This window comes from Somniosus microcephalus, unplaced genomic scaffold (genome assembly GCF_052327205.1).
Source record: "Somniosus microcephalus isolate GS21.2 unplaced genomic scaffold, FLI_Smic_1.0 scaffold663, whole genome shotgun sequence".
Lineage (NCBI taxonomy): Eukaryota > Metazoa > Chordata > Chondrichthyes > Squaliformes > Somniosidae > Somniosus > Somniosus microcephalus.
Window position 1 is genome coordinate 48,177 of NW_028225850.1, and position 71,749 is coordinate 119,925.

The window sequence follows — 71,749 nt, forward strand, 5'->3', positions numbered from 1 at the left end:
ATCATTCAGAACAACAAAGATTACAAGGAGCAACTGGTCTCACAGGCAATCACGTGCCGTATGTATAGAGGGTTTGTGCTGAATCAGGTTCAGAAAGAGGTGGATGTTGTAGAACACGATAGGATCCAAAATGTTATATTTGCCAAAGATATGAATATCTGGAAATCAGATGTGGATATGGATCGGGGCAATGTGCGAAGATTCGGATCGGTGTATGATACCATGGAGCCTTGCAAGAGGAATGACAGTATTTTGGGACTGAATCCTGGGAAAATGGCAATACATAGAATTGGATAGAACAGAAACAGACCATTCGGCCGAACTAGTCTGTGCTGCTGTTTATGATTCACACCAGTCTCCTCCCATTGCATCGACCTCATCTCAACCTTTCAGCATATCTTTCTATTCCCCTTTCACTCATGTACTCGTCTCTTTCCCTTTGAAAGCATTTAAGCTATTTGTCTCAACCTCTTCCTGTGGCAGCAAGTTCCACTTTCTAACCACTCAGTAAAGATATTTCTCCTTATTTCCCTATTTGATTTATTAGTAGCTATCTTTTATTTATGGCCCCTTGTTTTGGATTCTCCCACAAGTGGAAACGTTCTCTCCACCTCTCACCAAGCCATTCATAATTTAAAGATGTCGATCAGGTCTCTTCTGAAGAGAAAACCACAACCTGTTCACTCTTTCCAATAGCTAATCTCTCAGTTCTGGTGCCATCCTTGCAAATCTTTTTGGCACTTCCTGAAGCGAGGAACATAAGAAATAGGAGCAGGAGTTGGTCATTTGACGCTTGGAGCCTGGTCCACCATTCAATAAGATCATGGCTGATCTTATACCTCATCTCCACTTTCCTTCACTATCCCCATATCCCTTGATTCCATTAATACTCAAAAATCTATCGATCTCTGTCTTGAATCTACTCAATGACTGAGCCTCCACAGCCCTCTGGGCTAGAGATTCCCAAAGATTCACCACCCTGAGTGAAGACATTTCTCTGCATCTCAGTCTCCGAATAAGGGTTCAGCTATTTAGGACTGTGACCCCTGGTTCTAGAGTCCCCAGCCAGGGGAAAGATCCACCTGCATCTACCCTGTCAGACTTCAATGAGATCACCTGTGATTACAGCTTAGGAGAAACTCTACACGCACGGGGCCCTTCATGTGGTCAACATTCTCGCTTACACCAACCAGAATGACTAAAATTGGAGATTAGATATTGCTGCCTGCAAGGGCCCACAATGTCACAGAAATTCAAGTAAACTTTGCCTCCGACAGAAGCAGACTGTTGTAAGTGACGGGAATGTTAGCACGGACAGGAAAGTAGGCTTCGAGGATGCAACCAGGTTATTTCGGAGCCTCAAGTTGGGAAATGCAAGTATAGGTGCAGAAAGTAGAAAACCCATGGTGAGCTTTGTAAATATGTCCACATATTAACACGCATCAGCTACCGGTTATACAGGGACAGGCCTGAAAAAGGTGGAAACAGTCTCATTAGCCATCCAATAGAAAATATAGCAAGTCAGTCAGAGATGGGGAATGAGGAAATGGCAGAGAAATTAAATACTTTGTTTGTTTTCAGGGAGGAAGACAAAAAAAACTCCCAGAAATACGAGAAAACCACAGGTATGGCAAGAATGAAGAACTTAAAGAAATTAGTAAAAAAAAAATACTAGCAAAATTAATGGGACTAAAAGTCGATAAATCCCAAGGACCGGATGACCTACATCCTAGGGTTTTGAAAGAGGTGGCCATTAGTATAGTGGACGCATTAGTTGTCATCTTCCAAAATTCTAGAGATACTGGAACGATTCCTGCAGATTGGAGGATAGCAAATGTAACCCTGCTATTTACGAAAGGAGGGAGAGAGAAAACGGGGAACTACAGACCTGTTAGCCTCATCAGTAGTTGGGAAAATGCTGGAATCTGTTATAAAGGATGCAATAACTGTGCACTTAGAAACTAATATTAAGATTGGGCAGAGTCAACATGGATTTATGAAAGGGATGTCCTGTTTGACAAACCTATTGGAGGATGTAACTAGTGGAGTAGACAAAGGGGAACCGGTAGATGTGGTGTATTTGGATTTTCAAAAGGCCTTCGATAAGTTCACAAGAGGTTGGTGAACAACATTAGGGCACATGGATTTGGGGGCAATATACTAACATGGATTGAAAATTGGTTAACAGACAAAACAAAGTAGGGATAAATGGGTCTTTCAGGATGGCAGGCTGTGACTAGTGGGCTACTGCATGGATCGGTGCTTGGGCCCCAGCTATTACAATCTATATCAATGATTTGGAGGAGGGGGACTAAATGTAAATTCCAAATTTGCTGCTGATAAAGTTAGGTGGCAGTGTCAGTTGAGGATGTGAAGAGGCTTCAAGGGGATCTTGACAGGCTCAGTGAGTGGGCAAAAACATGGCAGATGGAATATAAGGTGGATAAACCTTGGTAGAATAAAAAAAGGCACAGTATTTCCTAAATGGCAAAAGATTGGGAAATGCAGATGCTCAAAAGGGACCTGGCTGTCCTTGTACATGAGTCACTGAAAGTGAATGTGCAGGTGCAGCAAGCCATTAGGAAGGCAAATGATATGTTGGCCTTCATTACAAGAGGATTTGAGTACAGGAGTAAAGAAGTCTTACTCCAATTAAATAGGGCCTTGGTGAGACCACACCTGGAGTACTGTCTATAATTTTGGTCTCCTTACCCAAGGAAGGATATACTTGCCAGAGGGAGTGCAACGAAGGTTCACGAGATTGATTCCTGGGATGGTGGGACTGTCGTATGAGAAGAGATTGAGTAAACTAAGCTTGTATTCTCTTGAATTCAGAAGAATGAGGGGGGATCTCATTGAAGCGTACAAAATTATTACAGGGCTTGATAGGGTGGATGCTGGGAGAATGTTTCCGTTGGCTGGAGAGTCTAGAACCAGGGGCCACTCAGGACTGAGATGAGAAAACATTTCTTCAGAGGGTGGTGAATCTTTGGAATTCGCTGGAGGCTCAGTCATGGGTGTGTTCAAAACAGAAGTCGATAGATTTCTGACTAGTAAGGGCATCAAGGGATATGGCGATAGGGCCGGTGAATGGAGTTGAGGCAGAAGATCAGCCATGATCACATTGAATGGCGGAGCAGGCTCGAAGGGCTGAATAGTCTACTCCTGCTCCTATTTCTTCTCTTAAGTGTCTGTGATGTGGGCTGAATAGGCTTGTTTTAGGAATTTACTGGGAAGAGATAAAATAGACATAACCGATCCACGGTTTCTCGTTAGTGATTAAACAAAGGTTACTGTGCAAGCAACATTGCATTTCCTACATTACAACAGTGACTAGACGTCAAAAAGTGTTTCATCGGCTGTGAAATTCTTTAGGACGTCCCGCGATCGTGAAAAGCGCGATACAAGTGCAAGTCTTTAGGCCTGTTGGAGAGAAAGTACACTGACATAATAGCGTTAACCCAGGACCAAATTAACCATATACAAAAGGTAGAGCTCCTGGGGGGGACTGTTATAATTATTTAAAGCCTTACGCAGTTGCAAGGCGGCGCAAGGGTTTGGTGGGTATTGGCTGGGCAGTTGTTGGGCGAATCAAAGTTACAGCACGGAAGGAGGCCATTTCAGCCCATCGTGTCCGTGCCGGCCAACGAAAAGCTATCCAGCCTAATCCCACTTCCCAGCTCTTGGTCCGTAGCCCTGCAGGTTCCAGCATCCCAAGTGCACATCCAAGTACTTTTTAAATGTGATTAGGATTCTTGCCTCTACCATCCTTTCAGGCAGTGCGTTCCAGACCCCCACGACCCTCTGGGCCAAGACATTTCCCCTCAAATCCCCTCTAAACCTTCCCCCAATTACTTTAAATCTGTCTCCCCTGGTTTTTGACCCCTCTTCTATCCACTTTTAGGCCCCTCAATTTTATACACCTCAATAAATGCCCAACCCTGTGCCAGCAGAAGTGAATTTCTAGCGGATGGGCACCATTGCATGTGGAAAGCTGGAACTTGTGGGGCGCTTATGACTCCATACGCACGCTGCCAGCCCTGTGAAATCCTGCAACATGTCGATGAGAACAAGGAGCGGGGGGCGGGGGAAGGAGGTCCAGCATTCGAGGTAATAATGCTTTGTTATTAAAGGTTAAAGGCAGGTGGCAGCAGCGGTTCAGACTGATGGTTGAATATGGAACACTGACCGTGCTGGGGACCCGAGTTAGCCCATTAAACTCGGTGAATCGGCTGGGCCTCCATTGCCAGCGGGGCAAGTCCGTGAACAGGAGGAGCGGCCTAATGAGGCCAGGTCCGCAGGAAAGACAGGAGGAGGGAGGCAGGAAGAAAAAAATAAAATCACATTATTCCAAAACTGGACATTCCCGAAATCTGTTGATGCACCACCGCATATTCGCAATACAACACGATCTAACCCAGAGTTTAAGCAGCTCCGGCCCAGTCTCATTTGCTATTCCTGCGACACCGAATTTCACTTCACCCGGAATAAGCTCGGCTGTTCAAGATCCAAACACCGGAGACCATACCTTACGTGGAAGGTCTTTATTAAGTACAAACAAGTATTAAACATTAAAACCACATCCATACATGTACCGAGTTTGACAATCCCTGGCCACTTACTGCCCGGCTCCCCTGGGACCACAGTCCCGCAGTAACGGCCATCAGCATCTTCGAAACCAGATACAAGGAAAGGAGATTTGGATTGGGGAAGATTCCCCTCTGGGGGTCAGGAAGAGCAAATCTTGCAGATTAGAGACTCGTGCATCACTATTCAAACAAAGTTAAACATTTCTGATCCAATAAGGTCAGCGACTGATCAAATCGGCCGGGTGAGCGCCAGCGGAGGGCGGATCGGTCTGAAGAATTAGTAACATTTCACACTGACCTGCTGAGATCCCGCGTGACCTTGGAGCAGTGAAATAAACCCCGGGCCTAAAATGTTACCTCTCGGGCGCTGGCCCGTTTTCAAAATTTCAGCTGATAAAAAACAGTTCCGCGGCCTGGTTGGGTTTTGAGACACTAAACCGGAATCATTCAATGACCGCAAGATCAGGATTATACCGGCGGCAGTAGTAAAACTAAAACATGGAAGAGTTTTCACAAAGGAGGCCCTTGGAGAAGACCGGACTGAGCAACGACAAACGGACACGGATCAGGAAATTCCGGCTCTCGACTGCTCACTGATCCCAGTTTTCACAGTCTCCCTTTACAGATGAACAAGGCGGGTTGAGGCTAAAAGTGCAGAGGGAAAGAGAAACGCGGAATTCAGTCTCAAGACAGTGACTTCTGGCGAGCTGGACTCACCCCGGCCCCGCTCTATTAATAGTTTGTGTCCCGGACACCCCGCGATAGACCGAGTGAGTCAGCAGGCCCCGAGATCCTCCCGTTCATGTCTCAGCCCGCTGGGAGAAGGGATATAAATCCCGGGTTTGATGGTTACCCGCGCCCACCCAGTTATTTCAGTCCAGTTTAAACAAGCTTCCCTTTACCCCGTTCTTTGTCAATCTGCTCTAATTGTGCTATTAATGTACAATGAGGAAGAGTGCGGGCCCGTTCATCCCCGACCTCCCTCCAATAACCAGTCAGGGAACGAGACTCCAATCCCCAGGGTCCTGTTGGGAAACAAACGGACGATTCCTGGGTCTCAATGTCCAGAGCCGGGAGCCATTAGTTGGCAGAATCTCACAGCTCAGACGCTGTCAGTTTACCTCTGGGGTCAGATTCAAATCCAGCCCGGAGTTGGCGAGGCCTCTCCCGGCTCGAAAAATACTTGGGCCTCAAGCCATTTCTCAACAGGCACAGCCCCGCCGTGGGCCCTGGTCAGAGCGGCAGATTCTGATACCAGCTCGGGCACCGCGTTGTTCGGGTCGGGCAGTAAGAGCTGGGCGTGTCCAGAGATGCTCGAACAGGCCAGTGTTTGGGGGATCAACGTTTAAATCGGTTCTCATTTCAAGGTTTATGAATTGAAGACTATGGGCAGAGAGCGCGGAGAAGGCCGTGTGTGGGGGCGGGGGGAGAAGGCGAAGATAGAAGGCCTCCGAGAATGGTCGGGAGAAGAGCCGACTGTAGTACCTGGTGTCTCCTGGCGCCTGGCCCGCTTGCCGCCTCTCGCTTGTGTGCGATGTTCAAACACGTCAATGTACTCTGCCATCGAGATATACTGCCCGAGAGCCGCATCGTTGCACTCCCTTTTCCTGGGGCAAGACAAGTTGAACGGTCTTGGCACGGTGCATCCTCTGGTTGAGTGTGTCTGGATTGACACTTGCGTTAGTGCAGAATCTCAATCTATTCGCCAATCCCAGGATTGGCATCAACTCATACAATGTCTTGCACCTTCTCCAAGGCCAATACATCCTTCCCGAGGCGCGTTGCCCAGAACTGAACCAAGTTCTCCAGAGGTGGTCCAAACAGAGCTCTGTACAACCAAATACTTCCACTGACGGCCTTCACTCGAGGAAGCCCAACATCCCATAGCCTTGTAAAGTTATTTTGTACCTGTCCACTAGTTTAATGATCTGCTCATGTGCCTCAATCTCTATTCCTTCAGTTCTTAGCTGACCACCATTTATAAAAATACTCGGATCCAAGTTCCTCAGGGTCTAAAGTGGATGACCTCCCTTCCCTTCATGAAACTCCAGCTGGCCACAGTTTTGCTCGATCAGCGGCCTTTTGAAAATTGCTGCTCCCACCTATACTACTAACTGTGCCATCCAACTCGCTCTCGTCAACACACTTGGATATACGGATCTCTATTCCTTCATCCAACTCATTGAAAGTGAAAAGCTGACGCCCCAGTACGGATTCCCTAGGGGAACCGCCAGTCACAACCTGCCAATTGGAGTACGTGTCCAGTAGCCCGACTGTTTCCTGCCTGCTAACCAATGTCGAATGGCAGCCTCCTTTTCCATGTGCTTTCATTTATGCCAACAGCCTATTTCGTGAAACCGTAAACCAACGCCTTCTGAAGTCCATAGTAGAATTACATAGAATCCCCAACACAGGAACAGGCCGCTCGGTCCTACTGCTGCAAGCTACACAAGAGCTGCCTTCCAACCCTAGTTCATCAACTCCATGGGTAGAACCTTGTATTCCTTTCTCCCTCGTTAATGTAGCTGCTCCTTAAATGCATCTATACTATTTGCCTCAACTACCCTCGTGGTATCCAGTTCCACATTCTATCAAGTAGTTCTTGAAATCTTAGGGACGATCTTATGATCTAGTTTTGGGTTCTCTACAAGCAGACACATCTGTCTAGTTGTTTCCCCCAAAGCCCCGCATAACTGGAGACTTCCATCAGGTCACCTCAGCCCCAGCCAGCTAGTCTTTCCTGATGGTGCAAGAAATTGCACCGATGAGCCTTCTCCAGTGCCTCATTTTTCAATAGAGATCACGTGTACAGTACAGGAAGTCCTATACAAATTAACCAGAACTTCTGCTCTTCAATTCTTTGCTTCTAGTAAAACCCAGTTTGGTTTGTATGCGCTCTTAAACCGACCTTGCTGTTGCTACTTTTGATTTGAGAATCTGTTCGAGAAATTCTCCTCTACTCCATTTCAATTCTTGTTTACCAAGGATTGTGAACTCATTTACTTACCCAAGATGCACCAACTCCTTTAAATTAATTTCCATTTAAATACATTTAAAACGTGACCAAAAATAGGCAAATCAATTACCCTTTACAACGCTATGCTGGCTCCGTTGTCCAAGTGCTCAGTCAATCTACCACTAATGTCGTGGAGATTTGTCAATCTTCAGCCCCCATTACCATTTAGATTTAAAGCCAATTAATTCTACACAGTTTCCTCATTATTTCGCAAGTCTGCCATTTCCTTATACTCAATTACAGCATGGGCTTCATCTGCTCAGATTATGGCACCAATTAATTATTCACGTTTATATTAGGAAAAAGCGGGTGGTCGTGAGTGACGTGCGCCCCCTTGAAAATCGATAAGTGAAAATACGGAAATGGTGGCCATGTTGAATAATGCCAGACATCAACGAAATGTGGACTCAATGAAAGCAAACAGTAATGGCACTAAGTGACCCAATGGCTCCCATCCCAGGGATTTAAAGGGAGCAGATAAGAACATGCCAGATGCGCCAACTATGATGTTCCAAATTGTTCTCGATTCAACAACTATTCCTTTAGTGGGAAAACTGCATGATACTCGCTATTCAAGGAGTGTGAAACCAGGAATTAGAGCAGTTAGCCCAACACCTGTTGTGAAATTACTAGAGTCCAAGGATGTAGAGACTAAACATTTGAAAAGTGGCAGCTGATCAGAAAGCCTACATGGATCGGTGAAAGGCAGGTCATGCCTGACGGAGGTGGAGTCGGAGGAGGGTCTATGGAATTCCAAAAGGCATTCAATAAATTCCTCAAGACTGTTAGCTAAAAGTTCAAGCTCATGGAATTGAAGGCAAATTAACCTTATTAGGAAATTGGATAATTGGCAGGATGTAACTAGTGGTGTCCCACAGGAATGTGTTGGGCCTCAACTATTCACTATTTATTAACTAAATGGGATAGAAAGGCACATGGGCAAAACTGTGGCAAATGGATTTCAAAGCAAGTGTGAGGTCATCCACTTTTGAATGCAGGATAGATCAGAGTACTTTCCAAATGGTGAAAAGCTAGTAACAGTAGAGGCCTAAAAAAAGGCCTCCCGCCCTGTACATAGATCGTTAAAATTTCACGGACAGCGACAGAAAATCAAAAATAGCTAATGAATGCTGGTCTTATATCTCGAGGATTAACCAAGGGGGAAGAGGTAGAAGTTATGCTACTGTTAGACAAAGCCCTGGTTAGACTACACCTGGAGAACTGAGCACAGTTCTGGGCACCACACCTTAAGGATATCAAATCAACTTATTGTTAGTGCACAAGTGCATACAACGAAATATAGGCTTGTGGTTCCCAAGAGTGTACATTTAGATTAAGACATTTAAACATTCAACATACATTTGGCTTGTAATACATGAACATAAGCATAACCATAATAAAGTGCATTGGCAGATGTGCAGGCTTTAGAGTTTATTTCTGGAGTTCAGTAGGATGATAGCCCTAGGAAAAAAGCTGTTCCTAAATCTGGTAGGTACGGGTACGTATATTGGCTTGGCCTTGGAGGGAGTGCAGTGTAGGTTTACTAGAATACCTGACTGCCAAGGGTTAATTACGAGTAGAAATTATACAAACAGGAGTGGTATTAGCTGGCATTTAAGCTTAAGTGGATTTGGTCGAAGTTAGATATTAAAGCGAACTGAAGGTAAAGAGAGAAACTATTACTCCTGGTTGGAGTCTAGGACTAGGGGACATAGCCTATTGGAACCACACCTTTCAGGGGTGAAGTTAGTAAACGCTTCGACATAAAATAGTTAGAAGTTTGGAACTTCTGTAAACGGCAATTAATGCTGGGATCAATTGTTAATTTTAAATCTAAGATGGATAGATCGTTAGCCAAAGGTACTAAGGGATATGGGGCAAAAGCGAGTATATGCAGTTAGGTCACAGATCAGCCATGATCTCATAGCAGAACAGGTTCGAGGGGCTAAATAGCCTGCTCCTGTTTATGTAGGCATCAGGGCTTTTAATGAGAAACGGCTCAAGGTATCTTGGGATTCCTCTCAGCGTTAAATGGATGGTGAAATGTTACCGTGGTTCTCGGTATTCACTCACCGAGGGCGGGTACTTGCGGAGATCCTTGATGAAGTGCGACAGTTTGTACTCTTGGTCTGATCCGAACTCCCGGTGACCTTCGGCTGGCCTGTTTGTGTGGAGCTGTATATTGATCGGCCTGGTGAGCGGGATGGAATTCCTCATGTTCTGACCTGAGGAGATCACAAGATTGAAGGCGGCATCGGATAGCTCAGTCCGCTTAAAGACCCAACACGCATTTGCCATTTCCACACTACCGATAGGTACTTAACAGACACTGCTCCATCCAAATTCCCTCCGGTTTTTCCCCACACAAGCACCTCTTTACCCGGTCCCAGCTTTAGCTACAAATTTGCCATTTTTACATTGAATTGATGAATCCAATGTCTTCCTGTAGATTAACTCAAGATGGGCAAGGCATCAGGCCTTCCCCAGTCTGCCCACAAGACCCGATGCTCACCTTGGACCCTCAGCCTGACTAGCAAGTGCCCACTGTATCCTTCACCCAAGCTCGCATTCTCGAGATTCTGCTAAGAACAAACTGAACACTAATGAGATATCATGGATGATTAAAGCCACAAGGGAAAAATGAGGGCAAGGAAAGAGGCATACATTACGTGGACAGCAAGGGGAGAGCATAAGGGAGAATACGACGAGATTAGGAGAGAAGTCAACAATTAGGAAGGCAAAGAGGAACTATGAAATTAAATCAAGGAACATGTAAAATATTTTAGACAAGCTAAAAAAGGGGAAGTCGGAATGGGAATTGGGCCACTAAGATGGACAGGATCATACCACAGGCCGTGATAGAGAGATGGCAGAAATTAAATAATTACTTGGCTTCTATATTTACCAGGGAGATAGAACAGGTGGACATGACGCTGGAAGGCAAAATTAGAAATCTGCATTGAGATATTAAATAAACTAAATCAAACTAAGAAAAAACCTGGTTCAGATGGGTTACATCTGCACATTTTAATATAATCTAGGGAAGAGATAGGCTCATACTACATATATTTAGTAATTCGTTAAAAATGGTGGTGCCAGAGGACTGGTGGTTAGCTAATATACCTATATTTAAAGGAGATAGAACATGTCCAGGGAACTATAGACCAGTCAGCTTAAATGGTGGTAGGAAATATAAATGGAATACCGACTAAAGGAGAAAACAGAAAATCTAGAAAAGCCAAAAAAGGAATAGCCAACATTGATTTCAAAAGGGAAAGCTTGTTTGTTCAACCTCTGAATTTTTTTGAAGAGGCACCAGGGAGAGCAGACAAGGGTGATGCAGTAGGTGTTATTTATCTAGATTTGCAAACGGCCTTCAAATAAGGTACTACATAAGAGACTGATGAACAAAGTCAGAGAATGCAGAGTCAGGGGACAAGTAGCAAAATGGATAACTAGCTGGCTTGAGGAAAGGATGGACAGGCTGGGTCTCCTTTCTCTTGAAAAAGGGACAGCTGAGAGGTCTTTAAAATTATGAAAGGTTTGCTAGTGTAGCTAGAGAGTGTTTCCACTTGTGGGGAAAGAGCATAACTAACTAGAGGCCATCAATAGAAGATAGCCACCAAGAAATCAAATAGGGAATTCAGGAGAAACTTCTTCACTCAGTGGTGAGAATGTGGAACTCACTACCACAGGGAGTGGTTGAAGCAAATAGTATGGATGTACTTAAGGGAGAAGGGAATAGAGGGCTACAGATGGAGTTAGATGACGAAAGACAGGGGGAGGCTCGAGTGGAGCATAAATGCCAGCATGGACTGGTTGGGCCGAATAGCCTGTTTGCACCACAGCCTATAATGTAATCTCTGAACCTTTTAGTCAACCTATAGTTTGTCTGTGGAATCTTCGATGCATATTGGAAATCTGGGTGTCTCTCCTCGTGGATCTCACTGCTTCCCACTTGGGATATCACTTCTCCAGTCACCCCCAAAATTTAAAAGTTGCGGGATTTTCACTTTCTGAACCCTTATTAACGGAAAGTCCACAGCAGGAGCTGAAGAGGTTGCTGTAGTGCAAGTGAAGGCGAACAGCAAGAAACATTCTATAAAACTGGATACATCAGCAGAGCAAGGGGACCATTTCAGAATTAACAGGAGGGCGTTTGAAGTGACGCAGCTCAGAAGGGCACAAGGTCAATATTCAAGTTCTCCTAGAACTTGAGAAACGGTCCACCTATGTGGTGCTGATTAAGGCCCAGGACAGTCTCACGCCTTGGGGCAGAGTTGCTGGACTCTGGCAGAGCATCAACGACAGCAATTCACTGGCCATCATCCATCTCAGAAGAGGGAAACACGAGGGACACCACTTGACATGTCAGCAGCTCTACATTGGAATATGGCAATGATCAGGCTCAGAGATGTGCCCGCTCCTTCATAGAACTGCCTCACAAACATAACCACTTGGGCAAGATCCTGGAGGCCATTGATAGTGGGAGCCCCCACCCAATGTTTTCTCGTGGACGATCATTTATCCTAATAGATTTACCGTGATCCGATGGTCCAAGTGTACTGCATGCCACTAGCCAGAAGATGGACCTGGATTAATCATATTCTGTATTCCTGACAAAGATCCTAAACAAATGTGGCGCTGGACGCGACCCAACAGGGATGCAGCTGAAGTGAACTTGAAAGGATGAGCTGGAGTTAAAAGCCCAAGACAGAATGGAGCGGTGTCGTTTGGCTACTGCCTTATGTATCGGCACAGGAAGAATGATCCAGGGCCCCAGAAGGAATTGAGGCCATTCTGAAGTCACTCAGTGCCAGTGAAAGCATTCAGCGCTATCCATCCCCGGGATGCTCAGTAGGGATGTGGTGCCACGCCATCCTGCTGGGAAGAAACAATACAGATACAGGCGACTGGTGACTCCAAACTCAGCAGATTAAAGAAGCCGATCTTCAAACGGACCCAATTAGCAGCCTCTGCCGCTGTGTTAAACACTGACCATCAGCCTCTGATCAACTAACTGATGGAATTGGCTAATGGTCCGGGATTCTTTCCCTTGTAGAACAGACTCAGATGAAACTGCTGACAGTGACAATCATGAAAAATGAGCTTTTCGAATGGACAATGTTGGGAATCAAATTGAACTCAACTCTAGATGATCATCGCAGGTAGAGCTCCAGTTGGAGAAACAGAAACTGAATTACTTACAAGGCAATACAACCTACGCGCCAGCCTTCTCCCCATAGTTCAGTGGGTTACAAATAGCCTGTGGACTATCTAATGCTATTTCGTGAGGATGGCTTTAATGAACCTTGCATTTCATCTCTCCAACACTGGCTATAGACACCTCCCTCCAAAAAGGTACACGTGGAATCTCTTCCAAATCAGCCACGCGCAGTCAACTAGCTTACTTGTGCCAGCAATCGCGAGATGCATCATTGCTTCGTTTTGCCGCCTGTGCTCTGCCGTCTCCCTTTGTAATCGAGAGATTGTTGACATTTCCCGCTCCTCCGAGCTCATTGGCCTCCAGTATACATGGCTCCTGGACCGCCTAGGGGGTAAAGGGAAGCACAGATGTGCTTAGTTCACCCAGAAAAGCGGAGTTGGCAGTTAGTTCACGCAGTCTGGCCAACACTACAAATTAGACAGTCTTTTCTTCATAAACTTGATTCACACCAACAATTCAAGCTCTCCAAAGAGAAAGAAAGCAAGTTTATTTTAAGACCTGTTATATAGCTCATCACGTCCCAAAACGCTTTAGAACTTGGAAGTGTAGTCACTGTTGCAATGTAGGAACCGTGCCAGCCAATCTGAACACAAGCTCCCACAAATAGACTAGATAATGTTTAATCTGATACTTTGTTTAACTTGTCCCATTACCACCTCCTTTTGCCTTGAATATCTGAACATCTCCTGCCTTGTATCCCATCACAGACCTTCCCCTTTGTTTTCATCCCCTCCACCACTTTCCCAGCCACTGCAGTTGCTTAAAAATCTGTTCCATTTCCTGCTTTTTTCCAGTACTGACGGAAGGTCATCGACATGAAACGTTAAATCTGTTTCTCAGATGCTACCTGACCTCCAGCATTGTTTTTATTTGAGATTTCCAGGATCTGCAGTATTTTTAGATAATCTGTTTCACTGACGTTGATGGATGGAATATTGGCCAGCACACCGCTGATAACTCCCCTGCTGTTTTAGTGCCATGGGAGATTTTGCGTCCATCTGAGAACAGACAGGGCCTGGGTTTAATGTCTCATCTGAAAGGCGAGCACCAGCAACAGTGCAGCACTCCCTCAGTACTGCACTGGTGTCAGCCTAGATTATTATACAGGTTTTTGCAGTGAGACTTGAAACCACAACCTCCTCACTCAGGCGAGGGTGCTCCAACTGAGCAGCAGCTGTCTCTTCCCTGCCTCTCCCACAAAAGTGGCGAATTCCTAAAAAAAAACAGGTTCAATTTGCACCCCAACCCCAGTAATTTACAAGGTGAGCAGGAATTGGGACAGGTGCCAGGACCTGAACTATAGGGGGCTTCACTGGAGTAATGAGTCAGCTGGTGATCATCCTCTAGCCAGGTCTCGGGCTTTTTAAGTTCAGGGTTATTCGGAGGGAAAATGTCCTCCAGCATCGAGTGAAGGCTCAAACCTTCGGGGTGAGCGAGACCAGCTCGGAGTCCTGTAGACTTCCTTAGCACAGGTCACCCATTAGCGGGGCTGCGATAGCTAATCTGGCTCTGAACTTCAAAAATCACCAGGTCTGCAATGGTCACTTCTATTCCCAGTCCTACTTCCCCTCGGCCCCAGAGTCACTGGAGGGTCGCTAGTTCCTGGTTAGAAAATTGAACTGCGCGGGTTTGAGCCTCACGCACGGACAACAGACAGGGAGCCAACGCCTCAGATTTACGAGACCAGAGGTGACACTACACTGGAGCCATTCCCCATCTCTTATTCTAAATGGATAGTGGGGACACCTGATGGTCCAACACTCCGCTGAAGCGGTAGAAATCAGGTCCAGACTAAGGAATTAAGCTTCGATCGGTTTTAACTATTAAGTGGTGCGTTTAACCCAGGGAATCACTGCAAGAAACAGCGTGAATTTAGAAGCAGCATGAATTTAGAATTTACACAGGTCTCAAAAGACAATATCCGGACACTGACTTTTGGGCGGCATGACTTCACTTTACTAATCCTGATGAATCCGAGGCAAATACGAAACTCGAGGTTTGATTTGACAGGAGAGCAGTTAGCACGGGTGACAACAGCAGATAGAGGCTCAATGTGGTGAATCGGGATTGATGGAAATCACAATCGGAAGTTTACGGTACAGAAGGATGCCATTCGTCCCATCATGTAATGTCGAAATAGCCATCTAGTCTAATCCCACTTTCCATCTTTTGGTGCGTATCGTTACAGGTTACTACACTTTGTGCATATCCAAGTACTATGTAATGCGATGAGGGTCTCTACCACCCTCAGGTAGCGAGTTCCAGGCCCCCCACCCCACCACCCTCGGTGAACATTTCTAAACACCTCTAAAGACGACTTTCAATCTGTTCTAGTTATTGACCTCCAACTGAAATAGGACCGTCCTATCCACTATCTAGACCCCAGTTTATACACCTCAATGCAAACCACCCCAGCCCATCCAATCATTCCTCATTGCTAAAGTTCTCCAGTCCTGTCAACATCCTGGTAAATCCCCTTGTACTTTTAGTGCAATCACATTTCCTTTAATGGCGACCCCAAAGCTGTATGCAGGGCTCTAGCCGAACTATTAGCAAGGGATACAAGGCAATCTTTCCCTGGCCCCCATCAGACCCGCGATCGAGAGAAAGAACAGTTGCAACAGGAGCTATGCATTTATCCCACTGATTCGGATTCTCGGTTAAAAGGCACCGCCCTAAAAAGTCAAGTCATTGGGGAAGCTGGACACTGAAGGAACAAGCCCAGTTCGGACCGACGTGTGTATGCAACTTAATTGAGAACTGTGGGAGTTCGAGGCAGAGTCAGCTTGGGTCTCCGGGGGACCACCACGTGACCTCGAGCACCTCCCGATTGTTGGGCTGCAGCAAGCCTGCCGGAAGAGAAGGCGATTCATTGAACATCCAATTATCTTTATCAGAGGGAGACCATCTTCAGGCTGAAATAAGGAAGCGTTATATGGAACCAAGTGAAACCTGTTGGTTATTAATACCACATTCAGTTAGTCCTGACTGTGGGAGTTACTACCTGGTGAATCGCCACTGTTCTGGAAAGGAACTCGAGCTTAAATTTACCGGACAAATTACTGGTGAAGTCTAGATATGAGCAACTGGCGGTGGGAGAAATTACGACCAAGACCAGCCAGTTCTCAAAGGAGACCAAATTGGGCAGGTGGGAGAAGCCAGCCGATTTCTGGCCACAGTTTAAAGAGGCTCAATGAACCGCAGCCCCGGCTCCCGGGATGTAACCAGGCTGAATTAACAAGGCGAGTCTTCAAACAGCATTCGAGCTGACTGTTCCACTTGCAGCCAGTGAACTGTGAAGTGAGGAGCCGCCAGAGCAAGGCCGACAGTCACGATATCCAGAGAGTAGTGAGAGTCTGCGCCTGCGCCTGTTCTTTCGGCGTGCAATCCATGCACTTTTATCCCCTGCAAGCATTTATCCAGTTCCCTTAAGGCTACTGTTCAGTCGGCATCCACCATCCCAGCAGGCAGTGCATTCCAAAGACTAACCACTCGTAAAGTTTCTCATGTCGCCTTTGGTTCTTTTGCCAATCACCTTAAATCTGTGCCCTCGTGAGCTACCCTTCAGCCATTGTAAGAAGTTTTCTAAACCCTTTGATTTTAAACACTATTAAACAGCCGATTAGCCTCCTCGGCTCCAAGGAGAACCGCCCCAGCTTCGCTATCCACGTAACTGCAATTACTCATCCCTGGAACCATTCTGGTAAATTTCGTCTGTACATAAGAACATAAGAAATAGTAGCAGGAGTAGGCCAATCAGCCCCACGAGCCTGCTCCGCCATTCAATAAGATCATGGCTGATCTGATCCTAACCACCAATCCACTATCACAGGACCATCTACTGAATCAAACAGAATGAGACACGAAATAGGAGCAGGATCAGGCTACATGGCCCCTGGGCCTGCTCCACTACCCACAGGGCCATGACCGATCCAAACCTAGACTCATGTCCAAATTCCTGCCCGCTCCCCATAACCCTTAATTCTCTTTACTTCTAGGAAAGTGTGTTTTTAAATTTATGTAATGTAGCTTCTACAGCTTTTTGGGGCAGCATATTCCATGGACCTGCCACCCTGAGTGAAGTAGTTCCTCATCTCAGTTTTGAAATGGCAGCCCCTTATTCTAAGACTATGCCCCCTAGTTCTAGTTTCACCCATCATCGGGAACATCTTCCTTGCATCCACCCGATCCAACCCCTTCACAATCTTATATGTTTCAATAAGATCGCCTCATTCTTCTGAACTCCAATGAGTAGAGTCCCAATCTACTCAACCTCTCCTCATATGTCCATCCCCGGGATTAACCGAGTGAACCTTCTTTGTACTGACTCGAGAGCAAGAATGTCCTTTCTTAAGTATGGACACCAAAACTGTACGCAGTATTCCAGGTGCAGTCTCACCAATACCTTGTACAACTGAAGCAATACCTCCCTATTTTTACATTCTATCCCCCTAGCAATGAAAGCCAACATTCCATTGGCCACCTTAATCACTTGCTGCACCTGCATACTAACCTTTTGAGTTTCCTGCACCAGGACCCCCAGATCCCTTTGTACTTCAGTACTTTCCAGTTTCTTGCCATTAAGATAATAACTTGCTCTACGATTTTTCCTGCCAAAGTGCATAACCTCACACTTTCCAGTATTGTATTCCATCTGCCAAATCTCTGCCCACTTAGCTTGTCGATGTCCCCTTGCAGGTTTTTTATGTCCTCCTCACTCACTACTTTCCCTCCCATCTTAGTATCATCTGCAAACATTGATGTTACACTCGGTCCCCTCCTCCAAATCGTCCCCTCCTCCAAATCGTTAATAGATTGTAAAGAGTTGGGGACCCATCACTGACCCCTGTGGAACACCACTAGTTACTGATTGCCAGTCTGAGAATGAACCATTTATCCCAACTCTGCCTTCTGTTAGATAGCCAATCCTCTATCCATGCCAGAATATTACCCCCAAAATCCTGTGATTTTTTATCTTAAGCAATAATCTTGTGTGGCACCTTGTCAAATGCCTTTTGGAAGTCTAAATACACTACGTCCACTGGTTGCCCTTTATCCACCCTATACGTTACTTCCTCAAAGAACTCCAGCAAATTTGTCAAACATGACTGCCCCTTCATAAAACCATGCTGACTTTGTCCTATTAAATTATCCAAATGTCCTGTTACTGTCTCCTTAATAATGGACTGCAAAATTTTACCTACCACAGATGTTAGGCTAACCGGTCGATAGTTTCCAGCCTTCTGTCTACTGCCCTTTTTAAATAAGGGTGTTACATTTACAGTTTTCCAGTCTGCCGGGACCTTTGCCGAGTCCAAGGAGTTTTGGAAAATTACCAATGCATCCACAATCCCTACCGCCACTTCCCTCAAGACCCTAGGATGTAAGCCATCAGGTCCAGGTGATTTATCCGCCTTGAGTCCCATTATTTTACCGAGTACCACTTCCTTAGTGATTTTGATCGTGTTTAGCTCCTCCCCCCCTTTAGCCCCCCTGTTTGTCCAGTGTTGGGATATTTAGTGTCTTCTACTGTAAAGACTGATACAAAATATTCATAGTGTTTTTGCCATCTCCATATTTCCCACCATTAATTTCTCAGTCTCATCCTCTAAGGGATGAACATTTACTTTAGCCACCCTTTCTTTTTATATAACTATAAAATTCTTCCTATCTGTTTTTATATTTTTTGCTAATTTACTTTCATAATCTATCTTCCATTTCTTAATCAATCTTTGTTATTTTTTGCTGTCTCAAAGTTTTCCCAATCCTCCCACTAGATTTGGCTACATTATATGCCCTTGTTTTTTGTCAAATACTATCCTTAATTTCTTTACTTAGCCACGGATGGCGGTCTTTTCTTTTACACCCTTTTCTTCTCAGTGGAATATATATTTTTTGGAAGTTGTAGAATAACTCCTTAAATGTACACTACTGATCATGTATCGTCTTACCCTTTAATCTATTTCCCCAATCCACTCTACTCAATTCCATTCATACCTGCATAGTCTCCTTTATTTAAGCTTAGCACGCTTGTTTGAGATCCAAACTTCTCACCCTCTATTTGAATATGGAATTCAACCATGTTATGGTCACTCATTCCAAGGGGATCCTTTACTAGGACATTTGTAATTAATCCTGTCTCGTTACACAGGACCAGATCTAAGGTTGCTTGCCCCCTGGTCGGTTGTTAGTTACATACTGCTCAAGAAACCCATCCCTAATACACTCAATGAACTCATCCTCAAGGCAGCCCTGCCCAATTTGATTTGTCCAATTAATATGATAGTTAAAATGCCCCATAATTATAGATGTTCCCTTATTACAACCCTCAACTATTTCCTGATTGATACTCCGTCCAACAGAGTTGCCATTGTTCGGAGGCCTATAGACTACACCCACCAGTGCTTTTCCCCCCTTATTATTCCTTACCTCCACCCAAACTGTTTCATTATCCTGATCTTTTGACCCAATATCATTTCTCTATTACAGTGATTATTTCCTTTATTAACAGCCACCCCACCTCCTTCCTTCCTGCCTGTCCTTCCTTCCTCAAATACTTGCATATCCTTCCTAAAATATGACCAGAACTGAATGCAATACCCCCGTTGTGGCCTAACTAGCGCTTTATAAAGGTTAAGCATAACTTCTTCATTTCTCTACTGAATACCTCTATTAAGCCCAAGATCTCATATGTCCTGCCACCTTCAGGGACCTATGCACATTAACTCCCAGGTCACTCTGTCCCTACACAAGTTGCGCCCTTAAGTGTATATTGCTGCTCCCTGTTCCTTCTGCCAAAATGCATCACCTCACTTAAATTCCATCTGCCACTTGCCTGCCTATTCTGCTAGCCTTTCTATCTCTTGTTGCAGTCGATTGGTTTCATCCTCATGGTTTGTCATGTCTGACATCAAGTCTTGCAACTCCAATTTACCCGGGCCAGATCCTAATCAATTCACTGAAAATAGCCCTCCATAACTAGACTAAATCTTACCATACTATGATAAATATACGAGATGCTCTCCAAATGTTACATTCACCAATTGATCGAGTTAGTTCCAGGACTACATCCAGCAATGCCTCTTCCTCTTTGGCTAATAAACCTACTGATCAATAAATTTCTCTTGAGCACACCCGAATTCCCTCCTTGAAAAATCACAGCCCCATTCCATAGAGGGAGTTAATGTCTCCCATTATCACTACTATCGTTCATGCATCTCTAGTTTTTGAAAAAATCTGCCCATGTATCTCCTTCACTATTTAATGGCCTATAAAATACCCCAAGTAGCCCAATGTCTCCACTTTCTCAACTACAAATCAAAGATTCTGCCTTTGATCCTCAAGGACATTTAGAATATTTCCCTCGATCAAAACCGCTACCCCCTCGTGCTTGGTCCCCTCCCCTGAAGACTTTGGAACCACCATATGAAGCATCCAATCCTCACATTGAGCCAGTTCTCGTTAGTGCCACATCATATTCGCGGTTTTTTGCGCCTGCAGCTCACCAACCTGTGCACACATGCACTCCAAATCGAACTTGGACTTTATTTTCTATGATCCCACCCAATTCTGTATTTCTAACTGGAACTCAGTAGTGTACATCTTATTTCTACTCTAAATACTACATATTGGTGCCCAACCATACTGCCGAATTAGTTTAAATCTTCCCAACATTGACTAACTTGCCCAGAAGTATTGGTCCCAGCTTTGTTCTGGTGCAAGCCGGCCTTCTTGAACAGGCCCCTCCCGCTACAGAACTGCTCCCAATGTCCCAGGGATCTGAAGCCCTCCCTCCTGCACCATGTCTCTAGCCATTCATTCACCTCCCATTTCTGCTCACTAGGACGTGGCACTGGGAATAATCCAGAGATTACTACCTTGGAGGGTCTGCTTTTTAAATTAATGCTGTGTTACATTTCTGGCAGCAACAATCCCCCTAAAATCTATGTTGAAACTAGTTCGAATCCCAATTCAACGAAGCTAATCACCAATCCTTCGGTAGTCACCGGTCGGTGGAGGGGGAGCACAGACAAGCCGGATCGTATCAGGCAGGGTCTTCAGAGATCCTGGATAATTCCTGGAAATCCGAACTCATTCCTCACATTGAGCCTGGTCTTCACGGCCAACGGGGAGACTGAATGATGACACGGCCAATCTAAAGGACTCCGCCACTGGAGGTTGAGGGAGACTCGGCATTACTTACCCCAGAGGCTGGGCCGGACCCTCAGCAGCGGACAGTCGGCCGTCGGTGGACCGTCTCCTGGCCTCCAGCGAATTTACCGTGTTCGGGGGACTGGTGGGGATTCCAGCGCTCGACGCTTCGCCCTCTGCAGAGACAGGAGGAGAGAGGCAGGAGTTTAGGAGGTGGGGGCGGTCAGAGCTCTTAAACTGTGACACTGAGGCCAAGCCGGTATTCTAAGCCAGTCTACAGCCATTTTCACAAACTCCAGGATCCGAGTCTGGAATTGAGCCCTCGATCCCACAAGAGATACTCCCCGGAGTAGGAATTCGCAGCCCTTCCGTGTACAGAGGGTGAGCGGTTAATAAAGGAACGGGGTAAATCTTCGGCCCCCAAGCCTTGAAAATCACTCGCTCGGGTTCGCTTGATTTTAGGAGCATATACACAAGCACCAAACAGATCCATTCCTAACTCGTTATTCGATTTAAACGGCGGGCGCTCACGGGGCATCGCAGGTTGTCGTCACAAAAGCAGAAGTTGCGCTGTAAGAGGATTCTACGATAGACACATCCTGCATTACAAGCCTTGAAAGGGATCCCAGCCCAGCGTTAGAAAGACAATAACCCGAGTCAGAACAGTTCTTCATTCTCTCCCAAGCCACTTCAGCAAAGGATGACGACATGTCATTCTAACCCAGCCGGTTATAATCCTCCGGGAACTTCCAGCCCAGAGACTGTGCGGCAGGCAGTGGGTTCGGTCCCAGTGAGAAGTTGAACAGTCTCCGGGCTCGGTCTGTTCACGGCAGTAATTTGAACCCAGCCTGGTCTGTGGGTTGTGAGCCCAGACTCCCGAGAGCCTGGATTGGAAAGATCACTCGAGTGGCCCACGTGGCTAGCCGGGTCGGACGGGTAGGTCACCGAGACAGAGGCGGGGCAAAGTTTGAAAAGTAAACTTCACATCGAAAGTGTCTAACCCGGCAGTACCAGGTTCGGTGCAAAAAGTGAAACATTATTCGGAGAGATGACAGTATACAGGGCGGTAGAATTTGGGAACTCATCCGCAAACAATGGATAGCTCAAATGTTAAATTTAACTCAGATGTGTTAACCAAAGGTATTAGGGGCAAAGGCGGGAATGAGTTAGGTCACAGATCAGCCATGATCTCATTGAACGGCAGAATATTGCTCGAGGGGCTAAATTGCCTCCTCCTCTTCCTGTTGTCCTATAGCATCGGTTCTGGTCAAAGTTCAGATTTTCTTCTGAAATAAAGACTTGCATCAGTATAGCGCCTCTTCGACCGCCAAACGTCTCAAAGCGCTTTACAGCCAAAGCAGTACTTTTGAAGTGGAGTCACTGTCGTAGTGTGGGAAACGCAGCAGCCAATTTGCAAACAGCAAGCTCCCACAATGATAGTGCCCAAATAATCTGCTTTAGTGATACTGATTGAGGATAAATATTGGCCAGGACAACAGGGAGAACTCCCTGCTCTTCAACCACTGTTAGAATCTTAAATCTCCGAGAGCAGACAGGGCCTCGGTTCAACATCTCACCCTCCAGCCAATGCAGCACTCAGTCCTGCGCTGGATTCTCAGCCTAGATTTTTTTATGCTCAAGTGTCTAACGGGAATTAACCCATAACCTTCAGGTGTGGGTGGTACCAGCGGAACCACAGCTCGACACAAGTGAATCAGTAAAGTGGGCATTAAACTCCGCTCATCATGACCGAGTTGCAGATGGACCGGGTTTAATTTGTTTTCTAATTCCTTTGACCCAGTTTGATTACAAATTAAATGTTACAATACCTTGATATTTGCAAAGTATTTTCCAAATTTAACAAACCGTTAAGGCCCAGCAAGTGAACTAGTGCCCCGTCACAGCTCTTGAGAGCAAGGGCCCCTCCAACACCCAAATGGCAAGGTAAAAATTCTACTCACATCTAGTTCCTCTCTACAAACCCAGAGTAAGATTAGAGACAGTGGAAAGATGTGGGGCAAGCCATTAGATCTGGACTGAGATTAATCTCCACGCTCACATCACAACTTAAGTGACTACACTTAATGTGTTATTGGGCACAAGGTGCTTTGGGACATCGAGGTCATGAAAGACGCTACATGAATGAAAGTTTAAGATTCTTAACACCATTAGAAAAGAGATCATTCTAATAGCCAGGAGACATTAAACATCCAGGACACCGAGTGAACCTTCTCCAGACTCGGCCGCTAAACCAGGGATCTCCCAAACATCTGGATTTCAGAGACCGAGTGAGTAGAAAGAAAAAGCAACTTACCGGAATCGCAGAGTTCTTCCCGTTCAATCAGAGGGCTCACCACAGCCTTTGGAACGCCACATCTCCAAGGTATACAAGGTAAATTGATTTTGGCACCACTCTCCATATCTGCTACTTTTACACCGAATGACATTTAATCTGATCTGCATCAGAAGGAGACAATTAGCTCAGTTAGGAATGGCCATTAACATATCTTGAAGACACGGTAATGTGGCAGCAAATAGAGGAAAGAGTGAAGGAGGTTCAGAAATGATGGCGGAGCAGGCTCGAGCGGCCAAGTGGCCTATTCAGGTTCTTCTGATTGCAGCGCTGTACTCCCGGCCAAGTAGCTTACAAAAGAGGCTTAGCCTAAATCAGAAGGAATCAAGCAGCCGAGACCAGGAGTCCGCCCCAAGACCTGGAAAACCAAACACGCCGGTTAACCAGCGGCTTATAAATAATTAAATAAGAGATTACAGCAACTATCTCAAACATCATCAGCACAGAAACTGCTCCAACTTCAACCCGAAACTTTTTGGTTCCCAACTAAAGACAGAAGGAAAACAAACAGAGCAGGGAGAGAGAAACAATCGCCCGCTCACTAAAACTTGCTCTGCTGTAACTCCAGAAACCACTTCCAGAGAATATCAGGTCAAACCTCGCTAAGCGTCTCTCACCTCTGTGTTTACCTCTCTTCAGCCCACAGCTCTGCTTTATACGGGACTCTAACCGTGCGTTGACCAATCAAACCTCAGCTTTAATCAAATCCTTGTGACCAGTGACGTCAGCATTTTTCTCGTCCAATGGGTTTCCGTGCTGATTGAGAGACAGCATCTTGTCAGGTCGCTACACATTGGAACTTACGTTCGACTGAATGAAGGACTCTTGCTCCCAGGTGTTGACTCGTTATCGACTGCCGCCTGGTGAGCGTGAAGTCTGCCGGACAGATGAACGAACACATAGGCATGCACGCAGATAGAAACGGCATACAATGTATGCAGTCATGCACTTGGAATTTACGCTTGAGCGAACGAATGGACGAATGGAGGAATGAATGATTAAACAAATGCCAGTTGGACTGGCGTGTACGGATTCTTGGTTTATTGCATGTTTGCAGTTTGTATTGTAAATATTACTGATTTACCTGTAAAATTTATTGTTGTATTATATTGTTGACCATAACTGGTCAATGAATGTAATGGATTTACTATGTAATTGTTGAGTTGTATAAATGTTGTTGTATTTGAATGTTAAAATTAGAAAAAAAGAGGATAACAGGTTTTACCAAGTAAAAATGAGGTGTTACTAGATTGCTAGTAGGACTGATATGTATTGTTTTTTACTATGGGTACTTGTATTGTTGACATTGTATTTGTCTGGAAAAAATGTATTCTTCTATCTTGTATTAATTTTAAAGCTGATTTTTGTTAAGGTTAGCTTTATTGTGGTTAATGAATGTAATGGATTTATTATGAAGTTGATGTATTGTAATAAGTATTACCAGATTTAAATAAAAGATTTGTCAGGTCGCATGGGATTGAGTGGAAAAGGCGCTGCGAATCGAAACCGATCCTCAGTCATTGGGTCTTTTTGATGGACCAATAAGGGTGAGACTGGGTTGCCCCCCCCACAGTTATCAAACAACAATCATCGCAACAAGTGCCCGTTGGGAAGCTAGCCACAGATTTAATAACTTTTCGGTCCTTCGGGACGGGAAGTATGCGGTGTGCTTCCTGCAAGAAACCCACACCGTTCCGGGAGACGAGGCCACGTGGCTCCTGGAGTGGCAAGGAGGGGTCAGCATGAGTCACCTCTCCAGTGTGAGGTTGTTACTACAGTGGAGTTTGAGCTCAGTGCTTTGCAACAGGAAGAGTTAAGATGGCCTCCCAAGTGCGTCAGAACTATCACAAGGACTGTGAGGATGCTGTCAACAAGCAGATCAACATGGAGCTCTATTCCTCCTTTGTTTATCTCTCCATTGGAGCCTCTTTCAATCCAAATTATTGGTGCGTATGTGCGAGCTCAGCTCAGCTCGGCTCGATGCTCGATGAACGGACTGCTCCACACCTCGGCTGCTCGGGGGGAACGCCAGTGCGGAAGGCGGCGGGGGGCTTAGGGTGGAGCGGCTGGCCGCCAGGAGCGGAGTCGGATGATGCTGTGGGTGAGCATGTTGTACGGTTACTAAGGTCGAAGAATGGTCTCTGGCCCGAATGAGTTGCAGCTGCCCCGCCTGTGCTCCATCTGGTGGCAGCTGTGAGGCTTTGTTTCGGTGGTGGAATCGGGTTTGTGCCGCCATTTTGGTGGAGGAAAGACAGACTGTTCCCATCTATAGTATCGTGTTTGAACAGCCAATGATGGGAAAAGAGAATGGATTAAAAGTGAAAAAGGAAAATAAAAGGAAGATAAAAGGCAAAATAAGTATTGGCAAGGGATAACGAATGTCTTGATGCTTGGGTCCTGTGAGTGATAACAGCAAGAAGAAGGACATTTTTTGTATTTGTTTTCCTCTTTTACGGGTTTTGAGAAAGTGGACGGCTTCTTTTTCTGTGGAAAAGTTGAAGACTGTGGATAAGGATTATGACATTATATGGTTGGATAACATCAAGTGAAAACGAGGAGTTATGAGAGAGCCAATAGGACTGGCGTTGGACTGGTATTACATTGTTGAAGAAGTTTTTGGGGTTTTGGTTAAAAATAGTTTATTTGAAGTGATTTTTGATATGGGTGTGGAACTGTATATGTTGTGGTGGTATTTAATGTTATAACCTTCCTTAATCGAACGAACGAACGCTCTAGTGAACGCACCCATGCGGATACAAATATATGCACACATACATAATGGAACTTACGTTCGACCGAATGAAGGGCCCGCTCCCCGGGATGGTGGAAACTTGGTGAGCGTGAGGCCTGCCGGATGGATGAACGAACGCACACATGCATACAGGTAGACAAATGATACGCACGTATATACATTGGAACTTACGTTCGACTGAATGAAGGACCCTCGCTCCCAAGGTGAATCGAGTGCCGACTGGTGAGCGTGAGGTCTGCCGGGCAGATGAACGAACACATAGGCATGCATGCAGATAGAAACGGCACACATGCACATGGAATTTACGCTTGAGCGAACGAATGGACGAATGGAGGAATGAATGATTGAACAATGCCAGTTGGACTGGCGTGTACGGATTCTTGGTTTATTGAATAGTTGCAGTTTGTACTGTTGAATATTATTGATAAACCTGTAAAATTTATTGTTGTATTTATATTGTTGACTATAATTGGTGAATGAATGTAATGGATTTACTATGTAACTGTTGAGTTGTATAACTGCTGTTGTACTTGAATGTTAAAATTTAAAAAGACAACAGGTTATACTAAGCAAAAATGAGGAGTTACTAGATTGTCAGTAGGACCGGTATGTATTGTTTTTTATTATGGGTATTTGTATTGTTGACATTGTATTTGTCTGAAAAAATGTATTATTTTATTTGTACTGTTAATCTTAAAGTTGATTTTTGTTAAGGTTAGCCTTATTGTGGTTAATGAATGTAATGGATTTATTATGAAGTTGATGTACTGTAATAAGTATTACCAGATTTAAATAAAAGATTTGAGTGGAAAAGGCGCTGCGAATCGAAACCGATCCTCAGTCATTGGGTCTTTTTGATGGACCAATAAGGGTGAGACTGGGTTGCCCCCCCCCCCCAGTTATCAAACAACAATCATCGCAACAAGTGCCCGTTGGGAAGCTAGCCACAGATTTAATAACTTTTCGGTCCTTCGGGACGGGAAGTATGCGGTGTGCTTCCTGCAAGAAACACACACCGTTCCGGGAGACGAGGCCACGTGGCTCCTGGAGTGGCAAGGAGGGGTCAGCATGAGTCACCTCTCCAGTGTGAGGTTGTTACTACAGTGGAGTTTGAGCTCAGTGCTTTGCAACAGGAAGAGTTAAGATGGCCTCCCAAGTGCGTCAGAACTATCACAAGGACTGTGAGGATGCTGTCAACAAGCAGATCAACATGGAGCTCTATTCCTCCTATGTTTATCTCTCCATTGGAGCCTCTTTCAACCCAAATTATTGGTGCGTATGTGCGAGCTCAGCTCAGCTCGGCTCGGTGCTGGATGAACGGACTGCTCCACACCTCGGCTGCTCGGGGGGAACGCCAGTGCGGAAGGCGGCGGGGGGCTTAGGGTGGAGCGGCTGGCCGCCAGGAGCGGAGTCGGATGATGCTGTGGGTGAGCATGTTGTACGGTAACTAAGGTCGAAGAACGGTCTCTGGCCCGAATGAGTTGCAGCTGCCCCGCTTGTGCTCCATCTGCTGGCAGCTGTGAGGCTTTGTTTCGGTGATGGGATCGGGTTTGTGCCGCCATTTTGCTGGAGGAAAGACAGACTGTTCCCATCTATAGTATCGTGTTTGAACAGCCAATGATGGGAAAAGAGAATGGATTAAAAGTGAACAAGGAAAATAAAAGGAAGATAAAAGGCAAAATAAGTATTGGCAAGGGATAACGAATGTCTTGATGGTTGGGTCCTGTGAGTGATAACAGCAAGAAGAAGGAAATTTTTTGTATTTGTTTTCCTCTTTTATGGGATTTGAGAAAGTGGACGGCTTCTTTTTCTGTGGAAAGGTTGAAGACTGTGGATAAGGATTATGACATTATATGGTTGGATAACACCAAGTGAAGACGAGGAGTTATAAGAGAGCCAATAGGGCTGGCGTTGGACTGGTATTACTTTGTTGAAGAAGTTTTTGGGGTTTTGGTTAAAAATAGTTTATTTGAAGTGATTTTTGATATGGGTGTGGGACTGTATATGTTGTGGTGGTATTTAATGTTATAACCTTCCTTAATCGAACGAACGAACGCTCTAGTGAACGCACCCATGCGGATACAAATATATGCACACATACATAATGGAACTTACGTTCGACCGAATGAAGGGCCCGCTCCCCGGGATGGGGGAAACTTGGTGAGCGTGAGGCCTGCCGGATGGATGAACGAACGCACACATGCATACAGGTAGACAAATGATACGCACGTATATACATTGGAACTTACGTTCGACTGAATGAAGGACCCTCGCTCCCAAGGTGAATCGAGTGCCCCCTGGTGAGCGTGAGGTCTGCCGGACAGATGAACGAACACATTGGCATGCACGCAGATAGAAACGGCACACATGCACATGGAATTTACGCTTGAGCGAACGAATGGACGAATGGAGGAATGAATGATTGAACAATGCCAGTTGGACTGGCGTGTACGGATTCTTGGTTTATTGAATAGTTGCAGTTTGTACTGTTAAATATTATTGATAAACCTGTAAAATTTATTGTTGTATTTATATTGTTGACTATAATTGGTGAATGAATGTAATGGTTTAATATGTAACTGTTGAGTTGTATAAGTGCTGTTGTACTTGAATGTTAAAATTTAAAAAAACAACAGGTTATACGAAGCAAAAATTAGGAGTTACTAGATTGTCAGTAGGATTGGTCTGTCTTGTTTTTTATGGGTATTTGTATTGTTGATATTGTATTTGTCTGAAAAAATGTATTATTTTATTTGTACTGTTAATCTTAAAGTTGATTTTTGTTAAAGTTAGCCTTATTGTGGTTAATGAATGTAATGGATTTATTATGAAGTTGATGTATTGTAATAAGTATTACCAGATTTAAATAAAATATTTGAGTGGAAAAGGCGCTGCGAATCGAAACCGATCCTCAGTCATTGGGTCTTTTTGATGGACCAATAAGGGTGAGTCTGGGTTGCCCCCCCCCCACAGTTATCAAACAACAATCATCGCAACAAGTGCCCGTTGGGAAGCTAGCCACAGATTTAATAACTTTTCGGTCCTTCGGGAAGGGAAGTATGCGGTGTGCTTCCTGCAAGAAACCCACACCGTTCCGGGAGACGAGGCCACGTGGCTCCTGGAGTGGCAAGGAGGCGTCAGCATGAGTCACCTCTCCAGTGTGAGGTTGTTACTACAGTGGAGTTTGAGTTCAGTGCTTTGCAACAGGAAGAGTTAAGATGGCCTCCCAAGTGCGTCAGAACTATCACAAGGACTGTGAGGATGCTGTCAACAAGCAGATCAACATGGAGCTCTATTCCTCCTATGTTTATCTCTCCATTGGAGCCTCTTTCAACCCAAATTATTGGTGCATATGTGCGAGCTCAGCTCAGCTCGGCTCGGTGCTGGATGAACGGACTGCTCCACACCTCGGCTGCTCGGGGGGAACGCCAGTGCGGAAGGCGGCGGGGGGCTTAGGGTGGAGCGGCTGGCCGCCAGGAGCGGAGTCGGATGATGCTGTGGGTGAGCATGTTGTACGGTTACTAAGGTCGAAGAACGGTCTCTGGCCCGAATGAGTTCCAGCTGCCCCGCCTGTGCTCCATCTGCTGGCAGCTGTGAGGCTTTGTTTCGTTGGTGGAATCGGGTTTGTGCCGCCATTTTGGTGGAGGAAAGACAGACTGTTTCCATCTATAGTATGGTGTTTGAACAGCCAATGATGGGAAAAGAGAATGGATTAAAAGTGAAAAAGGAAAATAAAAGGAAGATAAAAGGCAAAATAAGTATTGGCAAGGGATAACGAATGTCTTGATGGTTGGGTCCTGCGAGTGATAACAGCAAGAAGAAGGAAATTTTTGTATTTGTTTTCCTCTTTTACGGGATTTGAGAAAGTGGACGGCTTCTTTTTCTGTGGAAAGGTTGAAGACTGTGGATAAGGATTATGACATTGTATGGTTGGATAACATCAAGTGAAGACGAGGAGTTATTAGAGTGCCAATAGGACTGGCGTTGAACTGGTATTACTTGTTTGTTGAAGAAGTTTTCGGGTTCTGTTAATAGTAGTTTATTTGAAGTGATTTTTTTTGTGGGACTGTATATGTTGTGGTGGTATTTAATGTTAAAACCTTCCTTAATCGAACGAACGAACGCTCTAGTGAACGCACTCATGCGGATACAAATATATGCACGCACGCACACATACATAATGGAACTTACGTTCGACCGAATGAAGGGCCCGCTCCCCGGGATGGTGGAATCTTGGTGAGCGTGAGGCCTGCCGGATGGATGAACGAACGCACACATGCATACAGGCAGATAAATGATACGCACGTATATACATTGGAACTTACGTTCGACCGAATGAAGGACTCTCGCTCCCAGGTGTTGACTCGTTATCGACTGCCGCCTGGTGAGCGTGAAGTCTGCCGGACAGATGAACGAACGCATAGGCATGCACGCAGATAGAAACGGCATACAATGTATGCAGTCATGCACTTGGAATTTACGCTTGAGCGAACGAATGGACGAATGGAGGAATGAATGATTAAACAAATGCCAGTTGGACTGGCGTGTACGGATTCTTGGTTTATTGAATGTTTGCAGTTTGTACTGTAAATATTATTGATTTACCTGTAAAATTTATTGTTGTATTATATTGTTGACCATAACTGGTCAATGAATGTAATGGATTTACTGTGTAATTGTTGAGTTGTATAAATGTTGTTGTATTTGAATGTTAAAATTTTTTTAAAAAGGAAAAAAAAGAGGATAACAGGTTTTACCAAGTAAAAATGAGGTGTTACTAGATTGCTAGTAGGACTGATATGTATTGTTTTTTACTATGGGTACTTATATTGTTGACATTGTATTTGTCTGGTAAAAAATGTATTATTCTATCTTGTATTGTTAATTTTAAAGCTGATTTTTGTTAAGGTTAGCTTATTGTGGTTAATGAATGTAATGGATTTATTATGAAGTTGATGTATTGTAATAAGTATTACCAGATTTAAATAAAAGATTTGAGTGGAAAAGGCGCTGCGAATCGAAACCGATCCTCAGTCATTGGATCTTTTTGATGGACCAATAAGGGTGAGACTGGGTTGCCCCCACAGTTATCAGACAACAATCATCGCAACAAGTGCCCGTTGGGAAGCTAGCCGCAGATTTAGTAACTTTTCGGTCCTTCGGGACGGGAAGTATGCGGCGTGCTTCCTGCAAGAAACCCACACCGTTCCGGGAGACGAGGCCACGTGGCTCCTGGAGTGGCAAGGAGGGGTCAGCATGAGTCATCTCTCCAGTGTTTCCAGCGGGGTGGCTATCTTGCTGGCCCCGCATTTTCAGCCGGAGATCTTGGGGGTCAAGGAGCTCATGCCGGGCCGCTTGCTCCAGGTCACTGTTTGCCTGGGGGGTGTGCCGCTCCATTTAGTGAATGTGTACGCCCCTGGGGCCGGTGCGCAGCAAGCGCGCTTCTTTGAAGAAGTGTCCACTCTTCTGGGCTCCATCGACGTGGGCGAGTGCGTCGTCCTCGGGGGGGATTTTAATTGCACCCTCGAGGCAAGGGACCGCACCGGTGGCCTGCGAAGCCCGGCGGCGATGGAGAAGTTGAGGGACCTGGTCGGGTCCCTCGACTTGGTGGACGTCTGGTGTAATCTCCATCCCGACTCCAGCTCCTTCACTTGCGTGAGGCCTGGGAGAGGAGCGTCCAGAATCGACCGCCTCTACATTTCCCGGGCATACGTCTCCTGCGTTCCGGCGGCTTCCATGCGGCCGGTGCCGTGCACGGACCACCACCTGGTGTGGGCGGAGCTCGTTCCGCTGCGCGCGTGGGGGGGGACCGCATACTGGCACTTTAACAACCTGCTGCTGGAGGACGTACGGTTCCGGGATTCGTTTTGTCGGTTCTGAGCCGGCTGGAGAAGGAAGCAGGGGGGCTTCCCCTCCTTGAGGCTATGGTGGGACGTGGGCAAGGCCCACGTCCGTCTCTTCTGTCAGGAGTATGCGAGGGGGTCGACCAAGAGGCGGGAAGCCAGGGTCGGGCGGTTGGAGAAGGAGGTGCTCGACCTGGAGTCCCGTCTCGGTCAAGTCGTCGAGGACCCGGCCCTGCGGTTGGTGTACGAAGAGAAGAGGGGCGCGCTGAAGGACCTGCAGCTCGTCGGGTCCCGAGGTGCGTTCGTGAGGTCGCGGATTCAGTTCCTGCGGGACCTGGACCGCTGCTCCCCCTTCTTCTACTCGCTGGAAAAAAGACGGGGGTCCGTAAGCAGCTCCTGGAGCTGCTGGCTGACGACGGATCTCCGGTCTCGGATCCGGAGGGAATCCGCGCGGAGACCCGCGCCTATTGCGGGGCTCTGTTCTCTCCGGATCCGTCCAGCGAGGACGCGCGCAGAGTTTTGTGGGAGGACCTGCCGCAGGTCGGCCTGGAGGGCGCCGAAAAATTGGATGCTCCTCTGTGTCTGGAGGAGCTGACTGGCGCCCTCCGCCAGCTCTCTGGGGGGAAGTCCCCGGGGCTGGACGGGCTGACCGTGGAGTTCCACAGGGCGTTCTGGGACGTCCTGGGGGGCGACTACGCGCGGGTCCTGGGGGAAAGTTTGGCGACCGGGGAGATGCCCCTCTCGTGGCGCAGGGCAGTGATTGTCCTGCTGCCTAAGAAGGGAGATCTCCGCCTTCTTAAGAACTGGTGCCCGGTCTCCCTCCTCAGCACGGATTATAAAATTTTTGCCAGGGCCATGTCTGCTCGCCTTGACGCCGTGCTGGCCCACATGATCCACCCCGACCAGTCCTACATGGTCCCGGGCCGGTCTATTCATGATAACATCCATCTGGTCCGGGACCTGCTCCACCATTCCCAGAGGGCTGGTCTGTCGGTCGCCTTCCTTCCCCTAGATCAGGAGAAGGCGTTCGACAGGGTGGATCACGAGTATCTTTTCGGGACTCTGCGCGCATTTGGGTTCGGGACGCATTTTGTCACCCGGATCCAACTTCTGTACGCTGCCACGGAGTGTCTGATTAAAGTTAACGGGTTCTTGATGGCGCCCCTTCGCTTCGGGAGGGGGGTGCGTCAGGGATGCCCCATGTCCGGCCAGTTATATGCCATTTGCGTGGTGCCTTTCCTGCGCCTCTTGCGGAAGAGGTTGACGGGACTGGCTCTGCAAGGGCCGGGCGTGGAGGTGGTACTCTCGGCTTACGCCGATGACGTGCTCCTCATGGTCACGGATCCCGTTGACTTGCGGAGGATGCGGGAATGCCAGCAGATTCACTCGGACGCATCCTCCGCCAGGATCAACTGGGGGAAATGTTCTGGACTCCTGGTGGGTCAGTGGCAGGTGGACTCCCTGCCGGAGGAGTTCAGGCCCTTCGCCTGGAGCACTACGCACCTCCTCTACTTGGGAGTCTACCTCAGCCCGGCCGAGGACGCCTGGCCGGCGAACTGGCACGAGTTGGAGGCCAAAGTCGCCACTCGCTTAGGACGCTGGACGGGATTGCTCCGAGTGTTGTCCTACAGGGGTCGGGCGTTGGTCATAAACCAACTGGTGGCCGCCATGCTGTGGTACCGGTTGGTTACTCTGATCCCTCCCCCTGCGTTTGTCGCCAAGATACAGAAGAAGCTCGTCGACTTCTTCTGGTACAACAGGATGCACTGGGTCTCTGCCGCAGTTCTGAGTCTCCCGCTTAGGGAGGGCGGTCAGGCGCTGGTGTGCCTTCGCACCCAGGCTGTGACTATCCGTCTTCAGACGCTGCAGAGATACCTGTACGTTGAGATTCCTCCAAGATGGTGCGCGCTGGCGACGTATTTTTTCCGCCAGCTGCGCGGCCTCAATTATGACACGCAGCTCCTGTTTGTGGAAGTGGGTGGCACGTGTGCCAGCCTGCGGGGGCTGCCTGTCTTCTACCAGGAACTGCTATGGGTTTGGAACCAGGTCGCTTCCAGGCGCAGCTCTCCCCCGACAGGAATGGTGGCTGTCCTTCGGGAGCCACTGTTCAGGAATCCGCACCTCCACGTCCGCAGGTTCGGGTGGCTGGCGGAGCACAGAGCTGTGGCTGGCAAGGTGACTCGAGTCGGGGACCTGCTCGATGGCGGAGGAGTGGGCTGGATGGCGCCGGAGGAGTTGGTGAGGCGAATGTCTTGGGTAAACGTCCGGCTCGCGGCCGATGCCATCGAGTCGATAAAGGTGAAAGTGCGCCCCGGCACCACTAGGTGTATCGAGGCGGCTCGGGCGGGTGGGGCGATCCCGTCTGAGCTTTCCCCCGTTCGGACGGAATTCCTTGTCGGCGCCCAGCCCCGATCTCCCCCCTCGGGAGCCGGCGCCTCACAACTTGAGCCGTCTCGAGGAAATACCCTCCATGCCTTTTCATTCCGCACGGAGGGGTTTCCTGTACGGGCTGCTCCTGCACACCTTCCACTTTGCCATCTTCGCCTGCCGTCCGGACACGCCGTGGCGTGCCGTTTTACCTTCCGACGGAGGCGGAGGTCCCCAATGGGGGGCTCTCTATGCGGGAGCCCTCCCTTGTTCTATTGGGGACTTGGCCTGGAGGGTGTTGCACAGGGCAGTCCCGTGCAATAGGTATTTAAGTAGGTTCACGGACTCCTAGACCGCATGTTTGTTCTGCGGTATGGAGGAGTCCGTGTTTCATATTTATATCGAGTGTGAGAGGTTGCAGCCCCTCTTTCATTATTTGAAGGGGCTGCTCCTCAAGTTTTGGTTGCACTTCAGTCCCACGCTCTTGATCTATGGTCACCCGGTGCGGAGGGGAGCGGGCAGGTCGGAGGACCTCCTCGTGGGTCTGCTCCTGGGCCTGGTGAAGAAGGCCATTAATTGGTCCAGGCAGCGGGCGGTCGAGGGGGTCGTCCGGCCGGATTGCCTCCCTCTCTTCCGTGGCCATGTTCGCGCCCGGGTGGCCCTAGAGCTGGAGCACGCGGTGTCCGCCGGCACGCTAGATCACTTTCGTGACCGGTGGGCGCCGCGGGGACTGGAGTGCATAATTGAGCTGGAGAACCAAATTTTAAATTGATTATTAAGGTTTATTTGAAGTTTTATTGGTTTATTACAGTTTTATTGGTTTATTTACAGTTTTAATGGTTTATTTACAGTTTTTATCTGTCTAAATTTATGGTTTCACCAAAAGAGGATAAGGGTGAGACTGGGTTGCCCCCCACAGTTATCAAACAACAATCATCGCAACAAGTGCCCGCTTTAGGGCACTCTTTTAGTTTGGACCAAAAAAAAAAAACCAAATTGGACTGTAAATGAACAAAAGTTCAAGTAAAACTTAACAAATCAAATTAAAATTTGGTTTGTCCGTTTTAGGGCAACACTTATATTTTGTTTAATTTGTTTATGGGATGTCTGCGTCACTGACAAGGCCAGCATTTATTGCCCATCCCTAGTTGCTATTGAAAAGGTGGTAGTGAGCCGCCTGCTTGGATCGCTGCAGTCTGTGTGGTGAAGGTGCTCCCACAGTGCTGTTCCTCTTTTGATTGGACCAAACAAAATAAACTGTAACTAATAAAACTTTAAATAAACCTTAACAAATCAAATTAAAATGTGGTTGTCCAAATCAATTATGCACTCCAGTCCCCGTGGCGCCCACCGGTGGCGGAAGCCCACAGTGCTGTTAGGGAGGGAATTCCAGGATTTTAACCCAGCAACGATAAAGGATTGGCGATATAATGCTCTGCCTGTTTAAAGGGGCAGTGTCTCTGTGCCTGTCTAAAGGGAGAGTGTCTCTGTGTCTGTTTAAAGGGGCAGTGTCTCTGTGTCTGTTTAAAGGGAAAGTGTCTCTGTGTCTGTTTAAAGGGGCAGTGTCTCTGTGTCTGTTTAAAGGGGCAGTATCTCTGTGTCTGTTTAAAGGGGCAGTGCCTCTGTGTCTGTTTAAAGGGAAAGTGTCTCTGTGTCTGTTTAAAGGGGCAGTGTCTCTGTGTCTGTTTAAAGGGGCAGTGTCTCTGTGTCTGTTTAAAGGGTCAGTGTCTCTGTGTCTGTTTAAAGGGGCAGTATCTCTGTGTCTGTTTAAAGGGGCAGTGTCTCTGTGTCTGTTTAAAGGGGCAGTGTCTCTGTGTCTCTTTAAAGGGGCAGTGTCTCTGTGTCTCTTTAAAGGGACAATGTCATAGGGCCATAGAGAAATAATGGCACAGAAAGTGGCCATTCGGCCCATCGAGTCCATGCTGGCTCTCTGTAGAGCAGTCCAGTCAGTCCCATTCCCCCGCTGTATCACCAAAGCCCTGCAAGTTTATTTCCCTCAAGTGCCTATCCAGTCCCCCCTTGAAAACATTGGGTGTCTCCGCTTCCACCACTTCCGTTGGCAGCGAGTTCCAGGATCTCATCACTCGCTGCAAAAAAAAGTTTTTCCTCACATCCCGACTGTAACTCTTGCTAAAACCTTAAATCTGTGTCCCCTAGTCTTTGTACCATCAGCTAGTGGGAACAGCCTATCCAAACCCATCATAATCTTGTACACCTCTATCAAATCACCCCTCAACCTCCTTTGCTCTAATGAAAACAAATCCCGCTTTTCTGACCTGTCCTTGTAGCTAACATCCCCATCCCCGGAACCATTCTGGTAAATCTCCTCTGCACCCTCTCAAGTGCATTCATGTCCTCCCGAAATTGTGGTGACCAGAACTGGACACAATACTCCAGTTGTGGCCTAACCAGCGTTTTATAAAGATTCAGCATAACTTCTCTACTTTTCTACTCAATACCTCTATTTATTAAGCCCAAGATCCCATATGCTTTGTTAACCACTCTCTCAATATGTCCTGCCACCTTCAGGGGCCTATGCACATTAACTCCCAGGTCCCTCTGTCCCTGCACACTCTTTAAAACTGTGCCATTAAGTGTATATTGCCTCTCCCTGTTCATTCTGCCAAAATGCATCACCTCACACTTCTCTGTATTAAATTCCATCTGCCACGTGTCTGCCCATTCTGCTAGCCTTTCTATGTCCTGATGCAGTCGATTGTTATTATCCTCACTGTTTGCCACACCCCCAAGTTTGGTGTCATCAGCAAATTTAGAAATTCTACTCTGTATTCCAATGTCCAGGTCATTTATTTATATCAAGAAAGCAGTGGCCCCAGTTCTGACCCTTGGGGAACACCACTGTCTACCCTCCTCCAGTCTGAAAGACAGCTATTTACCACAACTAGCTATTTTCTGTCTTTAAGCCAATTCCTTATGCAAGCTGCCACTGACCTACCTATTCCATGAGCCTCAATTTTGTTAACCAGCCTTCTATTTGGTACTTTGTCAAACGCCTTCCGAAAATCCATGTAGACAACTTCCAATGCATTCCCTTCAACGATCCTCCCTGTTACTTCATCAAAAAATTCAATTAGTGTAGTCAAACACGATCTTCCTTTTACAAACCCGTGTTGACTCTCCTTAAGTAGCTTAAACCTCTCCAAGTGCCCATTAATATTTTCCTTGATTATTGTTTCTAAAACTTTAACCACTACTGATGTTAAACTGACTGGCCTGCAGTTACTAGGATTGTTCTTACACCCTTTCTTGAAGAATGGTGTCACATTTGCCAGGTTCCAATCCTCAGGCACCTCCCCCACATCCAGGAAAGATTGGAAAATTATAGCAAGCACTTCTGTTCTCCCCTCCCCCAATTCCCTTAGCATTCTGAGATGCAAGCCATCTGGACCAGGCGATTTATCCACTCTAAGCATACCCAGCCCTTCTAGTACATCCTGTCTGTCAATTTTCACAATTATAAGGCACAGAAACAGGCCATTCGATCCAACCAGTCCATTTTATTGTTTGTGCACCACTAGAGCCTCCTCCCGCCTTTCCTCATCTAAATCTATCTGCATAACCCTCTGCTCCCCTCTCACTCATATATATGTCTGCTTCACTATCTGAGGAGTTGTGAATGGAGCTGAGTACTACAACTATTAGCGAACAGGCCCATTCCTGACGTTATGATGGAGGGAACATAGGAGCCGGAGCAGGCTGCTTAGCCCCACGAGCCTGTTCCTCCATTCAATGAGATCATGGCTGACCAGTGACCTAACGCTATAGACCTGCCTTTACACCATTTCCTTTAATAGCTTTGGTTAACAAAAATATATCAATCTCAGTTTAAACTTAACAAATAACCTAGTAACAATTGCTGATTGTGGAAGGGAGTTCCTAATTCCTACAACCTTTGCATGTAGAAATGTTTCCTAACTTCCCCCTTGAAAGGCTTGGCTTTAATTTTTAGGCTGTAACCTTTTTCTATTACCTAGAACCTCAACAAATTAAATTAAAATTTAATTGGCCGGGGTGATAATGCAACCAACTGGTCCAGGCAGCGGGCGGTCGAGGGGGCCTGACTGCCTGCCTCTCTCTTCCACAGCCATGTTCGTGCCCGGGTGGCCTTGGAGATGGAGCACGCGGTGTCCACCGGAATGCTTGAGGCCTTCCATGACCGGTGGGTGCCACGGGAACTGGAGTGCATCATCACCTCGGCCAATTAAATTTTAATTTAATTTGTTAAGGTTCTTTTAAAGTTATATTAGTTACAGTCTATTGGCTTTAGTGTACCCATCAGAAGAGTACACACACCTCAGACACATCTCACAGCTCCTCAACCATGTGAGGCATCTCACACACACACACACACACACACACACACACACAAACACGCCTGCCAATACACTCCTTCACAATCGCCACTCTTTTTCTGTTCCAGGAAAAACAAGCACATGGCAAGCAACAGCAGGAGCCGACCGGGAGAGGGGAAGCAAGACTCCAGAGATCACTCCCTTTGAGGAGGCAGTGCTGGACGTGATCGGGAGGGGCTTGGCAGACAATGGGGCCAGAGGCAGAGCAGAGGGCATCTCGCAGAGAGGTAGGTGGCCACTGCAGCTTCCTTGCAGATGCAAGCCTATTCCTTATCTCTAATCGCCCAAAAGAGATCCTTGCTTCCCGCTTTATATTGTAGATTCCCAGGAATCTCACAACCCCAATTTCTCTCTCTCTCACTCCCAGTCTATCTCTCTCTCACTCCCAATCTCTCGCTTTCTCACACTCCCAATCTCTCTGTCACACTCCCAATCTCTCCCTCTGACACTCCCAATCTCTCTCTCTCTCTCACACTCCCAATCTCTCTCTCTCACACTCCCAATCTCTCTCCCTCACACTCCCAATCTCTCTCTCTCTCACTCCCAGTCTCTCTCTCTCACACTCCCAATCTCTCTCTCTCACTTCTAATCTCTCTCTCTCACTCCCAATTTCTCTCTCTCTCACACTCCCAATCTCTCTCTCTCTCACACTTCCAATCTCTCTCTCTCTTACACTCCCAATCTCTCTCTCTCTCACACTCCCAATCTCTCTATCTCACACACTCCCAGTCTCTCTCTCTCTCACACTCCCAGTCTCTCTCTCTCTCACACTCCCAGTCTCTCTCTCTCACAAACTCCCAGTCTCTCTCTCTCTCACACTCCCAATCTCTCTCTCAGACTCCCATTCTCTCTCTCTCTCTCACACTCCCAATCTCTCTCTCTCTCTCACACTCCCAATCTCTCTCGCTCTCACTCCCAGTCTCTCTCTCTCTCACACTCCCAGTCTCTCTCTCACACTCCCAATCTCTCTCTATCACACCCCCAATCTCTCTCTCTCACTCCCAGTCTCTCTCTCTCTCACTCCCAATCTCTCTCTCTCTCACACTCCCAAACTCTCTGTCACACTCCCAATCTCTCTCTCTCACACTCCCAATCTCTCTCACTTTCACACACCCAATCTCTCACTCTCTCACACACACAATCTCTCTCTCTCACTCCCAGTCTCTCTCCCTCACACTCCCAATCTCTCTCTCTCTCACACTCCCAATCTCTCTCTCACACTCCCAGTCTCTCTCTCTCACACTCCCAATCTCTCTCTCTCATACTCCCAATCTCTCTCTCTCAAACCCCCAATCTCACTCTCTCTCACTCCCAATCTCTCTCTCTCTCAAACGCCCAATCTCTCTCTCTGACACTTCCAATCTCTCTCTCTCTCACACTCCCAATCTCGCTCTCTGACACTCCCAATCTCTCTCTCTCTCACACTCCCAATCTCTCTCTCTCACACTCCCAATCTCTCACTCTCACACTCCCAATCTCTCTCTCTCTCACATTCCCAATCTCTAACTCTCTCACACTCCCAATCTCTCTCTCTCACACTCCCAATCTCTCTCTCTCTCACTCCCAGTCTCTTTCTATCTCACTCCCAATCTCTCCCTCTCACTCGCAATCGCTCTCTCTCTCACACTCCCAATCTCTCTCTCTCTGTCACTCCCAATCTCTCTCTCTATCACACTCACAATCTCTCTCTCTCTCATATTCCCAATCTCTCTCTCTCTCTCACTCCCAGTCTCTCTCTCTCACACTCCCAATCTCTCTCTCACTCCCAATCTCTCTCTCTCTCACACTCCCAATCTCTCTCTCTCTCACTCCCAGTCTCTGTCTCTCTCACACTCCCAATCTCTCTCTCTCACTCCCAGTCTCTCTCTCTCTCACACTCCCAATCTCTTTCTCTCTCACTCCCAATCTCTCTCTCTCTCACACTCCCAATCTCTCTCTCTCACACTCCCAATCTCTCTCTCTCACACTCCAATTCTCTCGCTCTCTCTCACACTGCCAATCTCTCTCTCTCTCTCACACTCCCAATCTCTCTCGCTCTCACTCCCAGTCTCACTCTCTCTCACACTCCCAGTCTCTCTCTCTCACACTCCCAATCTCTCTATCTCACACCCCCAATTTCTCTCTCTCTCACTCCCAGTCTCTCTCTCTCTCACTCCCAATCTCTCTCTCTCTCACACTCTCAATCTCTCTCTCTCTCACACTCCCAATCTCTCTCTCTCACACTCCCAAACTCTCTCTCTCTCACACACCCAATCTCTCTCTCTCTCACACTCCCAATCTCTCTCTCTCACTCCCAGTCTCTCTCCCTCACACTTCCAATCTCTCTCTCACACTCCCAGTCTCTCTCTGTCACACTCACAATCTCTCTCTCTCACACTCCCAATCTCTCTCTCTCACACCCCCAATCTCTCGCTCTCTCTCTCTCACTCCCAATCTCTCTCTCTCTCACACTCCCAATCTCTCTCTCTGACACTCCCAATCTCTCTCTCTCTCACACTCCCAAGCTCTCTCTCTGACACTCCCAATCTCTCTCGCTCTCTCACACTCCCAATCTCTCTCTCTCACACTCCCAATCTCTCTCTCTCACACTCCCAATCACTCTCTCTCTCACACTCTCAATCTCTAACTCTCTCACACTCCCAATCTCTCTCTCTCGCACTCCCAGTCTCTCTCTCTCACACTCCCAATCTCTCTCTCTCACACTCCCAATCTCTCTCTCTGACACTCCCAATCTCTCTCTCTCTCACACTCCCAATCTCTCTCTCTGACACTCCCAATCTCTCTCTCTCTCACACTCCCAATCTCTCTCTCTCACACTCCCAAACTCTCTCTCTCACACTCCCAATCCAATTCCAATTCCAGTTCCAATTCAATTCGAATGCTTTATTGGCATGAAAGTTTACAGAGAACCATATTGCCAAAGCTTACATAGCAAAAAGGTACAGTTTTCCAACATTCTGTAGGTGTCAATCGATTTGACATTTGTTGGGTACATACAATATTACTTTGAAACAATATTAATTTTAAACAGTCTTTGTACTTCATTTGGTACGTTCAATATTAATTTTAAACAGTCTTAATTTTAAACAGTCCTCAGGTTGTGACATGTTGTTACATATTTGGCCCCAAGGTATGGTCTGTCTCCTTCTCCTCGGACTAATCTCAATTTTGACAGGTCATCCAATTCCTTGAAATCTGGGGTTGTTTGGCTTAGCTTGTTGAATAATATGTTTCTTGATGTGTTGAATTTTTCGCATTTTAGGAGGAAATGCATTTCTGTTTCAACCTCGCCAGCCAGACATTGATCGCATATTCTATTCTCTCTAGGCTGCCAGGATTTCTTGTATCTGCCTTTTTCAATTTCCAGTTGGTGGTCGCTTAGTCTGTACCTGGTGAGGGTCTGTCTCTGTTTTGTGTCTCTGATGGTCGTGAGGTAGTCTGCCAGTTTATATTCTCTTTTTAGGGCCCGGTAACATTCTAATCTGCTTTGGCTTTCGGTTATTTTGTTCCAATGTTCCAGGTAGGTTTCTTTGCATTTTTTAATGATTTGGTTCACTCGGATTGGTGTTTGGACGGCTGTGTTGGTCTGGGGCTGGTCAGGGTCCGGCTGAGTACTTAGTTTCAGTAGCAGCTGACTCAGGGGACTCTTTTCTGGGTTTAGCTCTTGGGTCTGAAAGGCTTTGAAATGAAGGGTGTCTGGGGAGCTAGATTTGAGGTGATTTAGGAAGTTTAGTGCTCGTTTTTGGATGTTTATTATCAGTGGGTATCTGCCTGGTTCGGCTCTGCATGCATTTGTTGGCGTTTTTCTTTGGGTGCGAAGGATGCTTCGGCAGAATTCTGCATGTAGGGCTTCTATTGTGAGTTTTTCCCATTTAGTGTAGCTTTGGTGATTTAGCGGGCCCCATACTTCACTGCCGTACAGTGCAATGGGCAGGATTATGCTGTCAAATATTTTGAGCCAGATTTTGATTGGGATTTGGATGTTGTAGAATTTTCTTTTTATTGCATAAAGGGCTCTTCGGGCTTTTTCTTTTAGTGCATTCACTGCTATGCTGAAGCTCCCTGATGCTGTAATAGTTAGACCAAGGTAGGTGTAGCTCATAGTGTGTCCTATAGTGGTATCACTGAGGGTAAACTGGTGTTTGTTTTCCTGACATCTGGGTCTTTTTTGAAATATCATGATGTTGGTTTTCTTTAGATTTACTGTTAGAGCCCAATTTTGGCAGTATTTGTCGAGTAGGTCTAGTTGTTGCTGTAATCCCTGTTCTGTGGGAGACAGCAGAACCAGGTCGTCCGCATAGAACAGGGATTTCACTTCTCCATCCAGGAGACGGAGACCTGGTGACTCGCTTTGCTCCAGCATGTCTGCTAATTCATTTATGTATATGTTGAACAGGGTCGGGCTCAAATTGCAGCCCTGCCGGACGCCTCTTCTTTGGGTGAAGAAATCGGTGCGTTTGTCTCCAATTTTGACCCCGCATTTGTTTTTCAGATACATTGATTTCATAAGGTCATAGACTTTGCCTCCTATTCCACTCTGAAGAAGTTTATAATAGAGCCCTTCGTGCCATATAGAGTCAAAGGCTTTCTTGAAGTCGATGAAACAGGCGAATATTTTCCCATTTTTTGTTTGGTGTATATGTTTTTCAATGAGGGTGTGAAGGGTATAGATATGGTCGGCGGTGCGGTGTTTTGGAAGAAAGCCTATTTGTTTTTTTCTGAGGATATTATGTTTGTTAAGAAAATCAAGTAATCTACTATTTAGAATACTGCAGAATAACTTCCCTAGACAACTGTTGACACAGATGCCGCGGTAGTTATTTGGGTCTGATTTGTTTCCACTTTTATATATGGGGGAGATTAGTCCTTGGCACCAGATATCGGGAAAACAGCCTGAGCGTAATATGATGTTGAATAGTTTGAGTATCGCACCCTGCATCTCCATATTGCTGAACTTGAGCATTTCATTTTTGATGTTGTCTGGGCCACAGGCTTTCTTTAGGTGGAGAGATTTTGTTTTTGTGGCCAGTTCTTTCCATGTGATTGGGGAGTCTAGAGGGTTTTGGTTGTCTTTAATTGTTGCTTCTAATGTGTGGAGTTTTTCTGTGACCTGATGTTGACTTGGGTTTGTTTCGTTTATTGGGATGTCTTTGTAGAGGTTTTCAAAATGTGTTCTCCAGATGTCGCCATCTTGGATTGGTAATGCTTGCAATTGTGTTGTACTCAGGTTATTCCACATTTCCCAGAATTGTTTTGGATTGGTGGAGTTTTCAATTTCTTCGAGTATTTTGTGGGTATAGTTTTGTGTTTTGTTCCTAATGGTGTGTTTATATCTTTTGAGGGTTTCATTGTATCTAGTACGTAGGTCCGGATTGTTTGGTTGGCGATGCTTTTGGTTTGATATTTTTCTCAGGTCTTTTCTGGTATTTTTGCATTCGTGGTCAAACCATTTCTTATTTTTATTTTGTCTTTTGTGACGCTTCCTCTTCTGTTTCACAAGGTCGGCTTTTACAGCTGCCTCATGGAAGATCTTATTTATATCCTCTATGGCCATGTTTACACCATCTCTGGTGATCTCGTATGGGTTTTCTTTAAATTTTGATATTTTACTTGTGAGATCAGGTGACTTTAGTGCTGTGATGAATTTTTCTCCACTGTCTGGGACCCATCTGTATGTCTGTTTTATTTTATGGAGCTTACTGGGTTCCTTTTTTGTGTCTGTCGTTTGGGCAGAAAGTTTAAGGTACATATTTATTTGGTTATGGTCTGAGAGGGGGGATTGCTGCCTGACAGTGAATGCGTTGATATCGCAGGGGTCCAGGTCAGTGATTGTATAGTCCACCACACTAGACCCAAGAGTTGAGAAGTATGTGAGTCTCCCTTGGGAGTCCCCTCTGAACCTACCGTTAACTATGTACAGGCCTAAGGCTTGGCAGAGTTGCACTACCTCCCTACCGCTTTTATTTATTTCACGATCAAGGTTGTTCCGATTTGCGATGGCTGGTGTGACATCTAAAGGGGTCTGGCCAAACACATGGTTGTTTCCCTGAGGGTCTATGAAGTCAGGTTCACAACCGGTCCTTGCATTTATGTCCCCACATATTATCACCTTTCCTTGGGCCTGGAAATGGCAGATTTCCATGTGGAGAGTATCAAATAACTCCTCTTCGAAATATGGCGATTCTATTGGAGGTATGTAGATCGCACATAAGTAAACATCTTTTTTTGCTATTCCTATATTTTTATCTAGTTTTAGCCATACGTGTGATTTCCCCTGTTTTACCGGTGAGATGTGTTTGTCCAGTTCTCCCTTATACCACACCAATATTCCCCCGGAGGTTCTGCCCTTGCGTGTTTTAGTGTTCTTTACTGAGGGCACAATGATTTCATGGTACATTGGAGGACAGTGGGTCGGCACGTTCTTTTGGCACCATGTTTCTGTTAACACAATTATATCAATGTCTTTTATAGCTTTTAGGAATTCAGGGTCTGTACTCCTCATCCCCAAAGTTGAGGAGCGGAGGCCCTGGATATTCCAGCAGCTTATGTGGAAAGAACGCATTTATATAGTTCAATAAAACGAAATAAAATGGAGCTATTTTGTGGGATGAGTGTGGGAACACTATTTTCTATAATGCTAAATGATGATTTAGTATAAATTTCATGAGGCATGCACATATATCTATCTAATAATAGTAATAATACTGATAAGATAACAATAAAGATAATGATAAATAACAATATTAATAATTTCTCCGGCTTTCTATCAGGCTGTTCAGCATCGTCATGATCTTTCTCAGTTCTTGGTCTACAGTCTGTGGTCTAGAGGGGTGTCTTGGGTCAGGTATAAAAGCACGGTTCTGTTGTCGGTTTTGTAAAGGGGTGTGGGGGACATTGGTGGTCCTGTTTGGGCTCCCAATGGTAGAGCGGGTGGGAGGGCTGCGTCTTTTGTCAGTGTTTATGAGGTTTCTTGCGAAGACCCACATCCGCTGTTTGAGTAGATGTATTTCGTCATAGAGGTCCCTTGTGTTGATGTTTGGATGATGGGCCAGGGAGACGTTGGGGAGGACAGAACATCTCGTGTCGATCTCCCTGTTGGTGTTGTGGATTATATAGGCTGGGGTGTCCTTTCTGGGCAGTAGTGTGGAGATCACGATCCGCAACTCGGGGAATACCCTGCTGGCCTTTTCTGCCATCCTGCTCACCGCCCTAGCCGTGCCTTCCTGTAGGGTGCGTAGGTCGTTCGTGCCTGTGTGGATCACAATCCATTTGGGGCTTCCAAGGGATTCTTTGTTCAGGATCCTCATTGCTTGGTCTGTGTTGCTGCACCATTTTTTCAGGACTTGATGGTCTGGGAACAGCCTCTGGGGGTCCAGAAACTTTCCGTTGGAGTCGGTCAGCAGGACCGCCTGAGGGGCTGATTTTTCAGACTGGGTAACAGTAGTCTGGGTAGGACTCGCCTGGTGGCTGGTTGTTGGCTGGGTTTCTGGGATATGTTGTGTGGCAGGAGCGGGGTTTGGGGCTTTCGGTGTGTCATCGTTTTGGGGGGGTATCTGTCGGTTTTTGTGTTCCTGTGTGTGAGGACTGGGTAGCAGTAGTCTGGGCATGACTCGACTGAGGGCTGGTTGGAGTGGGGTTTGTGGCTTTCGGTGTGTCTTCGTGTGGGGTGGCATCCGGGGGGTTCTGTGTCCTTGTGTGTGTTGTTTTTGTGTCCTCAGGTTTTTGGACCTTAAGAGGTTTGTGTTGCCTGCTGAGCATTTCTACGATCTCCTTCGTTTTGTTTTGTTGAGTACGGAGTTCTTTGATCTCATTTCTTTGCTCCTCTATGGTCCTTCTCAGCTTGTGGATGGTGGACTCGTGTTCCGTTTTTAGCTGTTTGAATTCCTCCTTCAAATTCTTGGCCAGTGTTTCTCTGTATTCGTTGAAATCAAGTTCTAGTTTGGCCAGATTCTCTTTCATCATTTTGTTTTCGTTGAGAGGTGTGGGGGGTGGGGTGGAGATGGACAGGGAGGTGTTTTCCTCTGCTGGTCTCTCTTCTTCTTCCTCCACTTGGCTCTCATCATCCTCTGTTCGACTCTCTTTTGCTTCCTGTCCATTGGTCCTCTTTGTGTCTGCCTTAGTTTTCTGCTGGGGGAATTCCTTTTCGAAGGAGTCCAGATTTTCCACATTCCCCTGTATCATGATCTTTCTATTTTTGTTGTAGTAGCTTATGGTTAGCAGGGGGTCATCTTTATCTAGGTTTCCATCTTTACATATTTTCAGTCTGCCTCCACTGCCAATACCTTCACTGGAGACGTATGCGTAGTGTTTTTGTCAAGTCTCCTTCCAGGAGGTGACGTATTCGGTGTAGAATATGAGGTTGTTCTTCAGCTTAGTCCCTTTGTGTGTGGTATAGTCAACGTAGAGGATTTCTGGGTTATTTTTTAGTGTTGTGTACTTGTATTTTTCCTTTGCTTTATTTTTTGTGCATTGCTCAGGATATATCATTTCCCTGCTCATTGTAGTCGTTTGTTTTTTGTCTCAGATAGATAACTTTTTTTTTTCTCTTTTTTGTGTCGTGTTCCACCTTAGCCCACTTTTAGGTCCAAAATTGGGAGTTTTTCAGGGGTTCATCTTTGATATAGCTGCTCTTAAAGGTTTATCTTTCTCTTTTTCTCACAGGCTCTTGGTTCGGGTAGTTTATCGTTTCTCTCGGGTTTCTATTCCTTTTCCTCGCGGGTTTGTTGTTCTTTTTTTTTCAGGTTTTTTTTTTTTTTCGAACTAAATTTAAATAAAATTAAACTTTTTCCGAACTAACTTTAACTAAAATGAAACTTAGGTAGAATTAGGTAAAACTTATTTCTCCGGCTTTTTTTTTTTCCTCTTCCGACTCTTTCACTCGCTCTCCGGGTCTCGGACCCACTCTCTCTCTCCGTGCTCCAAACTCGTCCACTCTCCGTGCCCCGGACTCATTCGCCCTCCGCGCCCTGGGCGGATCTCCTCGCGTCGTCGTGTCGGTCTCAGGCCCCCGGGTTTTTTGACTCACCAGGCTGTTTTCTGCCCTGGTCTCCCGGTCTCCGTTCCCGCGGTCTCTGGGCCTCGCGGTCTCGGGTTCACCTTCCCCAGGCCTCTTATTTACTGTCCTGGTTCAGGCCTCTGTTTCTCTCTCTCTCCAGCTTTTTCTCTCCAGCTGGTGTTTCCTCTCCTCTCTCTCTCTCACGCTCTCTCGCTCCGTCTCTCTCTCTCTAGGTGCAGTTACCTCCCTTTGCTCCTTTTCTCCTTTCAGCCGTTTCCCTTCATTCAAATTTCGCGCTCTTAGCTCTCAACTCCCAACGCTCTCTCCGGGCTTCCGCCCTCGTCCCAGCCCCGCGGCTCGGCTGTGCAGTCCGGGCCCGGCCCGGTGTTTGTCCGAGTTTCTCAGACCTCGGAGTTTCTCGGGTTTCAGGCCCCGGGCTTGCTCGCTCTCCAGGTCCGACAGTCCCGACCCGATCCGGCACCCCTACCTCTCCACTCGTCTCTTTGACTGGCTCGGGCCGCTCCTCCCGGTCTGGGTCTCTGTTTAAAGCGGTGGTGTCTCTGTGTCTCTCTCTCTCTCTCTCTAGCTGGCTCTCTCTCTGTCCCCGGGCCTTACTGTGTCTCTGGGCCGGTCTCTCGGTCTCGGTGAGCCGGGCTGTGTCCCGGGTGTCTCCGGGCTCTCGGTGTCCTGGTGCCGGGTCGCTCGGTCTCTGTGGGCCGGGTCCTCTTACCTTCACTTTTCTTCTTCGGATTCCTAAAATCGGCCTCTCCAAACTTTTCTCCAAACTTTTTCCTGGAGAGATTCTCGATCCCACTCTCTGCCTCGCGCTCTCTCTCTGTCTCGCTCTCTCTCTGTCTCTCTCTCTCTCTCTCTCTCTCTCTCTCTCTCACACTCCCAATCTCTAACTCTCTCACACTCCCAATCTCTCTCTCTCACACTCCCAATCTCTCTCTCTCTCACACCCATTCTCCTTCTATCTCACTCCCAATCTCTCCCTCTCACTCGCAATCGCTCTCTCTCTCACACTCCCAATCTCTCTCTCTCTCTCACTCCCAATCTCTCTCTCTATCACACTCACAATCTCTCTCTCTCTCATACTCCCAATCTCTCTCTCTCTCTCACTCCCAGTCTCTCTCTCTCACACTCCCAATCTTTCTCTCTCACTCCCAATCTCTCTCTCTCTCACTCCCAATCTCTCTCTCTCTCACTCCCAGTCTCTGTCTCTCTCACACTCCCAATCTCTCTCTCTCACTCCCAGTCTCTCTCTCTCTCACACTCCCAATCTCTTTCTCTCTCACTCCCAATCTCTCTCTCTCTCACACTCCCAATCTCTCTCTCTCACAATCCCAATCTCTCTCTCTCTCACACTACTATTCTCTCTCTCTCTCACACTCCCAGTCTCTCTCTCTCTCACACTCCCAATGTCTCTCTCTCACACTCCCAATCTCTCTCACTCACACTCCCATTCTCTCGCTCTCTCTCACACTGCCAATCTCTCTCTCTCTCTCACACTCCCAATCTCTCTCGCTCTCACTCCCAGTCTCTCTCTCTCACACTCCCAGTCTCTCTCTCTCACACTCCCAATCTCTCTCTCTCACACCCCCAATCTCTCTCTCTCTCATTCCCAGTCTCTCTCTCTCTCACTCCCAATCTCTCTCTCTCTCACACTCTCAATCTCTCTCTCTCTCACACTCCCAATCTCTCTCTCTCACACTCCCAAACTCTCTCTCTCTCACACACCCAATCTCTCTCTCTCTCACACTCCCAATCTCTCTCTCTCCCTCCCAGTCTCTCTCCCTCACACTCCCAATCTCTCTCTCTCTCACACTCCCAATCTCTCTCTCACACTCCCAGTCTCTCTCTCTCACACTCACAATCTCTCTCTCTCACACTCCCAATCTCTCTCTCTCACACCCCCAATCTCTCTCTCTCTCTCTCTCACTCCCAATCTCTCTCTCTCTCACACTCCCAATCTCTCTCTCTGACACTCCCAATCTCTCTCTCTCTCACACTCCCAATCTCTCTCTCTGACACTCCCAATCTCTCTCTCTCTCACACTCCCAATCTCTCTCTCTCACACTCCCAATCTCTTTCTCTCCCACTCCCAATCTCTCTCTCTCACACTCCCAATCACTCTCTCTCTCACACTCTCAATCTCTAACTCTCTCACACTCCCAATCTCTCTAGCTCACACTCCCAATCTCTCTCCCTCTCACTCCCAGTCTCTCTCTCTCACACTCCCAATCTCTCTCTCTCACTCCCATTCTCTCTCTCTCTCACACTCCCAATCACTCTCTCTCGCTCACTCCCAATCTCTCTCTCTCTCACACTTCCAATCTCTCTCTCTCTCACACTCCCAATCTCTCTCTCTCTCACACTCCCAGGCTCTCTATCTCTCACACTCCCAGTCTCTCTCTCTCTCACACTCCCAGTCCCTCTCTCTCACACACTCCCAGTCTCTCTCTCTCTCACACTCCCAATCTCTCTCTCACACTCCCAATCTCTCTCACACTCCCAATCTCTCTGTCTCTCACACTCCCAATCTCTCTCTCTCTCACACTCCCAATCTCTCTCTCTCTCACACTCCCAATCTCTCCCTCACTCACGCTCCAAATCTCTCTCTCTCTCACACTCCCAATCTCTCTCTCTCTCACACTACCTATCTCTCTGTCTCTCACACTCCCAATCTCTCTCTCTCACACTCCCAATATATCTCTCTCTCATACTCCCAATCTCTCTCTCTCTCACACTCCCAATCGCTCTCTCTCTCACACTCCTAATTTCTCTTTCTCCCATACTCACAATCTCTATCTCTCTCTCAATCCCAGTCTCTCTCTCTCACACTCCCAATCTCTCTCTCTCACTCCCAATCTCTCTCTCTCTTTCACTCCCAATCTCTCTCTCTCTCACTCCCAGTCCCTCTCTCTCTCACACTCCCAATCTCTCTCTCTCACTCCCAGTCTCTCTCTCTCTCAGACTCCCAACCTCCCTCTCAGTTCAGTTCAGTTCAGTTCAAATGCTTTATTGGCATGAAAGTTTACAGAGAACCATATTGCCAAAGCTTACATTGCAAAAAGGTACAGTTTTCCAACATTCTGTAGGTGTCAATCGATTTGACATTTGTTGGGTATATACAATATTACTTTTAAACAATATTAATTTTAAACAGTCTTTCTACTTCATTTGGTACGTTCAATATTAATTTTAAACAGTCTTACTTTTAAACAGTCCTCAGGTTGTGACATGTTGTTACATATTTAGCCCCAAGGTATGGTCTGTCTCCTTCTCCTAGGACTAATCTCAATTTTGACAGATCATCCAATTCCTTGAAATCTGGGGTTGTTTGGCTTAGCTTGTTGAATAATATGTTTCTTGATGTGTTGAATTTTTCGCATTTTAGGAGGAAATGCATTTCTGTTTCAACCTCGCCAGCCAGACATTGATCGCATATTCTATTCTCTCTAGGCTGCCAGGATTTCTTGTATCTGCCTTTTTCAATTTCCAGTTGGTGGTCGCTTAGTCTGTACCTGGTGAGGGTCTGTCTCTGTTTTGTGTCTCTGATGGTCGTGAGGTAGTCTGCCAGTTTATATTCTCTTTCTGGGCCCGGTAACATTCTAATCTGCTTTGGCTTTCGGTTATTTTGTTCCAATGTTCCAGGTAGGTTTCTTTGCATTTTTTAATGATTTGGTTCACTCGGATTGGTGTTTGGACGGCTGTGTTGGTCTGGGGCTGGTCAGGGTCCGGTTGAGTACTTAGTTTCAGTAGCAGCTGACTCAGGGGACTCTTTTCTGGGTTTAGCTCTTGGGTCTGAAAGGCTTTGAAATGAAGGGTGTCTGGGGAGCTAGATTTGAGGTGATTTAGGAAGTTTAGTGCTCGTTTTTGGATGTTTATTATCAGTGGGTATCTGCCTAGTTCGGCTCTGCATGCATTTGTTGGCGTTTTTCTTTGGGTGCGAAGGATGCTTCGGCAGAATTCTGCATGTAGGGCTTCTATTGTGTGTTTTTCCCATTTAGTGTAGCTTTGGTGATTTAGCGGGCCCCATACTTCACTACCGTACAGTGCAATGGGCAGGATTATGCTGTCAAAAATTTTGAGCCAGATTTTGATTGGGATTTGGATGTTGTAGAATTTTCTTTTTATTGCATATAGGGCTCTTCGGGCTTTTTCTTTTAGTGCATTCACTGCTATGCTGAAGCTCCCTGATGCTGTAATAGTTAGACCAAGGTAGGTGTAGCTCATAGTGTGTCCTATAGTGGTATCACTGAGGGTAAACTGGTATTTGTTTTCCTGACATCTGGGTCTTTTCTGAAAAATCATGATGTTGGTTTTCTTTAGATTTACTGTTAGAGCCCAATTTTGGCAGTATTTGTCGAGTAGGTCTAGTTGTTGCTGTAATCCCTGTTCTGTGGGAGACAGCAGAACCAGGTCGTCCGCATAGAACAGGGACTTCACTTCTCCATCCAGGAGACGGAGACCTGGTGACTCGCTTTGCTCCAGCATGTCTGCTAATTCATTTATGTATATGTTGAGCAGGGTCGGGCTCAAATTGCAGCCCTGCCGGACGCCTCTTCTCTGGGTGAAGAAATCGGTGCGTTTGTCTCCAATTTTGACCCCGCATTTGTTTTTCAGATACATTGATTTAATAAGGTCATAGACTTTGCCCCCTATTCCACACTGAAGAAGTTTATAATAGAGCCCTTCGTGCCATATAGAGTCAAAGGCTTTCTTGAAGTCGATGAAACAGGCGAATATTTTCCCATTTTTTGTTTGGTGTTTATGTTTTTCAATGAGGGTGTGAAGGGTATAGATATGGTCGGCGGTGCGGTGTTTTGGAAGAAAGCCTATTTGGTTTTTTCTGAGGATATTATGTTTGTTAAGAAAATCAAGTAATCTACTATTTAGAATACTGCAGAATAACTTCCCTAGACAACTGTTGACACAGATGCCGCGGTAGTTATTTGGGTCTGATTTGTTTCCACTTTTATATATGGGGGAGATTAGTCCTTGGCACCAGATATCGGGAAAACAGCCTGAGCGTAATATGATGTTGAATAGTTTGAGTATCGCACCCTGCATCTCCATATTGCTGAACTTTAGCATTTCATTTTTGATGTTGTCTGGGCCACAGGCTTTCTTTAGGTGGAGAGATTTTGTTTTTGTGGCCAGTTCTTTCCATGTGATTGGGGAGTCTAGAGGGTTTTGGTTGTCTTTAATTGTTGCTTCTAATGTGTGGAGTTTTTCTGTGACCTGATGTTGACTTGTGTTTGTTTTGTTTTTTGGGATGTCTTTGTAGAGGTTTTCAAAATGTGTTCTCCAGATGTCGCCATCTTGGATTGGTAATGCTTGCAATTGTGTTGTACTCAGGTTATTCCACATTTCCCAAAATTGTTTTGGATTGGTGGAGTTTTCAATTTCTTCGAGTATTTTGTGGGTATAGTTTTGTGTTTTGTTCCTAATGGTGTGTTTATATCTTTTGAGGGTTTCGTTGTATCTAGTACGTAGGTCCGGGTTGTTTGGTTGCCGATGCTTTTGGTTTGATATTTTTCTCAGGTCTTTTCTGGCATTTTTGCATTCGTGGTCAAACCATTTCATATTTTTATTTTGTCTTTTGTGATGCTTCCTCTTCTGTTTCACGAGGTCGGCTTTTACAGCTGCCTCTTGGAAGATCATATTTATATCCTCTATGGCCGTGTTTACACCATCTCTGGTGATCTCATATAGATTTTCTTTAAATTTTGAAATTTTACTTGTGAGATCAGGTGAATTTAGTGCTGTGATGAATTTATCTCCACTGTCTGGGGCCCATCTGTATGTCTGGTTTATTTTATGTAGCTTACTGTGTTCTTTTTTTGTGTCTGTAGTTTGGGCAGAAAGTTTAAGGTACACATTTATTTGGTTATGGTCTGAGAGGGGGGATTGCTGCCTGACAGTGAATGCGTTGATATCGCAGGGGTCCAGGTCAGTGATTGTATAGTCCACCACACTAGACCCAAGAGTTGAGGAGTATGTGAGTCTCCCTAGGGAGTCCCCTCTGAACCTACCATTAACTATGTACAGGCCTAAGGCTCGGCAGAGTTGCACTACCTCCCTACCGCTTTTATTTATTTCACGATCAAGGTTGTTCCGATTTGCGATGGCTGGTGTGACATCCAAAGGGGTCTGGCCAAACACATGGTTGTTTCCCTGTGGGTCTATGAAGTCAGGTTCACAACCAGTCCTTGCATTTAGGTCCCCACATATTATCACCTTTCCTTGGGCCTGGAAATGGCTGATTTCCATGTGGAGAGTATCAAATAACTCCTCTTCGAAATATGGCGAATCTATTGGAGGTATGTAGATCGCACATAAGTAAACATCTTTTTTTGCTATTCCTATATTTTTATCTAGTTTTAGCCATACGTGTGATTTCCCCTGTTTTACCGGTGAGATGTGTTTGTCCAGTTCTCCCTTATACCACACCAATATTCCCCCGGAGGTTCTGCCCTTGCGTGTTTTAGTGTTCTTTACTGAGGGCACAATGATTTCATGGTACATTGGAGGACAGTGGGTCGGCATGTCCTTTTGGCACCATGTTTCTGTTAACACAATTATATCAATGTCTTTTATAGCTTTTAGGAATTCAGGGTCTGTACTCTTCATCCCAAAAGTTGAGGAGCGGAGGCCCTGGATATTCCAGCAGCTTATGTGGAAAGAACGCATTTATATAGTTCAATAAAACGAAATAAAATGGACCTATTTTGTGGGATGAGTGTGGAAACACTATTTTCTATAATGCTAAGTGATGATTTAGTATAAATTTCATGAGGCATGCACATATATCTATCTAATAATAGTAATAATACTGATAAGATAACAATAATGATAATGATAAATAACAATATTAATAATTTCTCCGGCTTTCTATCAGGCTGTTCAGCATCGTCATGATCTTTCTCAGTTCTTGGTCTACAGTCTGTGGTCTAGAGGGGGGTCTTGGGTCAGGTATAAAAGCACGGTTCTGTTGTCGGTTTTGTAAAGGGGGGTGGGGGACATTGGTGGTCCTGTTTGGGCTCCCAATGGTAGGGGGGGTGGGAGGGCTGCGTCTTTTGGCAGTGTTTATGAGGTTTCTTGCGAAGACCCACATCCGCTGTTTGAGTAGATGTATTTCGTCATAGAGGTCCCTTGTGTTGATGTTTGGATGATGGGCCAGGGAGACGTTGGGGAGGACAGAACATCTCGTGTCGATCTCCCTGTTGGTGTTGTGGATTATATAGGCTGGGGTGTCCTTTCTGGGCAGTAGTGTGGAGATCACGATCCGCACCTCGGGGAATTCCCTGCTGGCCTTTTCTGCCATCCTGCTCACCGCCCAAGCCGTGTTTTCCTGTAGGGTGCGTAGGTCGTTCGTGCCTGTGTGGATCACAATCCATTTGGGGCTTCCAAGGGATTCTTTGTTCAGGATCTTCATTGCTTGGCCTGTGTTGCTGCACCATTTTTTCAGGACTTGATGGTCTTGGAACAGCCTCTGAGGGTCCAGAAACTTTCCGTTGGAGTCGGTCAGCAGGACCGCCTGAGGGGCTGGTTTTTCAGACTGGGTAACAGTAGTCTGGGTAGGACTCGCCTGGTGGCTGGTTGTTGGCTGGGTTTCTGGGATATGTTGTGTGGCAGGAGCGGGGTTTGGGGCTTTCGGTGTGTCCTCGTTTAGGGGGGTATCTGTCGGTTTTTGTGTTCCTGTGTGCGAGGACTGGGTATCAGTAGTCTGGGCATGACTCGACTGAGGGCTGGTTGGAGCAGGGTTTGTGGCTTTCGGTGTGTCTTCGTGTGGGGTGGCATCCGGCGGGTTCTGTGTCCTTGTGTGTGTTGTTTTTGTGTCCTCAGGTTTTTGGACCTTAAGAGGTTTGTGTTGCCTGCTGAGCCTTTCTACGGTCTCTTTCATTTTGTTTAGTTGAGTACGGAGTTCTTTGATCTCATTTCTTTGCTCCTCTATGGTCTTTCTCAGCTTGTGGATGGTGGACTCGTGTTCCGTTTTTAGCTGTTTGAGTTCCTCCTTCAGATTCTTGGCCAGTGTTTCTCTGTATTCGTTGAAATCAAGTTCTAGTTTGGCCAGATACTCTTTCATCATTTTGTTTTCGTTGAGAGGTGTGGGGGGGGTGGAGATGTACAGGGAGGTGTTTTCCTCTGCTGGTCTCTCTTCTTCTTCCTCCACTTTGCTCTCCTCATCCTCTGTTCGATTCTCTTTTGCTTCCTGTCCATTGGTCCTCTTTGTGTCTGTCTTAGTTTTCAACTGGGGGAATTCCTTTTCGAAGGTGTCCAGATTTTCCACATTCCCCTGTATCATGATCTTTCTATTTTTGTTGTAGTAGCTTATGGTTAGCAGGGGGTCATCTTTATCTAGGTTTCCATCTTTACATATTTTCAGTCTGCCTCCACTGCCAATACCTTCACTGGAGACGTATGTGTAGTGTTTTTGTAAAGTCTCCTTCCAGGAGGTGACGTATTCGGTGTAGAATATGAGGTTGTTCTTCAGCTTAGTCCCTTTGTGTGTGGTATAGTCCACGTAGAGGATTTCTGGGTTATTTTTTAGTGTTGTGTACTTGTATTTTTCCTTTGCTTTATTTTTTGTGCATTGCTCAGGATATATCATTTCCCTGCTCATTGTAGTCGTTTGTTTTTTGTCTCAGATAGATAACTTTTTTTTTTTTCTCTCTTTTTTGTGTCTTGTTCCACCTTAGCCCACTTTTAGGTCCAAAATTGGGAGTTTTTCAGGGGTTCATCTTTGATATAGCTGCTCTTAAAGGTTTATCTTTCTCTTTTTCTCACAGGCTCTTGGTTCGGGTAGTTTATCGTTTCTCTCGGGTTTCTATTCCTTTTCCTCGCGGGTTTGTTCTTTTTTCAGGTTTTTTTTTTTTTTTTTTTTTTCCAGCTAAATTTAAATAAAATTAAACTTTTTCCGAACTAACTTTAACTAAAATGAAACTTAGGTAGAGTTAGGTAAAACTTATTTCTCCGGCTTTTTCTCTCCAGCTGGTGTTTCCTCTCCTCTCTCTCTCTCTCGCTCCGTCTCTCTCTCTCTAGGTGCAGTTACCTCTCTTTGCTCCTTTTCTCCTTTCAGCCGTTTCCCTTCGTTCAAATTTCGCGCTCTCAGCTCTCAGCTCCCAACGCTCTCTCCGGGCTTCTGCCCTGGCCCCAGCCCCTCGGCTCGGCTGTGCTGTCCCGGCCCGGTGTTTGTCCGAGTTTCTCCGACCCCGGAGTTTCTCGGGTTTCAGGCCCCGGGCTTGCTCGCTCTCCAGGCCCGACCCGATCCGGCACCCCTACCTCTCCACTCGCCTCTTTGACTGGCTCGGGCCGCTCCTCCCGGTCTGGGTCTTCTCCTGTTGCTGCTCGTTCTCCTTCTCTCCGGTGCCTCGCTCGGCCCGGTTCCTCGGGCCTTTCTCCGGCTTCAGGCTCCGTGCTCCGGTTGCTGCTCGGGCTCTGCTCTCTCTCGCTCCCCGTCTCTCTATCTCTCTCACGGGTGCTCGGTCTCTCTCTCTCTCACGGGTGCTCGGTCTCTCTCTCTCTCACGGGTGCTCGGTCTCTCTCTCTCTCACGGGTGCTCGGTCTCTCTCTCACGGGTGCTCGGTCTCACACTCCCAATCTCTCTCTCTCTCACACTCCCAATCTCTCTCTCTCTCACTCCTAATCTCTCTCTCTCTCACACTCCCAATCTCTCTCTCTCACACTCCCAATCTCTCTCTCTCTCACACTACTATTCTCTCTCTCTCTCACACTCCCAGTCTCTCTCCCTCTCACACTCTCAATGTATCTCTCTCACACTCCCAATCTCTCTCTCTCACACTCCCATTCTCTCTCTCTCTCTCACACTCCCAATCACTCTCTCTCTCTCACACTCCCAATCTCTTTCGCTCTCACTCCCAGTCTCTCTCTCTCTCACACTCCCAGTCTCTCTCTCTCACACTCCCAATCTCTCTCTCTCACACCCCCAATCTCTCTCTCTCTCACTCCCAGTCTCTCTCTCTCTCACTCCCAATCTCTCTCTCTCTCACACGCTCAATCTCTCTCTCTCTCACACTCCCAATCTCTCTCTCTCACACTCCCAAATTCTCTCTCTCTCACACACCCAATCTCTCTCTCTCTCACACTCCCAATCTCTCTCTCTCACTCCCAGTCTCTCTCCCTCACACTCCCAATCTCTCTCTCTCTCACACTCCCAATCTCTCTCTCACACTCCCAGTCTCTCACTCTCACACTCACAATCTCTCTCTCTCACACTCCCAATCTCTCTCTCTCACACCCACAATCTCTCTCTCTCTTTCTCACTCCCAATCTCTCTCTCTCTCAAACTCCCAATCTCTCTCTCTGACACTCCCAATCTCTCTCTCTGACACTCCCAATCTCTCTCTCTCTCTCACACTCCCAATCTCTCTCTCTAACACACCCAATCTCTCTCTCTCACACTCCCAATCTCTCTCTCTCACACTCCCAATCACTCTCTCTCTCACACTCTCAATCTCTAACTCTCTCACACTCCCAACCTCTCTCTCTCACTCTCCCAATCTCTCTCTCTCTCACTCCCAGACTCTCTCTCTCACACTCCCAATCTCTCTCTCACACTCCCAATCTCTCTCTCTCTCACACTCCCAATCTCTCTCTCTCTCTCACTCCCAATCTCTCTCTCTCTCACACTTCCAATCTCTCTCTCTCACACTCCCTGTCCCTCTCTCTCACACACTCCCAGTCTCACTCTCTCTCACACTCCCAATCTCTCTGGCTCTCACACTCCCAATCTCACTCTCTCTCACACTCCCAATCTCTCTCTCTCTCACACTCCCAATCTCTCTCACTCTCACACTCCCAATCTCTCTCTCTCTCACACTCCCAATCTATCTCTCACTCTCACACTCCCAGTCTCTCTCTCTCTCACACTCCCAGTCTCTCTCTCTCTCACACTCCCTGTCCCTCTCTCTCACACACTCCCAGTCTCACTCTCTCTCACACTCCCAATCTCTCTGGCTCTCACACTCCCAATCTCACTCTCTCTCACACTCCCAATCTCTCTCTCTCTCACACTCCCAATCTCTCTCTCTCTCACACTCCCAATCTCTCTCTCTCTCACACTCCCAATCTATCTCTCACTCTCACACTCCCAATCTCTCTCTCTCTCACACTCCCAATCTCTCTCTCTCTCACACTCCCAATCTCTCTGTCTCTCACACTCCCAATCTCTCTCTCTCACACTCCCAATATTTCTCTCTCTCATTCTCCCAATCTCTCTCTCTCTCTCACACTCCCAATCTCTCTCTCTCTCACACTCCCAATTTATCTTTCTCTCATACTCCCAATCTCTATCTCTCTCTCACTCCCAGTCTCTCTCTCTCACACTCCCAATCTCTCTCTCTCACTCCCAATCTCTCTCTCTCTTACACTCGCAATCTCTCTCTCTCTCACTCCCAGTCTCTCTCTCTCTCACACTCCCAATCTCTCTCTCTCACTCCCAGTCTCTCTCTCTCTCACACTCCCAATCTCCCTCTCTCTCACTCCTAATCTCTCTCTCTCTCACAATCCCAATCTCTCGCTCTCTCTCACTCCCAATCTCTCTCTCTCTCACACTTCCAATCTCTCTCTCTCTCACACTCCCAATCTCTCTCTCTCTCACACTCCCAGTCCAATTCCAATTCCAATTCCAATTAAAATGCTTTATTGGCATGAAAGTTTACAGAGAACCATATTGCCAAAGCGTACATAGCAAAAAGGTACAGTTTTCCAACATTCTGTAGGTGTCAATCGATTTGACATTTGTTGGGTACATACAATATTACTTTTAAACAATATTAATTTTAAACAGTCTTTGTACTTCATTTGGTACGTTCAATATTAATTTTAAACAGTCTTAATTTTAAACAGTCCTCAGGTTGTGACATGTTGTTACATATTTGGCCCCAAGGTATGGTCTGTCTCCTTCTCCTAGGACTAATCTCAATTTTGACGGATCATCCAATTCCTTGAAATCTGGGGTTGTTTGGCTTAGCTTGTTGAATAATATGTTTCTTGATGTGTTGAATTTTTCGCATTTTAGGAGGAAATGCATTTCTGTTTCAACCTTGCCAGCCAGACATTGATCGCATATTCTATTCTCTCTAGGCTGCCAGGATTTCTTGTATCTGCCTTTTTCAATTTCCAGTTGGTGGTCGCTTAGTCTGTACCTGGTGAGGGTCTGTCTCTGTTTTGTGTCTCTGATGGTCGTGAGGTAGTCTGCCAGTTTATATTCTCTTTTTAGGGCCCGGTAACATTCTAATCTGCTTTGGCTTTCGGTTATTTTGTTCCAATGTTCCAGGTAGGTTTCTTTGCATTTTTTAATGATTTGGTTCACTCGGATTGGTGTTTGGACGGCTGTGTTGGTCTGGGGCTGGTCAGGGTCCGGCTGAGTACTTAGTTTTCGTAGCAGCTGACTCAGGGGACTCTTTTCTGGGTTTAGCTCTTGGGTCTGAAAGGCTTTGAAATGAAGGGTGTTTGGGGAGCTAGATTTGAGGTGATTTAGGAAGTTTAGTGCTCGTTTTTGGATGTTTATTATCAGTGGGTATCTGCCTAGTTCGGCTCTGCATGCATTTGATGGCGTTTTTCTTTGGGTGCGAAGGATGCTTCGGCAGAATTCTGCATGTAGGGCTTCTATTGTGTGTTTTTCCCATTTAGTGTAGCTTTGGTGATTTAGCCTCTCTCTCTCTCACACTCCCAGTCTCTCTCTCTCACACTCCCAATCACTCTCTCTCACACACTCCGAGTCTCTCTCTCTCTCACACTCCCAATCTCTCTCTCACACTCCCAATCTCTCTCACACTCCCAATCTCTCTGTCTCTCACACTCCCAATCTCTCTCTCTCTCACACCCCCAATCTCTCTCTCTCTCACACTCCCAATCTCTCTCTCTCTCACACTCCCAATCTCTCTCTCTCACACTTCCTATCTCTCTCTCTCTCACACTCCCAATCTCTCTGTCTCTCACACTCCCAATCTCTCTCTCTCACACTCCCAATATCTCTCTCTCTCATACTCCCAATCTCTCTCTCTCTCACACTCCCAATCTCTCTCCCTCTCACACACCCAATTTCACTTTCTCTCATACTCCCAATCTCTATCTCTCTCTCATTCCCAGTCTCTCTCTCACACGCTCCCAATCTCTCTCTCTCACTCCCAATCTCTCTCTCTCTTACACTCCAAATCTCTCTCTCTCTCACTCCCAGTCTCTCTCTCTCTCACACTCCCAATCTCTCTCTCTCACTCCCAGTCTCTCTCTCTCTCACACTCCCAATCTCCCTCTCTCTCACTCCTAATCTCTCTCTCTCACACTCCCAATCTCTCTCTCTCTCACACTCCCAATCTCTCTCTCTCTCACTCCTAATCTCTCTCTCTCTCACACTCCCAATCTCTCTCTCTCACACTCCCAATCTCTCTCTCTCTCACACTACTATTCTCTCTCTCTCACACACCCCCAGTCTCTCTCCCTCTCACATTCCCAATGTATCTCTCTCACACTCCCAATCTCTCTCTCTGTCTCACTCCCAATCTCTCTCTCACTCACACTTCCAATCTCTCTCTCTCTCACGCTCCCAATCTCTCTCTCTCTCACACTCCCTGTCTCTCTCTCTCTCACACTCCCAGTCTCTCTCTCTCTCACACTCCCTGTCCCTCTCTCTCACACACTCCCAGTCTCACTCTCACTCACACTCCCAATCTCTCTGGCTCTCACACTCCCAATCTCACTCTCTCTCACACTCCCAATCTCTCTCTCTCTCACACTCCCAATCTCTCTCTCTCTCACACTCCCAATCTCTCTCTCTCTCACACTCCCAATCTATCTCTCACTCTCACACTCCCAACCTCTCTCTCTCTCACACTCCCAATCTCTCTCTCTCTCACACTCCCAATCTCTCTGTCTCTCACACTCCCAATCTCTCTCTCTCACACTCCCAATATTTCTCTCTCTCATACTCCCAATCTCTCTCTCTCTCTCACACTCCCAATCTCTCTCTCTCTCACACTCCCAATTTCTCTTTCTCTCATACTCCCAATCTCTATCTCTCTCTCACTCCCAGTCTCTCTCTCTCACACTCCCAATCTCTCTCTCTCACTCCCAATCTCTCTCTCTTACACTCCCAATCTCTCTCTCTCTCACTCCCAGTCTCTCTCTCTCTCACACTCCCAATCTCTCTCTCTCACTCCCAGTCTCTCTCTCTCTCACACTCCCAATCTCCCTCTCTCTCACTCCTAATCTCTCTCTCTCTCACACTCCCAATCTCTCTCTCTCTCTCACTCCCAATCTCTCTCTCTCTCACACTTCCAATCTCTCTCTCTCTCACACTCCCAATCTCTCTCTCTCTCACACTCCCAGTCTCTCTCTCTCTCACACTCCCAGTCTCTCTCTCTCACACTCCCAGTCACTCTCTCTCACACACTCCGAGTCTCTCTCTCTCTCACACTCCCAATCTCTCTCTCACACTCCCAATCTCTCTCACACTCCCAATCTCTCTGTCTCTCACACTCCCAATCTCTCTCTCTCTCACACCCCCAATCTCTCTCTCTCTCACACTCCCAATCTCTCTCTCTCTCACACTCCCAATCTCTCTCTCTCTCACACTTCCAATCTCTCTCTCTCTCACACTCCCAATCTCTCTGTTCTCACACTCCCAATCTCTCTCTCACACTCCCAATCTCTCTCTCTCTCACACTCCCAATTTCTCTTTCTCTCATACTCCCAATCTCTATCTCTCTCTCACTCCCAGTCTCTCTCTCTCACACTCCCAATCTCTCTCTCTCTCACTCCCAATCTCTCTCTCTCTTACAATCCAAATCTCTCTCTCTCTCACTCCCAGTCTCTCTCTCTCTCACACTCCCAATCTCTCTCTCTCACTCCCAGTCTCTCTCTCTCTCACACTCCCAATCTCCCTCTCTCTCACTCCTAATCTCTCTCTCTCACACTCCCAATCTCTCTCTCTCTCACACTCCCAATCTCTCTCTCTCTCACTCCTAATCTCTCTCTCTCTCACACTCCCAATCTCTCTCTCTCACACTCCCAATCTCTCTCTCTCTCACACTACTATTCTCTCTCTCTCACACACTCCCAGTCTCTCTCCCTCTCACATTCCCAATGTATCTCTCTCACACTCCCAATCTCTCTCTCTCTCTCACTCCCAATCTCTCTCTCTCTCACACTTCCAATCTCTCTCTCTCTCACGCTCCCAATCAGTTCAGTTCAGTTCAGTTCAAATGCTTTATTGGCATGAAAGTGTACAGAGAACCATATTGCCAAAGCTTACATAGCAAAAAGGTACAGTTTTCCAACATTCTGTAGGTGTCAATCGATTTGACATTTGTTGGGTACATACAATATTACTTTTAAACAATATTAATTTTAAACAGTCTTTCTACTTCATTTGGTACGTTCAATATTAATTTTAAACAGTCTTACTTTTAAACAGTCCTCAGGTTGTGACATGTTGTTACATATTTAGCCCCAAGGTATGGTCTGTCTCCTTCTCCTAGGACTAATCTCAATTTTGACAGATCATCCAGTTCCTTGAAATCTGGGGTTGTTTGGCTTAGCTTGTTGAATAATATGTTTCTTGATGTGTTGAATTTTTCGCATTTTAGGAGGAAATGCATTTCTGTTTCAACCTCGCCAGCCAGACATTGATCGCATATTCTGTTCTCTCTAGGCTGCCAGGATTTCTTGTATCTGCCCTTTTCAATTTCCAGTTGGTGGTCGCTTAGTCTGTACCTGGTGAGGGTCTGTCTCTGTTTTGTGTCTCTGATGGTCGTGAGGTAGTCTGCCAGTTTATATTCTCTTTTTAGGACCCGGTAACATTCTAATCTGCTTTGGCTTTCGGTTATTTTGTTCCAATGTTCCAGGTAGGTTTCTTTGCATTTTTTAATGATTTGGTTCACTCGGATTGGTGTTTGGACGGCTGTGTTGGTCTGGGGCTGGTCAGGGTTCGGCTGAGTACTTAGTTTCAGTAGCAGCTGACTCAGGGGACTCTTTTCTGGGTTTAGCTCTTGGGTCTGAAGGGCTTTGAAATGAAGGGTGTCTGGGGAGCTAGATTTGAGGTGATTTAGGAAGTTTAGTGCTCGTTTTTGGATGTTTATTATCAGTGGGTATCTGCCTAGTTCGGCTCTGCATGCATTTGTTGGCGTTTTTCTTTGGGTGCGAAGGATGCTTCGGCAGAATTCTGCATGTAGGGCTTCTATTGTGTGTTTTTCCCATTTAGTGTAGCTTTGGTGATTTAGCGGGCCCCATACTTCACTACCGTACAGTGCAATGGGCAGGATTATGCTGTCAAAAATTTTGAGCCAGATTTTGATTGGGATTTGGATGTTGTAGAGTTTTCTTTTTATTGCATATCGGGCTCTTCGGGCTTTTTCTTTTAGTGCATTCACTGCTATGCTGAAGCTCCCTGATGCTGTAATAGTTAGACCAAGGTAGGTGTAGCTCATAGTGTGTCCTATAGTGGTATCACTGAGGGTAAACTGGTATTTGTTTTCCTGACATCTGGGTCTTTTCTGAAAAATCATGATGTTGGTCTTCTTTAGATTTACTGTTAGAGCCCAATTTTGGCAGTATTTGTCGAGTAGGTCTAGTTGTTGCTGTAATCCCTGTTCTGTGGGAGACAGCAGAACCAAGTCGTCCGCATAGAACAGGGACTTCACTTCTCCATCCAGGAGACGGAGACCTGGTGACTCGCTTTGCTCCAGCATGTCTGCTAATTCATTTATGCATATGTTGAACAGGGTCGGGCTCAAATTGCAGCCCTGCCGGACTCCTCTTCTCTGGGTGAAGAAATCGGTGCGTTTGTCTCCAATTTTGACCCCGCATTTGTTTTTCAGATACATTGATTTAATAAGGTCATAGACTTTGCCCCCTATTCCACACAGAAGAAGTTTATAATAGAGCCCTTCGTGCCATATAGAGTCAAAGGCTTTCTTGAAGTCGATGAAACAGGCGAATATTTTCCCATTTTTTGTTTGGTGTATATGTTTTTCAATGAGGGTGTGAAGGGTATAGATATGGTCGGCGGTGCGGTGTTTTGGAAGAAAGCCTATTTGGTTTTTTCTGAGGCTATTATGTTTGTTAAGAAAATCAAGTAATCTACTATTTAGAATACTGCAGAATAACTTCCCTAGACAACTGTTGACACAGATGCCGCGGTAGTTATTTGGGTCTGATTTGTTTCCACTTTTATATATGGGGGAGATTAGTCCTTGGCACCAGATATCGGGAAAACAGCCTGAGCGTAATATGATGTTGAATAGTTTGAGTATCGCACCCTGCATCTCCATATTGCTGAACTTTAGCATTTCATTTTTGATGTTGTCTGGGCCACAGGCTTTCTTTAGGTGGAGAGATTTTGTTTTTGTGGCCAGTTCTTTCCATGTGATTGGGGAGTCTAGAGGGTTTTGGTTGTCTTTAAATGTTGCTTCTAATGTGTGGAGTTTTTCTGTGACCTGATGTTGACTTGGGTTTGTTTTGTTTATTGGGATGTCTTTGTAGAGGTTTTCAAAATGTGTTCTCCAGATGTCGCCATCTTGGATTGGTAATGCTTGCAATTGTGTTGTACTCAGGTTATTCCACATTTCCCAGAATTGTTTTGGATTGGTGGAGTTTTCAATTTCTTCGAGTATTTTGTGGGTATAGTTTTGTGTTTTGTTCCTAATGGTGTGTTTATATCTTTTGAGGGTTTCATTGTATCTAGTACGTAGGTCCGGATTGTTTGGTTGCCGATGCTTTTGGTTTGATATTTTTCTCAGGTCTTTTCTGGCATTTTTGCATTCGTGGTCAAACCATTTCATATTTTTATTTTGTCTTTTGTGATGCTTCCTCTTCTGTTTCACGAGGTCGGCTTTTACAGCTGCCTCATGGAAGATCATATTTATATCCTCTATGGCCGTGTTTACACCATCTCTGGTGATCTCATATAGATTTTCTTTAAATTTTGAAATTTTACTTTGAGATCAGGTGAATTTAGTGCTGTGATGAATTTATCTCCACTGTCTGGGGCCCATCTGTATGTCTGGTTTATTTTATGTAGCTTACTGTGTTCCTTTTTTGTGTCTGTAGTTTGGGCAGAAAGTTTAAGGTACACATTTATTTGGTTATGGTCTGAGAGGGGGGATTGCTGCCTGACAGTGAATGTGTTGATATCGCAGGGGTCCAGGTCAGTGATTGTATAGTCCACCACACTAGACCCAAGAGTTGAGGGGTATGTGAGTCTCCCTAGGGAGTCCCCTCTGAACCTACCATTAACTATGTACAGGCCTAAGGCTCGGCAGAGTTGCACTACCTCCCTACCGCTTTTATTTATTTCACGATCAAGGTTGTTCCGATTTGCGATGGCTGGTGTGACATCTAAAGGGGTCTGGCCAAACACATGGTTGTTTCCCTGTGGGTCTATGAAGTCAGGTTCACAGCCGGTCCTTGCATTTAGGTCCCCACATATTATCACCTTTCCTTGGGCCTGGAAATGGCTGATTTCCATGTGGAGAGTATCAAATAACTCCTCTTCGAAATATGGCGAATCTATTGGAGGTATGTAGATCGCACATAAGTAAACATCTTTTTTTGCTATTCCTATATTTTTATCTAGTTTTAGCCATACGTGTGATTTCCCCTGTTTTACCGGTGAGATGTGTTTGTCCAGTTCTCCCTTATACCACACCAATATTCCCCCGGAGGTTCTGCCCTTGCGTGTTTTAGTGTTCTTTACTGAGGGCACAATGATTTCATGGTACATTGGAGGACAGTGGGTCGGCATGTCCTTTTGGCACCATGTTTCTGTTAACACAATTATATCAATGTCTTTTATAGCTTTTAGGAATTCAGGGTCTGTACTCTTCATCCTAAAGTTGAGGAGCGGAGGCCCTGGATATTCCAGCAGCTTATGTGGAAAGAACGCATTTATATAGTTCAATAAAACGAAATAAAATGGACCTATTTTGTGGGATGAGTGTGGAAACACTATTTTCTATAATGCTAAGTGATGATTTAGTATAAATTTCATGAGGCATGCACATATATCTATCTAATAATAGTAATAATACTGATAAGATAACAATAATGATAATGATAAATAACAATATTAATAATTTCTCCGGATTTCTATCAGGCTGTTCACCAATCTCTCTCTGTCTCACACTCCCAATCTCTCTCTCTCTCACACTCCCAGTCTCTCTCTCTCTCACACTCCCTGTCCCTCTCTCTCACACACTCCCAGTCTCACTCTCTCTCACACTCCCAATCTCTCTGGCTCTCACACTCCCAATCTCACTCTCTCTCACACTCCCAATCTCTCTCTCCCTCACACTCCCAATCTCTCTCTCTCTCACACTCCCAATCTCTCTCTCTCTCACACTCCCAATCTATCTCTCACTCTCACACGCCCAATCTCTCTCTCTCTCACACTCCCATTCTCTCTCTCTCTCACACTCTCAATCTCTATGTCTCTCACACTCCCAATCTGTCTCTCTCACACTCCCAATATTTCTCTCTCTCATACTCCCAATCTCTCTCTCTCTCTCACACTCCCAATCTCTCTCTCTCTCACACTCCCAATTTCTCTTTCTCTCATACTCCCAATTTCTATCTCTCTCTCACTCCCAGTCTCTCTCTCTCACACTCCCAATCTCTCTCTCTCACTCCCAATCTCTCTCTCTCTTACACTCCCAATCTCTCTCTCTCTCACTCCCAGCCTCTCTCTCTCTCACACTCCCAATCTCTCTCTCTCACTCCCAGTCTCTCTCTCTCTCACACTCCCAATCTCCCTCTCTCTCACTCCTAATCTCTTTCTCTCTCACACTCCCAATCTCTCTCTCTCTCTCACTCCCAATCTCTCTCTCTCTCACACTTCCAATCTCTCTCTCTCTCACACTCCCAATCTCTCTCTCTCTCACACTCCCAGTCTCTCTCTCTCTCACACTCCCAGTCTCTCTCTCTCACACTCCCAGTCCCTCTCTCTCACACACTCCCAGTCTCTCTCTCTCTCACACTCCCAATCTCTCTCTCACACTCCCAATCTCTCTCACACTCCCAATCTCTCTGTCTCTCACACTCCCAATCACTCTCTCTCTCACACCCCCAATCTCTCTCTCTCTCACACTCCCAATCTCTCTCTCTCTCACACTCCCAATCTCTCTCTCTCTCACACTCCCAATCTATCTCTCACTCTCACACTCCCAATCTCTCTCTCTCTCACACTCCCAATCTCTCTCTCTCTCACACCCCCAATCTCTCTCTCTCTCACACTCCCAATCTCTCTCTCTCTCACAATCCCAATCTCTCTCTCTCTCACACTCCCAATCTATCTCTCACTCTCACACTCCCAATTTCTCTCTCTCTCACACTCCCAATCTCTCTCTCTCACACTCCCAATCTCTCTGTCTCTCACTCTCCCAATATCTCTCTCTCTCACTCTCCCAATTTCTCTTTCTCTCCTACTCCCAATCTCTATCTCTCTCTCACTCCCAGTCTCTCTCTCTCACACTCCCAATCTCTCTCTCTCACTCCCAATCTCTCTCTCTCTTACACTCCCAATCTCTCTATCTCTCACTCCCAGTCTCTCTCTCTCTCACACTCCCAATCTCTCTCTCTCACTCCCAGTCTCTCTCTCTCTCACACTCCCAATCTCCCTCTCTCTCACTCCTAATCTCTCTCTCTCTCACACTCCCAATCTCTCTCTCTCTCTCACTCCCAATCTCTCTCTCTCTCACACTCCCAGTCTCTCTCTCTCACACTCCCAGTCTCTCTCTCTCACACTCCCAGTCCCTCTCTCTCACACACTCCGAGTCTCTCTCTCTCTCACACTCCCAATCTCTCTCTCACACTCCCAATCTCTCTCACACTCCCAATCTCTCTCTCTCTCACACTTCCAATCTCTCTCTCTCTCACACTCCCAATCTCTCTCTCTCTCACACTTCCAATCTCTCTCTCTCTCACACTCCCAATCTCTCTGTCTCTCACACTCCCAATCAGTTCAGTTCAGTTCAGTTCAAATGCTTTATTGGCATGAAAGTTTACAGAGAACCATATTGCCAAAGCTTACATAGCAAAAAGGTACATTTTTCCAACATTCTGTAGGTGTCAATCGATTTGACATTTGTTGGGTATATACAATATTACTTTTAAACAATATTAATTTTAAACAGTCTTTCTACTTCATTTGGTACGTTCAATATTAATTTTAAACAGTCTTACTTTTAAACAGTCCTCAGGTTGTGACATGTTGTTACATATTTAGCCCCAAGGTATGGTCTGTCTCCTTCTCCTAGGACTAATCTCAATTTTGACAGATCATCCAATTCCTTGAAATCTGGGGTTGTTTGGCTTAGCTTGTTGAATAATATGTTTCTTGATGTGTTGAATTTTTCGCATTTTAGGAGGAAATGCATTTCTGTTTCAACCTCGCCAGCCAGACATTGATCGCATATTCTATTCTCTCCAGGCTGCCAGGATTTCTTGTATCTGCCTTTTTCAATTTCCAGTTGGTGGTCGCTTAGTCTGTACCTGGTGAGGGTCTGTCTCTGTTTTGTGTCTCTGATGGTCGTGAGGTAGTCTGCCAGTTTATATTCTCTTTTTAGGGCCCGGTAACATTCTAATCTGCTTTGGCTTTCGGTTATTTTGTTCCAATGTTCCAGGTCGGTTTCTTTGCATTTTTTAATGATTTGGTTCACTCGGATTGGTGTTTGGACGGCTGTGTTGGTCTGGGGCTGGTCAGGGTCCGGCTGAGTATTTAGTTTCAGTAGCAGCTGACTCAGGGGACTCTTTTCTGGGTTTAGCTCTTGGGTCTGAAAGGCTTTGAAATGAAGGGTGTCTGGGGAGCTCTCTCTCTCACACTCCCAATATCTCTCTCTCTCATACTCCGAATCTCTCTCTCTCTCACACTCCCAATCTCTCTCTCTCTAACACTCCCAATTTCTCTTTCTCTCATACTCCCAATCTCTATCTCTCTCTCACTCCCAGTCTCTCTCTCTCACACTCCCAATCTCTCTCTCTCTCACTCCCAATCTCTCTCTCTCTTACACTCCAAATCTCTCTCTCTCTCACTCACAATCTCCCTCTCTCTCACTCCTAATCTCTCTCTCTCACACTCCCAATCTCTCTCTCTCTCACACTCCCAATCTCTCTCTCTCTCACTCCTAATCTCTCTCTCTCTCACACTCCCAATCTCTCTCACACTCCCAATCTCTCTCTCTCTCACACTACTATTCTCTCTCTCTCACACACTCCCAGTCTCTCTCCCTCTCACATTCCCAATGTATCTCTCTCACACTCCCAATCTCTCTCTCTCTCTCACTCCCAATCTCTCTCTCTCTCACACTTCCAATCTCTCTCTCTCTCACGCTCCCAATCTCTCTCTCTCTCACACTCCCAGTCTCTCTCTCTCTCACACTCCCAGTCTCTCTCTCTCTCACACTCCCTGTCCCTCTCTCTCACACACTCCCAGTCTCACTCTCTCTCACACTCCCAATCTCTCTGGCTCTCACACTCCCAATCTCACTCTCTCTCACACTCCCAATCTCTCTCTCTCTCACACTCCCAATCTCTCTCTCTCTCACACTCCCAATCTCTCTCTCTCTCACACTCCCAATCTATCTCTCACTCTCACACTCCCAATCTCTCTCTCTCTCACACTCCCAATCTCTCTCTCTCTCACACTCCCAATCTCTCTGTCTCTCACACTCCCAATCTCTCTCTCTCACACTCACAATATTTCTCTCTCTCATACTCCCAATCTCTCTCTCTCTCTCACACTCCAAATCTCTCTCTCTCTCACACTCCCAATTTCTCTTTCTCTCATACTCCCAACCTCTATCTCTCTCTCACTCCCAGTCTCTCTCTCTCACACTCCCAATCTCTCTCTCTCACTCCCAATCTCTCTCTCTCTTACACTCCCAATCTCTCTCTCTCTCACTCCCAGTCTCTCTCTCTCTCACACTCCCAATCTATCTCTCTCACTCCCAGTCTCTCTTTCTCTCACACTCCCAATCTCCCTCTCTCTCACTCCTAATCTCTCTCTCTCTCACACTCCCAAACTCTCTCTCTCTCTCACTCCCAATCTCTCTCTCTCTCACACTTCCTATCTCTCTCTCTCACACTCCCAATCTCTCTCTCTCTCACACTCCCAGTCTCTCTCTCTCTCACACTCCCAGTCTCTCTCTCTCACAATCCCAGTCCCTCTCTCTCACACACTCCCAGTCTCTCTCTCTCTCACACTCCCAATCTCTCTCTCACACTCCCAATCTCTCTCACACTCCCAATCTCTCTGTCTCTCACACTTCCAATCACTCTGTCTCTCACACCCCCAATCTCTCTCTCTCTCACACTCCCAATCTCTCTCTCTCTCACACTTTCAATTTCTCTTTCTCTCATACTTCCAATCTCTATCTCTCTCTCACTCCCAGTCTCTCTCTCTCACACTCCCAATCTCTCTCTCTCACTCCCAATCTCTCTCTCTCTCACACTCCCAATCTCTCTCTCTCTCACACTTCCAATCTCTCTCTCTCTCACACTCCCAATCTCTCTGTCTCTCACACTCCCAATCTCTCTCTCTCACACTCCCAATCTCTCTCTCTCTCACACTTCCAATCTCTCTCTCTCTCACATTCCCAGTCTCTCTCTCTCACACTCCCAGTCCCTCTCTCTCACACACTCCCAGTCTCTCTCTCTCTCACACTCCCAATCTCTCTCTCACACTCCCAATCTCTCTCACACTCCCAATCTCTCTGTCTCTCACACTCCCAATCTATCTTTCTCTCGCACCCCCAATCTCTCTCTCTCTCACACTCCCAATCTCTCTCTCTCTCACACTCCCAATCTCTCTCTCTCTCACACTTCCAATCTCTCCCTCTCTCACACTCCCAATCTCTCTGTCTCTCACACTCCCAATCTCTCTCTCTCACACTCCCAATATCTCTCTCTCTCATACTCCCAATCTGTCTCTCTCTCACACTCCCAATCTCTCTCTCTCTCACACTCCCAATTTCTCTTTCTCTCATACTCCCAATCTCTATCTCTCTCTCACTCCCAGCCTCTCTCTCTCACACTCCCAATCTCTCTCTCTCACTCCCAAT

The 71,749-nt window shown here is 46.4% G+C and overlaps 1 protein-coding gene across 3 annotated transcripts; it reads right to left on the reverse strand.

Moving 5' to 3' along the window:
* Nucleotides 1-4,529: 4,529 nt before the first annotated feature.
* LOC147081217 (targeting protein for Xklp2-like) lies at nucleotides 4,530-23,951 on the reverse strand. 3 transcript variants are annotated; one of them, XM_085980895.1, is made up of 7 exons: nucleotides 23,935-23,951; nucleotides 23,298-23,440; nucleotides 21,036-21,159; nucleotides 13,017-13,156; nucleotides 9,679-9,830; nucleotides 6,075-6,252; nucleotides 4,530-5,234 (listed from the first exon to the last, which is right to left on the reverse strand). In XM_085980895.1, exons 2-7 carry the CDS (start codon nucleotides 23,428-23,430, stop codon nucleotides 5,209-5,211), a joined length of 753 nt encoding a protein of 250 aa, XP_085837021.1. In that variant the 5' UTR covers nucleotides 23,431-23,440; nucleotides 23,935-23,951; the 3' UTR covers nucleotides 4,530-5,208. The 3 variants fall into 3 exon arrangements, with proteins under 3 accessions (XP_085837021.1, XP_085837020.1, XP_085837022.1); XM_085980894.1 differs by having other exon boundaries at nucleotides 6,075-6,263; XM_085980896.1 differs by lacking the exon at nucleotides 6,075-6,252.
* Nucleotides 23,952-71,749: the final 47,798 nt, after the last annotated feature.

Excerpts from the sequence above, each read along its gene's own strand:
- LOC147081217 (XM_085980894.1), bottom strand. The coding sequence starts at position 23,430 with ATGTCATTCGGTGTAAAAGTAGCAGATATGGAGAGTGGTGCCAAAATC. Across the intron at positions 13,157-21,035 it reads GGTCCGGCCCAGCCTCTGGG|GCGGTCCAGGAGCCATGTAT; the intron begins GTAAGTAATGCC and ends TTTACCCCCTAG. Across the intron at positions 6,264-9,678 it reads TCCGCAAGTACCCGCCCTCG|TGTCAATCCAGACACACTCA; the intron begins GTGAGTGAATAC and ends CACTAACGCAAG.